Raw genomic sequence first — 72,089 nt, 5'->3', positions numbered from 1 at the left:
TAGGGACATGTTTTCGGTCCCGAAAGTAAGATACTGAATTTTATTAAATTCTGTGAATGCAGTCAAATGAATAATTCAAAAAGTCTTGCATTTTGTTTGGTTGCTTACTGTTACTGCTTGGTAACTACTGCAATGTTTAAGGTTGCCATAGTTAGGATTGGGGTTACGCCCATACAAATGAATGGAGAATCCCCACAAAGATTCAAATACCTAATCTGTGTGTGTGTGTGTGTGGAGTAGGTGTATATTACATTGTGGGGACCAAATGTCCCCCACAATGTGACAAAAACCCCGTTATTTTGATGTTTTGGGGGGCATTTTCAGGTACTCACAAAGATCTGTAAATACAGTCAAAAAACTAAAAATGCCAAAAGTCTTGTATTTGGTTTGGTTACATATGGTTAAGGTTAGGGGTTGGTAGGGGTTAAAGTTGTCATGTTGGGATTACAGTTTTCCCCATAGAAATGAATGGAGAGTCCCCACGAAGATATGATTACACAGCTGTATGTGTGTGTGTGTTGTGTGTGGTATCAGATCAGTCCCTGAGAGTTCAGTAGTCAGGCGCCATGTTTCTGAGTCTGGTTGTGGAGGCCTAAATGCTTTTCCAGATGCCAGAGTGAAAAGATTATGTGAGGGGTGGGTGCGGTCATCCACAATGTTGGTGGCTTTGCGGATGGAGCGTGTGATGTGAATGTCCATGATGGAGGGGAGAGAGACTCTAATAATCTTCTCAGCTATCCTCACTATCCGCTGGTCTTATGATCTGAGGCGAGGCAGTTCCCAATTCAGACCGTGATGCAGCTGCTCAGGATGCTCTTGTCTAAGGAATCAAAAATGTGGTTCCATGGGGTTCCAGACAGTGACCTTTTTTGGAGACAGTGAGACTCCAAGTGAGATTTTATACCTAGGTGCACCAGTTATGACATTGGTCAGGTAGGCTGTGGTCTGTTAGTTGGTGACAAGTGGCTGGTGATCCATGCAACCCAAGCAGAAGTGAGCAGAACTTGTATCAGCCAAATAGACAGGAGAAAGCGGATTTTTCATTGGACTTCAGGACTCCTGAGTAACAGATAAAGACAGAGAAACAGCAAAGTTATGGAGAATCAGGAAGTAAGTGCCAGTCTGCGCAGATCTGAGGTCAGTGAGACACACATAAGGCTCCTCTGATGCTCCTCTTCATCCGCTGATGGGCCTCCAGGTGAGAATCACAAATCAAACATAATAACAACTGACACAAAGGCCTGAGGTCAGACCCTCTGTATGCAGCACACAGTGTGTCTGCAGTCTCACCCTCACATCGTGTATGATGACATTTCTGCTTTTTAGATTAAGTGCCTGTCTGAGAATAACTTCTGCATCATGCTAATTATTTAGCTGTTTCGTGCTCATGGGCAAAAGAAAAATGAGGATTAAGTTAAATATATCAGAAATAAATTTCTAATGTGGCTCAAGGCCACAGTAAAGTGGACCATCACATCAAGTAAGTACAAAACAGCCTTTACTAATACGCTAAGGGTTAAAACAACATATAAGATGTGCATAATCTGACAGTATATCAGCGTGAGAGCAAGGCTGGCCCTGGAAGTGGTGTGCATGCAATGGCAGAGCAAAGTTAGAGACACCCGCTAAAATCTTTCATTTCATCTCACTTGCTCCTTTCTTCTTTTTCCTTCTTTTTTTCCCTCCTAATCTGTCCATCCTCTTCGGCCAGCTCACCCACTGCATCACCATGCCGCCTAAAAATGAAATAAATAAATTTTTTAAATTTAAAAAATGAAATCGATCAACATGAGAGGCCTATACAGAGTTTATAGAACCCCTCATGGTAAAGCAAACATGTTTGTCACAGCAGTGCATTCAGACCATGATTCTGCTAAAGCTGCCGGACAGGACAAAGGGAAAAAAAAGAAGAAGGTGGGGGTCAGTGCAGCAGTGGGTAGTTCAGGTCCAGAATGTAAAAATCCAGACCAAGATTTAGTTTCAACCAAACAGCTGAGTACTCTATATCAGTGTCATTCTTAAAGTCGTGTTTCAACTTCTGGCAAAGTTCTCCCAGGAGCCTATCTCTGTTGTATGTACAGTCGGCATGTAATTCATTCCTGCCCAGGTCCCTGACAAACAGTTGGAGGCAGAATTACTTGTTATCAAAGTATGTGAATTTTTACACACACCAGCAGCTGTGACAGAATAAGATATTTCCTTTATACTGCTGCCACATAGTGGACACAAAGAAGACTGCAGTCAATTCTAAAATCAGTCAGTCAACATGCTACCACCACAGACTATAATCGGGAAGTGATCAAACTTCATGGAACAATATGAATATAAACAAACAGATGTAGTAAGTATATTGTGCAAAATGTATCTTCATCTTAACTACGCTGAATGGTGGAGTCCCAGAGTAAGTGATCCTCACCTGGAGGCCCATCAGTGAAGAAGAGGATGAAAAGGAGCATCAGAGGAGCCTTATGTGTGTATCGCTGACCTCAGATCTGTGGAGACTGACACTGACTTCCTGACTCTCCTTAACCTCACTGCCTCCCTTTTTGTGGGTTTTAAATGTTTAAAAATCATCCATCTATCTTTGATTTTCATAAACTGTTTGTGCACTGATGCATTTCCTGTCTATTTCTTGTCTGTAAAAAGGAAAACAGTTTGATGCTGCTGTTGTCCTGCTCTTACCAGGAATAAATATTTTGATTTCATCTAGAATCTTATCATTTTAGAAACATGATTTCATAGCAAAATTATTGATAGCTGGTCTTCACAGTGAATCATTCATGCTCACAGAATTTAAACTACAAACAAATTAATCAAATAAGTCTAGTTCTTTTCTAAACTGTTACTTCCTCATATTGCAAATGAGCAAAGAGCAGTGAAATCAGACTTATTCTGAAAAGCAGAAAAGTCGTCATACAGGATGTGAGTGTGAGACTCTGCAGAAACACTGTGTGCTACATACAGAGGGTCTGACCTCAGGCCTTTGTTTCAGTCTTTATTATGTTTTATACAGTTTTAAAATGTCACTGCAGTAGGTCCTTTTCATATGTGTGGATCAGCACAAATCAAGAGGTCCGTTAGGAAGGTGTCTGTATGACAGGGGTGGGGGTATCCTGGGGGGGGGGGGATGGGTGGGGGCAAAGTCAGGTAATTCACTTCATCTGGGTCTTATCAGCAGTCCTGTGTTTCTCTCAGCACCACAATGATGTTTCACACATAATGGGGTCCGTGGGCCTCCTCAGTTATATTCAGGCTTTCAAAGTTCTTCAATCATAAAAAGTCACATGGATCTGACACTCTGACACTGTTATATTAATTTGTTTAAATTCATTGAAAATACTATATATTACAGCTAGTATTTGGATCCGTCTGCTCTTTATCCGTTCCTCACTGGCATACCTGGGTCTCTGTGCAGTGCTTTCCGGAAGCATCAGAACCATTCATAAGGGAATCTATGTGTGGCTGCCCTCTAGTGGATACACAAAATTCGGCTACTTAAGTAGCTTGACTATATTTCCCTCCTAGTTTAGTTTAGTTCCTAATTTAATTTAACAGATGAAACTGAAGGCAGAGCTGGAAATTAGTTTAGTCATGACTTCAGAAGTTACGCTGACATGGGATTCTGTACAATCAGAGATGAAGCTGCTGGATGGGATGGTCATCGCCTGCTTTTTCTGACTGATGTAGGTCTGGATGTAAAGTTACAAACTGCTTAATGTGTATCAATCTGTTTTATAATGTTCACACAAAAAAAGTGCTTTTAATGTGTCTGCACCTTGTATCTCCCACAATGTGCTTCTGCATTTGATATCTTCTTGACTTGGGGATAAAGAGATTTAACTGGATGGATTTTACTTTTGTGAAGCACTACAGTCCAAAGCTGAACTGATTGTTCAAAGCTTTTTGGTTTTTAAGCAAAACTACTTCATTTAATTTATCTGAAACCCACTTTGCGCCTTTCTAGACTCAACAAAGCATCATTGCCAACAAAATAAGTGAGTTACAGTTAAATCAGGTAAAGAAGTTTCATTTGGAATTTACTGATCCAGGTTTTCAGCACCACGGACAGCAACTAGACTTACTGTCATTTAATGGGAGTGAAAGCAGAAACCAATAGATCACACAGGGATATTTTCATTTGATGGTGTCTTTCTTTTTACTTTTGATATGCCGTCTTCCTCCTTAGCTGATATGTGAGGCTGCTGTCAGCTCAGACAAGCTGGTGTGATTTTACGCAGAGTGATAAGTGGGCAGTCCTGTTTTCGTGTGTTACATTTTCATTTGATGTTGGCCAATATGTATGTGGTACTGTTTCCTCCTTAACTGACATGCACAGGCTATTGTTAGCAGAGGCAAGCTGGTGTATTTGTACTGCAGATTGAAAAGTGGGCGTTCCCGATTACATCACTCTTTTAAAGAGTCCCTGATTGGTGGGCTTTGACGAGGAGGGGTGACCTAAAAACTCCAAACCATTTATCCCTCCATCCATCCATCCATTTTCCAAACCGCTTATCCTACTGGGTCGTGGGGGGTCCGGAGCCTATCCCGGAAGCAATGGGCATGGGAACAAACCTGGATGGGGGGCCAGCCCATCGCAGCCAAACCATTTAAGTTTGTGAAATTCATTTTTAATAATTACCAATTTCAGAAAAATATGAAATGTTTTGTAAAGTATCAATTTATTAATCATGTATTCAAACAAATTATGACCAGTATAAAAGACACATACAAAACTGTACAAAAGTCTTGGGCTGTCGAAGAAAATGATGTTCAAATGATCTTCATCTTGGTCTAGAATTATAATATTTTGTCCGTCAAAGTGTGGCAGCCCAGTCATTTCAAAATCTCTTCTAAAGTTAGTAAAACATTTGCACCAACCATCCAATAGACCTATATCTTTTTATAACACAACTCCTATGGCTAATCAATGCATCATTAACATTTTGTCACGGGAGACGGCAGCGATCGCGGGCAGGCGGGTAAGAAGCAGGCAGACAGCCGAGAATCAGGGCAAACGAGGGGTTTAATCTCAGGGACGAGGGCACGAACATCAACTGACATCAATGACGGACAAAGGACTCGGGTAAGACACGGACTGAAATACACAGGACTGAGCAAATTAACTAGATACAGCTGGGTACAATCGGGAGAAAACACGTGGGTAATCAGGGGGCGTGGCACACAGGAGGAGCGGACGAGCCGGGCATGACACATTTGTTTAATTAAATTAATTAATTAAGTGAGCTGGTGGCAGAATTTAACAAATACATGGAATGGCTGGGGTGCCCCTGAGGAGAGGTTTAGGATCCAAAGCGTGGTTCATCTAGCGATCCAACAAGGCATCAGTAACTTTATGGAGAAAAGAAGAAATTCTTGTTAGTTTTTATTGTGTCACTTTTAATTTGCATATATTTTTATGATAATTGTGTTTTTGTTCTGAGCAAATATACACAACCCAATTAAATAGCATTAAACGTTTTCTTTGATGGCCCAAGACTTTTGCATAGTACCATATTTTTTCAGAATCAAGAGACAATTTAATAAAAACCAGTTTTACCTACACAAGATAACGATTATTAAACATTAACCAGCAGGTGGCAGCAAAGCACTTGTGAATAAGTGGCCAATACGTGGTTGTACAGGTTGCCAGCAGATAATCATCCCCTCTGTGTTTAACTGACTCTCATGCTATGACTGTACAGACTGAGCAGGGCCGAGTGAGAGAGGCCTCACTGCAGTTAGCATAACCGTTTATTTTACAGCTCGTCTGACTCATTCTACTCCACGAAGGTCATCTCCTCTGCCAGCTTCCTCTGATCCAGGGAGATCCTCTGCTTCTCTCTGATTGGTTCCTGCTTTCTACAGGAGGTCCAGTGCAGCTGAATGGTGATGATAGTGCAAATCACGTAAAACACACCAGTCCCAGCTTTCAGTACAGCATCCAGAACCTGCTCCCACCTGTGAGACATATAATACACCAGTGTGTCTGTCAGTCACACATATCACATTTAAACTTGAAGAGCAAAACAGTGAATCTATTCTGACTGAAGTAAGTAAGACTAAGAAAAGGTCACTCTTGAAACTGAAATATAAATTATGAAAGATATTCTACAGAGAAAATGATTAGATGGAGAACAATGAATTAGTGTTCACATCCCAGGGCACTGATAGTGAACAGGTGAGATAAATGATTTTATTAACATATTTTAATGTATCTATTGTATCAGGGTGGCATGGTGGTGCAGTGGTTTGCACTGTCGCCTCACTCCTCTGGCACGTGTACTCAAGTCTTCGCTGGAATTCCGTGTGTATGGAGTTTGCATGCTCCCCCTGTGTCATTGTGGGGTTTCCTCCAGGGACTCTGATTTCCCCCCACAGTCCAAAAACATGCTGAGGCTAATTGGAGTTGTCAAATTGCCGGTAGGTGTGCTTGTGCGAGGGAATGGAGTGTGAGCGTGTCCTGCAATGGGTTGGCACCCTGTCATGGGACGTTCCCTGCCTTGCGCCCATAGGGACCCTGAGTTAGACAAGCAGTTTCAGACAATGGATGGATGCAGCACTGGAACAGATATTACAGAGTACAACTGTAACACTGGTCTACGCTGCAATGAAAAACCACCTACAGACATGTTAGTCAGTCTGCACACCATTAGTAACAATTCATCCTCACAAAGATGAAAAAATGCCTGAATTATGTTGCAAGCTACATGGATTTGTCTGGATTTGTATACATAACAAGTGACTGGCTGTATGTCTGTGGAAAATGCTGTGATTTTTGTCATATTACAGACTGATCATAAACTAGAAGACACACATTCAATATTAAAGACACCAATTAGCCTGACTGTGCGTTTTTGGATTGTTGGAGGAAACCCACACAGCATGTGGAGAACATGCAAACTCCACACATACAGAGCAGAAGCCAGATTCAAACCCCTAAACATGGAGGCGTGAAGCAACAGCGCCGCCTACTGGACCACCGTGCCACTATCATTGAAACAATAATCCCAATAAATAACTCTGTTTCACAACAGCTGATAAATAGGGGATTATCCCCACAAAGAAGCACAAACCCCTTCGTGAGTGAAACTGCTGGGTTGATTAGTATGTATCTATTTATATTCAAGCATAAATAATTCACAGGCAGATTTAAATCAATTACTTATGTTTAACAGTAATATGAACTGGAATCTGCAGGATTCCACAACCAGCCACCAATACCAGCCAGTGTCCTTCCTCTCCAGCCCACTCATTGTCACAATGAAGGTTTTATTTTCTGTGTCATCCCTGATCAGAACAGGCCTCCCATGCAAACTCACTGATCTCTCTGATGCACAGGAGCCCCCAATCTTACACCACATCCTTTGTCTTTTGTTGTTTCCATAGTAACACTGACACTGTCTCCATCCACACCCGTCACCTCCTGTTTGTCCACTGACAGCCCTGGAGGACTTCAACACACAGGTAAAACACTCAACGATTTGCACAGCAATGAAATGTTTATGAATATCAGCCCATTACAACATACATACTGTATGTAAATGTTTGGCCAACCCCTGACATTTTTTAACATATTGCTTATCATATTTAACCTCATGAAGTCGCCCGATTTAACTGACACTGTTACTTCTTCCAAGTCTCGTTTATCATATTGAATTAAATTAAAATGCAGATTTTTAAAATATTAAAACATTTTTCCATCAGTGTTTGTGTTAAGGTCCTTCCTTTTTGACTCAGTGACATGTTACATACTGTGCATCTCATTGGCTACAGTCTGCAGTACAGACATCTTACCATCAGTGACTGACAGATTAACCTGATCAGAGAGGCTCCACTGATCTTCACACCACACCAGTACCGATCGGAATCCTCAGCTGTCAGATTGTTGATGGTCACAGTGAAGACTCGCTGGTCAGGATCATCTCTGACTCACACTTTACCCTCCTGTGGAGAGTCAGTGTGTACTATGGGAGTACATGACCTCACATTATACCCTCTGCACCAGTACGGGACTCCACTCCAACAACCGCTGCAAACACCGCGCCTCCCTGAGAGCCATCACCCATCAGCTCATCAGCCACTGCAACCAACTGCAAAGACATCCCTCTTTCCTGCATCCAAGTAAACCAATTCCTTTCCTTTCTAACAACCTAAACTGTCCTATTCACCTGCTATATTCCTTTAGGTTTATATTCCTACAAACTGCTTGCTTTGCAGAACAGTTTTTCCCTTTTTAGGTTAATCATTTTAAATCTGGTCACTGCATTTTCATGATTACATCGTTTGTGTCTTTTCCGTTATTTCATGTTTATTGTTTGTTAGGTATAATGTCTGTCTTATGTTAGTTGTAGGAATAAATGTATGTCTTTTTACACAACTTCAGCCTCCGTCATTGAGTGCTCACAATAGTCCCTGCCTCTGCGATCTGGCTACTACGCTCTGAAACCTCAAACTCGCCTGAAATATCGCGAGACTCTCTCTCATTGGCCGTGAGGGGAGCTTCGCTACCGATCGTTTACATTACCTGGTGACCCAGCTCGCTGGACGAGCCTACTAACCCAGGTTATTAAGCGATACGGGTTATTAATGAATCCCATTTAAGTCTCACATTAACAGACTCACTGGGATTCGCATTTGTGTTTGGAGGAGCCGACCATTCGGCATAACAATTGGTTACTAATCAGCATCAAATAATAATTAATTAAAAGTTAATTAATTTCAAAACATTTTGGTGGAGATATTAAAATATACCTGAGCTAATAATTCCTACAGCTGTCAGATTGTTGATGGTCACAGTGAAGACTCGCTGGTCAGGATCATCTCTGACTCACACTTTACCCTCCAGTGGACTATGGGAGTCAGTGTGTACTATGGGAGTACATGACCTCACATTATACCCTCTGCACCAGTATTTCACATGAGTTTTATATCTGTCACCATAGGAACATGGGATTGTTACAGATCATCCTCTCTGTACACAGGCCCATTTCACTGTAGACACACTGTCAGCACCTGTAGGGAAAATAATTAACTGAATAAGGATTTTCCATCTCATGACATCTCTAAGTAATTATGCTTGGTTTGTGTAATACTTAGATTAGGTCATGTGTAATTAACAGAACAGTGATGATGTATAAAAGTCAAAGACCATCATTTTACTATAAGAACAAGGAAAACAAAACTAGTGTCTGATCTTGGGAAGGGCTTCAGCAGGATGTGGGATCGGGAATCTGAGCCTGGCAGTGTGTTCTAGGGTCTGAGAGGAAAACCAGGACCTTAAATCCCTAGTAAAAGGCCTAGATGAGGGTTTCCGGTAATGGCGGCTTGCTGAGAAGACGTGCCCACTTCTGCTCCGCTATGTTTCTGTAAAATCCTGAATAATACTCGTTTATTGGACGTTGAACAAGACCAGTAGTGATGCCTCTCTCGCAAAAGAAACTTGGTAAAAACATTAGTAGACCGACTCAGTCGAAATTGTCTAACTTCACTTCTAAGTCGAGCTCCGAGGCTAGCTGTGAAGCTAATGTTAGTGGTGAAGATAGCGAGAATAATACCAACACCTGTCAGGTGATGGAGGAGAAAATTGACAAGCCAAATGAGAGGGGAAAGACGGTCGAAAGCTTAGACGCAGTACTGGCGGCTATTGCAAACTTGAAATCGGATTTTTCCTCCAAACTGGACGGTATTTTGTCAGCAATAGAGACTGTGAGGAAGGATGTTAATGAGTGTGCTAAACGGGTCGGTGAGGCGGAGGCCCGGATATCTGCAGCAGAAGATAGTATCACCACCTTGGAAGCAAAGGCACGGACTCTTGAAAATAACAACAAAGATCTCGAAGACAAAGTGCTGGATCTGGAGGCCAGATCGCGACGTTCTAACTTGAGACTTGTTAACCTGCCCGAGGGCGCGGAAGGAGAGGACGCGTGCGTCTTCTTGGAAAACTGGCTGCCGGAGGCTCTGAACTTGGCACCGCTACATACCGCTCTGACGCTGGAGAGAGCTCATCGGATCGGCCAGAAGAATACGTCAAACACCGCTGCACCGAGGACAATGATCATGAAGTTCCTAAATTACAAGGATAAAATGACCGTGATAAGAGCTGCCAGGGCAAAGGGACAGATTCTTTTCAAGAACCGTCCGGTGAGATTTTATGAGGACCTGGCGACCGGTGTACACAGAAAACAGAAAGAGTTTAACGCCGTGAGACAACAGCTTCGCTCCATGGGGATCCGGTACGGCATGATTCCTCCCGCGCGACTGATAGTGACATACAACGGAAAGTCTCGCATCTTTAACCAGCCAGGTGAAGCGGAGAATTTTGTGAAGGCTCTGAGGTCAGAAAGTGGACTGGGTTGAGAATGTAATCATTGACATGCTGTGTGTTGGCATGAAGGAATAATTACTGAGCTTTAAGTTTTAAAAGAAGAGTGAAAGAGAAAGGCCAATTTGTTATATTTGTTTATCGGTCCAGAGGCTTACAGCTACTATTAGTAGCCTAATTTTCTTAATGTATCCAATAACGAGTTTTTCTGTTTATGTAGCGGGGTGGGGTAGGGGGGAAAGGTGTTTAGGCATAGTCGGTTGATCCTCACTTTTGGGTGGAACAACCTTTAGCTGTTAGACAGGTACCAGTATATATAGGGGGAGGGAAATGGGTACCAAAGTTCAAGTTAAAGGGGTATGTTCAATACTTATTGTTGTGGGTGTAGTTTTTGACATTCAGATGTTATTTGTTTCTCTATCCTTTAATATTTCAAATGTGTTGGGAAGCTCATTTAGTGCTGTGTGTTATGTCTGGTGGAATAAGAATTAAAATTTCTTCTTGGAACTGCAGAGGACTACAAAAACTGGAGAAGGTAAAACAAGTAATGACTAGGGTGAAATCTATGCACTCTGATATCATGCTACTTCAGGAAACACACCTGTTGTCTAGTCAAGAGGCGAAGATTAGGAGGAGGTGGCAGGGCAGTATATATTCTGCACCCTTCACCTCTCAGGCAAGAGGTGTTATGATTTTGATCCACAAATCTATACCATTCCATGTGACAAGGGTTATTAAAGACAAGGCGGGGAGATATATTATTTTACAGGGCACACTTATTACGGAAAAAATAATCCTGATAAATATCTATGCTCCAAACATTGACGACCCAAAGTTTTTTCATAATCTTTTTTTGACAGCATCATCTCTGTCTGGTAGCTTTATTATAGGAGGGGATTTTAATTGTACATTGAATCCAGAATTGGATAGGAGCTCAGGTATTGATTTCTCGCATCCTAAAAGTAGACAAACTATTCAACATTTTATGAAAGAACTTGATCTGAGGGATATTTGGAGGGATATGAACCCCAAGGTCTTAAAATACTCCTGCTACTCAAATACACTTTTTTTTTTTTTTTTTTTTTAGTTTCTGGCAATATGAGGTACAAAATAAAGGATTGTCACTACGATAGCATTTTAATATCTGACCATTCGCCAAACTCATTAATATATGAAGGTTTAAGACTAAAAAGAGATCCCCCTAGATGGAGATTTAAACAAAAATAGACAATCAAATAAATATTTATTTTGAAACTAATACGGATTAAACGTCACCCTGCACAAGGTGGGAAGCATTTAAGGCCTACGTAAGAGGTCAGATTATTAGTTTTACAAGTTATAGAGCAAACCAAACTTATAAGAAAACAAAAAAGTTGGAGGCGGAGATTGAGCTGCTTGAGGGAGAATACTTTCAAACCTTTTGTCCAAGAGTCCATAAAAAGCTTTTATTACTAAGAACACAGTTTAACGAACTTTCTGCTTCTAAAGCAGCCTCACATCTTTTGCGTCTTAAACAATCATTCTATGACCAAGGGGAAAAGCCCGGGAAATTATTAGCCTGGCGCCTCCGACAATTACAAAATGAGAAAAACATTACTTCAGTTGTAAACAGTGATGGACAGATCATTGTTGACCCTCTAGGAATTAATGAAACTTTTAAGTTTTTTTTTTATGAAAAACTATACAGCTCAGACATAACACATATGGGACAAGAGCAAAATCTCTTCTTAGATACCCTTCAGATACCTAGCATTTCAGAACTAATAAGTGCAGACCTTAATACACCTATAACAAAGGAGGAAATATCTATAGCAATAGATCATTTGAAAACAGGTAAAACCCCAGGCCCAGATGGGCTGCCGACAGAAATTTATAGGAAATTTAAAACTAAATTGCTGTCCCCTCTTTTTGACATGTTCGCGGATTCATTTGAGAAGGGAATCCTTCCGGCTTCATTAAGAGGAGCTCTGATAACTTTACTACCCAAACCAGGTAAACCGTGCAATAAATGTGGAAACCTAAGACCAATAAGTCTTCTTAATGTGGATTTAAAGATACTTTGTAAAATTTTGGCTCGAAGACTGGAGAGATTCTTACCTGATCTAATTCCCTGTGACCAGAATGGGTTTATTGCAGGTAGACAGGGATTTCATAATGTGAGACGAGTGTTGGATATTCTTCATAATCAGGAAGGAAAAACAGACAATGCTTTACTATCACTGGATGCCAAAAAGGCCTTTGATAGAGTTGAGTGGCCCTACTTATTTGAAATATTAAAAAGATTTGGCTGTGGGGATAATTTCTGTCGGTGGATTAGACTTCTATATAATGAACCATATGCTGAAATACTGACAAATGGAATTATATCTAAACCATTTGAAATTAAACGGGGATGTAGGCAAGGGTGCCCTTTGTCCCCCTTATTGTTTATTTTAGCAATTGAACCGTTTGCCATTGCGGTGCGGTCTCATAAAAACATAACTGGTTTATCAGTAAATCAACAGGAACATAGAATTGCTTTATTTGCAGATGATGTCATCCTTTTTTTGGAAAAACTGAAAGATTCTATCCCAGCCTTGTTGGATTTATTACACACATTTGGACGGATATCAGGATATAAAGTGAACAAAGAAAAATCTTCATTAATGATACTTAACTCAGAAGAGAGAAGAAGTGCCGGAAATTCTTTCCAATTCAAAATGGTAGACTGTTTTACCTATCTCGGGATTAGGATAGTGCCATGTTTGAGAGACATTGTTGGAGCTAACTACACCCCTATGATAAATTCCATCATCTCATCTGTAGATAGATGGAAACCCTTGCCCTTGTCACTTATAGCAAGAATTAATGTTCTTAAACTAAACATAATGCCCAAACTTCTGTACTTGTTCCAGAACATTCCATTGTCACCTCCTGCTAATTTATTCTCACACCTGAAAAAAATGTTTGTACGTTTTTTGTGGAATAATAGACGACCGAGGCTGCGTTTATCACTCTTGTACTTACCGTATGAAAGAGGAGGCCTCAAATGTCCCAATCCACTTTGGTACTATTGGGCAGCTCAATTGAGGACTATGATGTATTATTTTACAGATAAATCCCTCCCGCCTTGGATGAATATTGAAAACTGCTCGGTACCTCTTCCCCTTCCCCAATACCTATATTCAGCAAAAGTCAAAATGTTGAAAAAAAAGACAAAAAATCCTATAGTCAGAAATATGATTATAATCTGGTATCAGGTTAAGAAATATCTGGGTGAATCCACCTCTCTCGCACGCTTCAGCCCAATATGGGGTAATCATTTTTTCCCTCCAGGCAGAGCAGACCCTGGTTTTAGGAAGTGGGCTGACAAAGGTTTAAAGACAATAGGGGACCTCATGGGATCAGAGGATGAGACTTTGATGTCATTTGAGGAGTTGATTGCCAAGTATGATATTCCATGCAAACATCGATTTAAATATCTACAAATGAGAAACTTTATTGGATTATCTCAAAATCAATGCTTGTCAATCCCTCCGTTATCCACATTGGAAACAGAAATGAAAAAAGATTGCTTTGGAAAGGGAATAATCTCCAAACTATATAATATATTAGTAGAGGGTTCCCCTGAATCTTCTTTAGGGAAACTTAATGCCTGGAGGGAAGACTTACAGGAGGACTTATCCTCCGAAGACTGGGAGGAGGCATGTGCTGAAGCACAAACACAAACTACCAGTACCCGTCTTAAAGTACTGCAATATAATTGGCTAATGAGGACATATGTGACTCCAGAAAAGCTTAATAAGTATAATGGTGATAGCCCAGACTTGTGTTTCAGGTGTGGAGAGGAGAAAGGGACATTCTTCCACTGTATCTGGGAATGCAATAAAGTACAATTGTTTTGGAAAGAGATCAAACAAGCTCTGGATACTATATTGGGTATACAATTAGATCTTGACCCTAAACTATTTATTTTAGGTTTATATCCTGATGGACATCTTATGTCTAGAAAGATAATTACCGCCATGGACTTATGTCTACTGTTAGCAAAAAGAGTCATAGCACTCTCATGGAGGAAGACCAGTAAACCAAAACTCATTAACTGGATAAAGGAACTGTCCACAACTTTACCTATGGAGAAAATTACTTACATTGTCAAGGGAAAACTGTCACTTTTTCAAAACATTTGGGGTCCCTTTATGCAATATATGGAAAATGTGGATCTTAGTAGTATTGTGAATGAGGCAGATGAGATGTAATTGATGTCGGCCCTCTGCAGCTTCCTAAACTAAAAAAATTTGAGTTTGTAATTTTGAACAATACAGAACAGTACAATTGAGGTGGAGTTGAGCAACCCTTGGAAAATAGAGAAACTTATTTGTTGTTGGGGTTTTTTATTTATTTATTTATTTATTTATTTATTTATTTATTTATTTATTTTTTATGTTTTTTGGGGGTTTTTTTGGGCTTTGTGTTTTTCTTTTATTTGATTAAGTTATTATTTACAGGTCATATTTTGTACTTCCACCTAAATATTTTTCTATCATCTTTTAAATGTCTGATTTGCAAGGAAGGTTGATTGATTGTTATACAATAATTTAGTTGCCTTGGATGCTCCTTTCGATGTGGAAGCACTCAAACTTCTGTAATTTCTGTATTTTTTTAAATTTTAATAAAGATATTGTTGGAAAAAAAAAGGCCTAGATGAGGTGAATGAATGGGCTTGTCACTGTGTGGGATGGCCACACCCCTTCAGTACTATGGCCTTATTTGTAAACATATCCAGTCCTGTGATACAGGCCCTCTCATATTCCCTCTATACATGCTTCCTTTGGGCTCTATTTGTGAACGTTATTATGTAAAATATCATTGCTATGCTGGTGATACGCAGCTCTATCTGCCATTAAAACCTGGTGACTGCTGCTCTCTGGTGGCCCTTTCTAACTGTCTGGAGGATATTAAGAACAGGACAGCAATGACTTTCGTCCAGATTAATGAAAACAAGACAGAGGTAATGAGTTTTGGTCACTGTTCATGATCTCAGAGAACAATTAGGGCCTCATTCAGAAAACTTCCAGTCACATACTAAAAATCTTGGTGTCATCTTTGATTCATCACTGAGTTTGATAAACAAATAAATGCTGTTGTGAAGGGGTGTTTCTGTCAGCTGAGTTCAATAGCCTGGCTTAAACCACACCTTTCAGCCAAAGACCTGGAGAGTTACTCCTGCTTTTATCCTGATTGGGTTACTGCCGTTCTCTGTACCCAGGTTTACCAGAAGCATCTTTATTCTGACTACACCTTGTTCAAAACGGTGCTACCAGGCTCTCAACAAAAAATAGACACCAAATTTCCCCTGTGTTGGCTGCATTGCATTGGCTACCTGTTAAGTTTTGAGAATTTCTGAGAATACAGTTTAAAGATTTCTTATTTCTTTCTAAGGCGATACATGGCATAGGTCCCCAGTCCGTCTCGGAGCTAATTCAGCCTTACACCGCTTCTTATTAGATGCATCTCTGTACTGACCCTGCACACACAGGAACACATTTTATTTATCTATTTAATCTGACTATTCTGCTTTGCACATCATGTATTTAACATTTATAGTGATTTTATATTTATTACTAGATTATTGTATAACTTTTGCACTGTTTTTTGAACTTGGTTGTTGCTTAGTCTTGTTTTTCCATGGAGCACCATTACACCAAAAACAATTCCTTGTAGGGTCAACCTACTTGGCAATAAACCACAGTCTGATTCTGATTATTTTTTGTGTAACATTGTGTAACATTGGCCAATGTCTCTACTTTTACTATATATTTATATTATTTTGACCTACAGCACTTTGGCACAACATAGATTGTTTTTAAATGTGCTATAGAAATAAAAATAATTCAACTTGATATAGAAACATATTTCAAGTCATCCATCTTGCCGAGATGGGGGTTGCGCTGTGACCCCTGGTGGACAAATTATGCAGCAACAGCACTCATATCATGGTTGAAAGTTCTGTCTTCAGTCTCTCTGTTTCTTTTTAGTTATCATTAATTGGCCATTATAAACCAAATGCTGATAGCGATTTATCACAGACTCCTGCATTAATGAATTAAAATATTCATGATGAATAAAGAAGATGAATTGGCGCTAATGTGTATTTTTACTGTGTTATTGATGAGATAAATATTACAGTACATGGATCGCTCTGGTATCTCAGAAATTGTCTCCATTTTTTCATACAAATTTATCATTAGTACAGTAGTGCTTGCAGTTCACAAATGCTTTGGCCTACAAACAATTTGGTTCGCAAAAACTAAATTTGGTCAATGAACAAACTCGACCAGATTCCTTTTTTTATACTAGTGTAACACCGGCAGGGCGCATATCCCAGCATGCCCCGCGTACAATTGTAAATAGAAGGACCACGACAGGCACCCAACAAGCACCGAACCCAAATACACAGATGGGAAACACAATGTTGTCAGAAGCTGAACTGCGAAATGCAGATGCAGTGATAGATTTACACAAACTAAATACACGTTAGGAGCGGACAGGGTATACACACAAGACATGGGCAAAGTGTAAAGTGAGGTAGACCTTCAACAGCACGTCAGTCCATTGCAGGGCAATGGAAGCTGGAGAAATGCCATGTGAACAGCAGAAATGTGGTCATACAGGATGTGAGGGTGAGACTGTGTGCTGTATACAGAGGGTCTGACCTCACGGCTTTGTTTCAGTCTTTAGTATTGTGATGACATTGTGATAGCCCAGTGATAACTATACTGGATGGGTGGTACCCCTTCAAAGAGCAAGGGGAGATGGGATACCATTGTGGTATGCAAGCAGGTCCTCAGGGTTGTCACACATGTTTTTCTGAGGTGTACACTGCTGGTTGCTTGAGCCCCTGGATGAGACACTGGTCAGTGCCCTGCAGAATCGCTGTGGGCAGTGTGAGGACTTCTGCCCTCTCAGTTAAACAATAGGTGCAGGGACTGAGTCAAATGAGTCTCTCTGCATCCTGCTTAATGATATCAAGGGGTTGTGTAGGCGTGTCTGTGCTCACATGGCTCTATCAGTACAGAGTGAACTGGCCAGGGATCAGTTTATCTAGACACTTAACCCCAGATAGCTCACATTCAGACACAGCCAACCCCTCTGCGGCCCTAGACGAGGCCCTGGAACTGGCTTTGGAGAGAGAAATTGTGGGCAGCAAGGTGGCGGGGAACGAGGCGGGAGAAATCAACCAAGCTGTAAACGCCAAAGGGCTTGGAGGACCCAGGCCCTCAGGTTTACTTCCTGGAGGCAGACTGCCTGTAGGCTGACAGGCAGCAGCACCCCCCCCCACCCCTCAATCCTCAGACAGTGTCCCAAGTTCACCGCCACCCAGGGTTCCGCCAAGGGCACGCATAGCCGGGAAGATGTGGGCCAACAAGGTTAATTTCCGGAACTTCCTTGTTGACACCGGGGAGGTGGCCCTGCTGCCACCTGCTGCAGAGGTGGTGACTATGGATTGGACTCACAGAGGCAACTTCTGTCACATACCCACCATAGTGATGTGAGTCGCATGTACTGCCCTAGTCCATACAGGTTCCACTGCAACCCTGGTGAGACCAGACACTGTCTAGAACTGACATTGGTGCAGGTGAGAACAATGACTGGTGACCTGGCCCCTTTAAGAGGGACGGGGTTGTTCCCTTTTGACATGGGGGGTTTAGTTGTGAATAGTAACTATGTGGATGGCTGACATGCTCGATCCCTCCATCCTGGGCCTGAATTTCCCCCGGAGCACGGCATGTGTGCTGGACTTTGGGCACAACATGCTGAGATTCCCTGCGGTCCATGTGTACAGTGGGGCCGCTGGCCCCGCAGCCTCTGCAGCTGACTGCCCACCCCTTACTGCCACTGGGCCTGTACCTCCACATCAGCTAGAGATCCCTTCCTCTGCTACAGTCACATGGGCCCCTGAGCCCACATGTGTCCCCTCCAGTGTAGCGCTGCAGCCTCACTCACTTCACTGGAGTCTAACGGGGTTTATCAGAGCGACTTACCTGAAGCTGCCATTGGAGGAGCCCATGATGACCACACGGTTGCCCTTGTGCCACTGCAATCCCACTGCCCTGGTCCTCTACCTCACACCATTGATCCCCTGCCCCACCCATACGGTTGTGTGCCTCTTCAGGTTTGCAGCCTCCTCCTGCACTGAGCGGCCATTTCAGAAGTTTAATTATTTAATTATACAGTAATACACACGTTTCCAACCATTAAAAACATTATCCAGACTTAAAGTCACTTGAATAAAAATATTTAAAAACTTGTTAGCATTTCAATATAGTATCTGGTTGGACTGTGTACTTCCTCTTTGTTTACATGGTTAACATAACACTCACAGCACAAAGTATGCTGTCCTCAGCATTCGTATCTCCGCAACATTCCAAAGATCCATCATAGGCCTTTAGTCTAAAAACAAGCTAAAATGGTCACTGAGAACCTTTGCGTCCATTGATTTCCATCAGCTGTGTTTGGAAAGTTCGAAAGAATTTCTGAGGCTACTGAACAGAGCCAGGGTTGCCAGCTCTCACCCATCTGGTGTGACACTCACACCTTCAGACTCTCACGCTCACGCAAGAAATCTTATTAAATCTTAGGGCAAATCTATATTATTTCATTATAAACCTAAAATTCGCTATATCAAATGCACTGGGGTACTTTGAAAACCCTGCAAACTATTTACAAGGTAATAAAACTGTTACGTACATGTAAATCTGTGTGCATACTTGTTTCAAACTGAAAATCTTATGCCAGCCAGCTAAACAAATTAGACAACCCTGCTACAGGGCTCTCTGTTCAGTTTTCGCTGAATGCTAAGGCTTCCCAGGCAAGCTACTGACCCTCCAAATTTCACAGACCTCTCGGCCACCCAGTAATCTGTAACTTTAGTGCTGAAAGCCTGACAGTGAGTGTATCATGTGAGGCAGCTGTGGAAATACAGACTCTCGTCTGTGCCACAAAAAACCTTCTACAGCGGCAATGTGGGATCTGTGCTCTCCGGGAGCATAACTGCTCGGTACGGCAGCTCCAGCTCTGAGGGCCGCCGAGTCCCGCTGAGGGTGATACGATGCGCCCAGAGAATCACCAGGACAGAACTGCCGCCCTGCATAAGTCCCCGGGGCCTTATGGCCGGGACTGAGAGGCCGAGGAGAAGCTTCTACCCCCGGCCAGTAGGATCATTAACATCACAGATTAAAAGCTAAAATATGCTATAACTACAATCTGTACTTTAAACATTTCTACATATTTTTTATACATTTTCATCTTTACTTTTTATATACCTTTTATTGTTATATTTTCTTATTATCTTTCTGTAGTTTCAGTTAATTCACGTTGTTTAATTTTGATGTCCTTTTACTAGTGTGTTTATTACACCGACTGGAGTAACGACAATTTCATTTCGCTGCCAGTGTACCACTACATTTGTACGACAAATAAAAATCTTGAATTTATTGTGTTACCCCCATCACATTATTTAATGTGTTCCTCATGAATTTCATTGTTTTCCTCAAAATAAACACGTATTCCAATTTTGGTTCTTGCAACACATTTCCAAAAAAGTTGGGACAGGAGCGATTTAGGGCCAGTAGTGAGGTAAATTGGTTAAATAATGATGTGATTTGAAACAAGTGATGTCAACAGGTGATTGTAATTATGATTTGGTACAAAAGCAGCACAAATACGTGAGAAAATTATTGAAATGTTTAAAAACAATGTTCCTCAAAGAACGACAGGAAGAGATTTGGATATTTCACCTTCATCAGTGCATACCATAATTAAAAGATTGAAGGAATCTGAAGCAATTTCAGTGCGTAAAGGACAAGGAAGCAAGCCTAAGTTGAACTACCGTGATCTCCGATCCCTCAGCATCCCACTGCATCAAGAATCGTCATTCATCTATAAGCGATATGACCACATATGACTACTTTGGCAAACCTTTGTCAAGTACCACAATACGTAGTTACATCCACAAATGCCAGTTAAAACTGTACTGTGCCAAAAGCAAGCCCCATCTTAACAGTGTCCAGAAGCGCCGTCGGCTTCTCTGGGCTCAGAACGCATCTGAGTTGGACCATCACACAGTGAAAACGTGTACTGTGGTCAGATGAATCAGTATTTCAGGTATTTTTTGTGAGAAATGGATGCCGTGTGCTCCAGACCAAAGAAGAAAAGGATCACCCAGACTGTTACCAGCAATAAGTCCAAAAGCCAGGGTCTGTCATGGTATGGGGTTGTGTCAGTGCCCTTGGCAAAGGTAACTTGCAGTTCTGTGATGGCACCATTAATGCTGAAAAGTACATAGAGATTTTGGAACACAATATGTTACCTTCAAGAAGACATTTTTTCCAGGGACGCCCATGCATTTTTCAACAAACAATGCGAAACCACATTCTGCACACATTACAAAGTCCTGGCTGTGGAGGAAGAGGGTATGGGTACTTGACTGCCTGCAGTCCCGACCTGTCTCCAATAGAGAATGTGTGGTTCATTTTGAAGCGCAATATGTGACAATGAAGACCCCGTACTGTTGTCCGCTTTAAGACTTGTTTGCAGGAAGAATGGGACAAAATTACACCTGAAACACTACATCACTTGGTGTCTTCAGTCCCTAAATGCCTTTTAAGTGTTGTGAAAAGGAATGGCGACATTACAAAGTACTAAATGCTTTACTGTCCCAACTTTTTTTGAAATGTGTTCTAAGAACCAAAATTGGAATACGTGTTTGAAAAAGAACAATGAAATTCACGAGGAACACATTAAATAATGTGCTGTTGTATTGTTTTCAATGTAATACAGGTGAAAGATAATTTAACAAAGTGCTGTTTTCAGTTTGATTTTCATTTTACATACCATCCCAACTTTTTCTGATTTGGGGTTGTAAAATGTGAACACAAAAGCTTTTTTTGTGTGAACATTATAAAACAGATTAATTCGTATTAAACAATTTCAAAGACATAGACATCTAATATGTGTGTGTCTGTGAGAGAGAGCATTTCAATTAATGCCTATAGTTCAATATTTGTTATATGTGCTGAATTTCATGGTCATCATTTTGGAAAAAAAGCTACCTAAACCATACGGGACTTAGAAATGGGTTAAAACTGACAGGACGATACCAGATATCAAATTGTATAGTTAGGATGAATGTACTGTTAAACAGCAGCACCATTGGAGGAGTCATGCATGGTGAGGCAGGGGGATATCTGTACATTAATGGGCGATGCATTACTGGGGATCTTTGGCGCCACCTTTTGACCAGTTACAGTCGTCATCAACATTAAAAAAACATTTCCATTTCCACTGCGTGAAAAAACAAATTGCACCCTATTTATAGAGTGGGAGACTACTTTTTGCAAGGATTTATATCTCCTGAAATTGCTTCTTCACAGATAAGCACCAGAATGTTCTTTTCCCAGATGGTAGTAGGGACAAAATCTCCTACCACTGATAATTCTGACCATACACAAATTTTTATTTTTCTGAGTCTTGCGATTTTACCGTATCAAAAATAACCAGTAAATCCTATTATTATCCTGCTACCCCCACTCTACCAAAACTCATGAAATGATACATTTGGAGGAGGAAGATTTCTAATTGATCCTTTATACCCACCAACCAGACCAGTATAAGAAGCTGTACGATGTAAAGCCTCTTTAAATGGGTACAGACTACTTCCGTTTATTGTAATAAGTATCTCATAAATTTGACTTTACACTTTTGCATGGTATTGATAGATTTTGAAAGTTAATTACTTAACACAATTCTTATTAAAATTGTTCATTATACAACCTCAATGTCTCAAGGTAGCACATTAGTACAAAAGACGCTGTATGATGTATTATTGTAGCAGTCAGATGTTATTTTAACCAATGTACAGGTTTACCTTTAATTTAATTCTACAAACATAATCAAAATCACTTGTGAAAAAGACATTTAGTCATTTACTAAGGCAGATACAACCTGTGGAAGCACAGCTAAAAGCATACCATCACCCATTATAGAGTGACCCATTGTCTTTGTAACTGAGTAATCACAACTAAGTGCAATTTACTATAATGAAACTGTACACAGAAACTGTAAAGGCAAAGGTAATTTATTATGATGAAATGCTTCCAAAATGCCCAGTGTGCTTCAGCGTTTCTCCTTTTCTCCAGTCGTCGACAGGTCCTGTGTTTATTAGGTGATCTGTGATGTAGGAGATCCTGAGAATGGCTGCTGCTCCAAGGATGATTGGCAGGTGGCTTTTCCCAGGAACAGCGGGCTGGAGATGTAAAGGTGGGATGGAGAAAATAAAGTGTAGGGGAATACAGAGTACAAACAACCATAAGAAACACACGGCCCATGGCCATATGTCCACAAGACAACCACCCGCCCAACCCGAGAGGGAGCCTACGAGGGACTAAAGGGGGCCCAACCCCTGTAAAAGGAGGTCCGCAGAGGGGGGACAGACAGCGAGCCCCCCAGTCCCTCCCGCAAGCCCTCCACCGAGGGAAGCGGGTCCAGGGCCAAAGGGCCCCATCAACCGGGAACACTCCCCTGGCGGACGGTCCCCCCAGCCCGCTACCCGGCAGGACGGATCACCGCCCACTGTAGCGACCCGGCACGTCCCCCCCCTCCCCGACACTGCAGGATGATCTAAGGGAGACCCATACAAACAAAGTGCACCCCCCCCCACCACCCAGGAGCGGACCTGCGTCAACTGGGGAGCGGCAGACCCCCCGCCCAGCCCAGACCGAACCCTACAATTCACCTAGAAGGGCTCAGAGCATACCTAGATACCCCGGACCGCCTGCCAGGGCCCCACCACGGCGCAGCAGAGCCAAGGACCACCCAGCCCGCAGCCCACAAGAGGAGACGGCCCACACCGGCCAGGGCCATCTTCTACCTGCCGGGCGACCCCACCCGCGCAGGGCCAGAGACAGAGAGTCTCCCAAGGCCCTAATGTAGCATGGACTGTGTATATAACTAAAGTGCAAAAAGCAGGTGAACAGTCGAGGCACGGGCACCCCACCGCTGGCAGACGGCAGAACCCCACCTGCCTATACCCACCTCCTCAGCCCTAGTGTCATGTGGTGTCTAATGTGCAAGTAAAACCTCCCCACTGCCCCTCAAAGCCCTAGTGTTGTATGAAATGTGGTGTCCGGCCCAGGGGATCAATAAGGGCGTGCAGGAGTGGGCCCCCCCCGGCACCGGGGCCAGATCCCCGACTGGCCCTGATTAGTCCCCATCCCTGACCCCACACAACCGGCAGGGGCGGCCAACCGAGGGGGTTCAGGGGCGCCACATTAACAATTATTAATAAACATTCCACTATACATCTCAAAATTTATCATGCTCAATTCATTATCTTTGATACTGTTTCAAACGTTTAATGTTCCCCAAACAGCAGCAGAAGAACCACAACTTCATCTTCCTTGTATTTTGGCTCTTCTCTGTGTCAAGAGCTCTACAAGCTCAACTTTAATATTAATTTTCCACCACTTCTACATCTTCTATCTCTACCTGACCCACATCTATCTCTACACCGCCAGTTTCCTCATTACCTCTTTCTCTATTTATAATATCAACTAGTACATCACTTACTATTATTTCCAATATGGTTACATCTCTCACCATGTCCACACCCTCAATAATTACCTCCCCTACTTCTACCCCCACAATCTCAAAATTTACATCCCCAGAAATTACTTCTGCAAGCCCAAACTCACACACTCGGACTTGCAAAGCCTCCACCTTCACATTTCCTTTCGTATCCTCTGCCTTTAGGGTAATATTCCCCCCCTCCACCTTAACCACCTTCACATTTACCCACAGCCCTCCTTGCTTCCCATTGCTTCCATTTTGCATTTTATTAATGCCTACATTCTGGTCTGCACCCTCCACCTGTACACCAGAGATCTTACCCACATGTCTTTCCCTCTCTGCCACCTCCACCCTTTCCCCACTAACCTCACCCTTTACCTCACCTACCCCCTGACTGGTCCTATTCTTCCTCACCTTCTTCTTTTTGTGAAGGTAATACGTCTTATAAATTTCCCACTCTTCAGATGTCAGGCCGTAATTTTCCTGAAGAGTCTCAGAGAAAATGCCAGCATTGCCTATCACTCTCACACCCTCCCCTCCCTTACACCAGTCAGTCACACCTCCCAGTCCCCCCATAACCTCCCCAGCCTGGACAGTGGGGGGTGTCGCTGGTGAGCACTCCTCCAAACCTTTCCTCACTCCCCAGTCGATCACCTCGTCCCACAGGTCCCAGGCTCGCCAGTGCTGGTCGTTGGTCCAGGAAACAGCTTTCGGAATTTTCATTCTTGGTGAATAAACAAGACATAATTAACTAGCCGTCTGTGATACTCTCAAAGCCAAACTAGACACTGTATTTTCAACGTACTCCAGACATTTGCTAAATGCTTTTCACCAAGAATGCCTATGGAAAGGGATGGAGCCTTCATTAGCTGCTCGTGGCATCGACGCTACTCCAATAGAAGCGGGCAAATTGCTAAAACTGTTTCACAACCTATACAGTAACGCTGTCGAAATCAGGACGCTGCTTCGATACGTTATAACATCGCCATGGTAATGAACCCAGCAAACGGTTAATCTAAACGTATAGGGGCTCTTTTCAGAATAACATCTTCAGATGAAACGCATTACGAAAGACCGGATGAGTAAACCCAATCATTTCAACCATAAGTCTTATTGTTTTTAAGTTTAACACAATTATTTTCTCTTACAATTTAAATATAAACAATCACATTACGAAAAATGGCCACAGCATCTACAGTTTAAGCTACTAATTTTAAATATATTTCAATTATATTTTGCGGCAATATTTGCATGAACTATATCACGACATAAAATGTAATATACAATTAACTATGCTAACAAAACATAATCTGAAGAAATAGCAAGAAACATACGAAGAGATGCTTCTCACCGCTGCGCCATCGCTCTGTCAGAAAGTTTATGTTCAACCTGCACTCATTTTGTTTCTATGGAAACCAGCGAAATTTTTCATTGGTCGAAAGGATTATGAAATGTACTGACGTCATTTTCAACGAATGAAAACGAAAATTAATTGTCAGGAGGGACGAATTTGAAGCTGAACCAATCAGAAGTAGTATGTTTAGCTCGTGCTTGTTGTGGCTGGGCGTGATTGGATTTGTTGATCTAACCGCCTTCAAGCCCGTAAACCATGTATCTACTTGTCAATGGGAAACCACGCAGTTCTTCCCATAAATTCTGGCTGTAATTTTTTTAATAACATTATGTCTTTTTTTTGCAGTATTACGGTAATGCATAATACCGCGATGTTTGGGGTTTACCGCTGTTTATTTTTCCATAGCTGGTGACCGCAATTAGCATTTTAGCCATGTTGGTAGGTACGCTTTTGAGAAAGAAGTTCTTGTTATTCACATTCTGTGTCCTGGTGTTTTTAATTTCTCATAATGTGAACAAAGATATGTCATATACAACTTTTTTGAGAGACTAAATTTTGGTTTGATTTATAATTTATTTAATGGTAAATAAAGTTCTTATACAGCCATTTTAGAATTAGTGCAGTCTTTCGTTTAGAATTAGCGCAATATTCTTAAAAACTGCATGTTCAAACCAAACGCCATGCCATAATTGATTTACAGATATTTCATTCAGGAATCTATGGAGGGTATACTGTAGGTAGGCCTGTTTGTGTGTGTGTGTGCGCGCGTTTGGGTGGGTGGTTATGTACATAGTGCTATAAAGCATGTTATTTTGACTTTGTAGGGACATGTTTTCGTACCCGAAAGTAAGAAGATACTGAATTTTATTAAATTCTGTGAATGCAGTCAAAGGAATAATTCAAAAAGTCTTGCATTTTGTTTGGTTGCTTACTGTTACTGCTTGGTAACTACTGCAATGTTTAAGGTTGCCATAGTTAGGATTGGGGTTACGCCCATACAAATGAATGGAGAATCCCCACAAAGATTCAAATACCTAATCTGTGTGTGTGTGTGTGTGTGTGTGTGTGTGTGGAGTAGGTGTATATTACATTGTGGGGACCAAATGTCCCCCACAATGTGACAAAAACCTGCTATTTTGATGTTTTGGGGGGGCATTTTCAGGTACTCACAAAGATCTGTAAATACAGTCAAAAAACTAAAAATGCCAAAAGTCTTGTATTTGGTTTGGTTACATATGGTTAAGGTTAGGGGTTGGTAGGGGTTAAAGTTGTGATGTTGGGATTACAGTTTTCCCCATAGAAATGAATGGAGAGTCCCCACGAAGATATAATTACACAGCTGTGTGTGTGTGTGTGTGTGTTGTGTGTGGTATCAGATCAGTCCCTGAGAGTTCAGTAGTCTGACGCCATGTTTCTGAGTCTGGTTGTGGAGGCCTGAATGCTTTTCCAGATGCTAGGAGAGTGAAAAGATTATGTGAGGGGTGGGTGCGGTCATCCACAATGTTGGTGGCTTTGCGGATGGAGCGTGTGATGTGAATGTCCATGATGGAGGGGAAAGAGACTCTAATAATCTTCTCAGCTATCCTCACTATCCGCTGGTCTTGTGACCTGAGGCGAGGCAGTTCCTAAATCAGACCGTGATGCAGCTGCTCAGGATGCTCTCATTAGTTTCCCTGTAAAATGTTGTGAGGATGGGAGATGGACATTTCTCAGCTTCCGCTGAAAGTAGAGGTGCTGCTGTGCTTTCTTGACTATGGAGCCTGTGTTGAGACAAACTTGTGTGTTGTTTTTGTTTGTCACATAGCGTAAAAATTGCCTAAGGAATCAAAAATGTGGTTCCATGGGGTTCCAGACAGTGACCTTTTTTGAAGACAGTGAGACTAAATTTTATACCTAGGTGCACCAGTGATGACATTGGTCAGGTAGGCTGTGGTCTGTCAGTTGTTGACAAGTGGCTGGTGACCCATGCAACCCAAGCAGAAGTGAGCAGAACTTGTACCAGCCAAATAGACAGGAGAAAGCGGATTTTTCATTGGACTTCAGGACTCCTGAGTAACAGATAAAGACAGAGAAACAGCAAAGTTATGGAGAATCAGGAAGTAAGTGCCAGTCTGCACAGATCTGAGGTCAGTGAGACACACATAAGGCTCCTCTGATGCTCCTCTTCATCCGCTGATGGGCCTCCAGGTGAGAATCAGAAATGAAACATAATAACAACTGACACAAAGGCCTGAGGTCAGACCCTCTGTATGCAGCACAAAGTGTGTCTGCAGTCTCACCCTCACATCGTGTATGACGACATTTCTGCTTTTTAGATTAAGTGCCTGTCTGAGAATAACTTCTGCATCATGCTAATGATTTAGCTGTTTTGTGCTCATGTGCAAAAGAAAAATGAGGAAGTTAAATATATCAGAAATAAATTTCTAATGTGACTCAAGGCCACAGTAAAGTGGACCATCACATGAAGTAAGTACAAAACAGCCTTTACTAATAAGCTAAGGATTAAACAACATATATGATGTGCATAATCTGACAGTATATCAGCGTGAGAGCAAGGCTGGCCCTGGAAGTGGTGTGCATGCAACGGCAGAGCAAAGTTAGAGACACCCGCTAAAAACTTTCATTTCATCTCACTTACTTCTTTTTTCTTTTTCCTTCTTTTTTTCTCTCCTAATCTGTCTATCCTCTTCGGCCAGCTCACCCACTGCAATACTTTACGGGTTAAAAATGAAATAAATAAATTTTTTAAATTTAAAAAATGAAATCGATCAACATGAGAGGCCTATACAGAGTTTATAGAGCTCCTCATGGTAAAGCAAACATGTTTGGCACAGCAGTGCATTCAGACCATGAATCTGCTAAAGCTGCCCGACAGGACAAAGGGAATAAAAAAAGAAGAAGGTGGATAGTTCAGGTCCAGAAAGTAAAAATCCAGACCAAGATTTAGTTTCAACCAAACAGCTGAGTACTCTGTGTCTGTGGCACTTTACACAACTAGTTGTTTGAAACAAAGTCCTGGACTGGATTTTTACTCTCTGGACCTAAACTATCCACTTCTGGATCAGTGTCATACTTAAAGTCGTGGTTTTGGTTTTCAGCACCACGGACAGCAACTAGACTTACTGTCATTTAATGGGAGTGAAAGCAGAAACCAATAGATCACACAGGGATATTTTCATTTGATGGTGTCTTTCTTTTTACTTTTGATATGCCGTCTTCCTCCTTAGCTGATATGTGAGGCTGCTGTCAGCTGAGACAAGCTGGTGTATTTGTACCGCAGATTGAAAAGTGTGCGGTCCCGATTACATCACTCTTTAAAAGAGTCATTGATTGGTGGGCTCTGACGAGGAGGCGTGACCTAAAAACTCCAAACCATTTATCCATCCATCCATCCATCCATTTTCCAAACCGCTTATCCTACTGGGTCGCGGGGGGTCCGGAGCCTATCCCGGAAGCAATGGGCATGGGAACAACCCTGGATGGGGGGCCAGCCCATCGCAGCCAAACCATTTAAGTTTGTGAAATTCATTTTTAATAATTACCAATTTCAGGAAAATATGAAATGTTTTGTAAAGTATCAATTTATTAATCATGTATTTAAACAAATAATGACCAGTATAAAAGACATATACAAAACTGTACAAAAGCCTTGGGCTGTCAAAGAAAATGATGTTCAAAATGATCTTCATCTTGGTCTAGAATTATAATATTTTGTCCGTAAAAGTGTGGCAGCCCAGTCATTTGCACCAACCATCCAATAGACCCATATATTTTTGACTTGACCATTAACACAACTCCTATGGCTAATCAATGCATCATTAACATTTGTTTAATTTAATTAATTAATTAAGTGAGCTGGTGGCGGAATTTAACAAATACATGGAATGGCTGGGGTGCCCCTGAGGAGAGGTTTAGGATCATAAGCGTGGTTCATCTAGCGATCCAACAAGGCATCAGTAACTTTATGGAGAAAAGAAGAAATTCTTGTTAGTTTTTATTGTGTCACTTTTAATTTGCATATATTTTTTATGATAATTGTGTTTTTGTTCTGAGCAAATATACACAACCCAGATAAATAGCATTAAACGTTTTCTTTGATGGCCGAAGACTTTTGCATAGTACCATATTTTTTCAGAATCAAGAGACAATTTAATAAAAACCAGTCTTACCTTCACAAGATAACGATTATTAAACATTAACCAGCAGGTGGCAGCAAAGCACTTGTGAATAAGTGGCCAATACGTGGTTGTACAGGTTCCCAGCAGATAATCAACCCCTCTGTGTTTAACTGACTCTCATGCTATGACTGTACAGACTGAGCAGGGCCGAGTGAGAGAGGCCTCACTGCAGTTAGCATAACCGTTTATTTTACAGCTCGTCTGACTCATTCTGCTCCACGAAGGTCATCTCCTCTGCCAGCTTCCTCTGATCCAGGGAGACCCTCTGCTTCTCTCTGATTGGTTCCCGTTTTCTACAGGAGGTCCAGTGCAGCTGAATGCTGATGATGGTGCAAATCAGGTAAAACACACCAGTCCCAACTTTCAGTACAGCATCCAGAACCTGCTCCCATCTGTCAGACACATAATACACCAGTGTGTCTGTCAGTCACACGTATCACATTGAAACCTGAAGAACAAAACAGTGAATCTATTCTTACTGAAGTAAAACCACCTTGATAATCACCTGGATAGGATGGGATCTCAAGTTTATTATTAAGAAAATAAAATAAAAAATATTTTTTTCGGGGCGGCATGGTGCTGCAGTGGTTAGCACTGTTACCTCACACCTCTGGGACCCGGGTTTGAATCTCCGCCTGGGTGTGGAGTTTGCATGTTCTCCCCATGTCGTCGTGGGGTTTCCTCCGGGTACTCCGGTTTCCCCCCACAGTCCAAAAACATGCTGAGGCTAATTGGACTTGCTAAATTGCCCATAGGAATGCATGTGAGAGTGCATGGTGTGTGAGTGTGCCCTGCGATGGGCTGGCACCCCATCCTGGGTTGTTCCCAGCCTCGTGCCCATTGCTTCCGGGATAGGCTCCGGACCTCCCGCGACCCAGTAGGATAAGCGGTTTGGAAAATGGATGGATGGACGGAAATATTTTTTTCTCTTAAAATTAAAATGACAGTTTCCCATTACTGTGTGATCAGGTAAATGCTGCTAGCTGGACCCCCACACTACTGTAAATGCTGCTGAATGCTTACCTCAGTTTTTCATTATCCCCTCCTTCTTCATCATGTGCACAGAAAAGGAGAGCAGTGGAAACAGGGGAAAGGATTGTTAATAAAAAGCAGTGTTCTGTTAGTCAATAAAGACTAAGAAAAGGTCACTCTTGAAACTGAAATATAAATTATGAAAGATATTCTACAGAGAAAATGATTAGATGGAGAACAATGAATTAGTGTTCACATCCCAGGGCACTGATAGTGAACAGGTGAGATAAATGATTTTATTAACATATTTTAATGTATCTATTGTATCAGGGTGGCATGGTGGTGCAGTGGTTTGCACTGTCGCCTCACTCCTCTGGCACGTGTACTCAAGTCTTCGCTGGAGTTCCGTGTGTATGGAGTTTGCATGCTCCCCCTGTGTCATTGTGGGGTTTCCTCCAGGTACTCTGATTTCCCCCCACAGTCCAAAAACATGCTGAGGCTAATTGGAGTTGTCAAATTGCCGGTAGGTGTGCTTGTGCGAGGGAATGGAGTGTGAGTGTGTCCTGCAATGGGTTGGCACCCTGTCATGGGACGTTCCCTGCCTTGCGCCCATAGGGACCCTGTCTTAGACAAGCAGTTTCAGAAAATGGATGGATGCAGCACTGGAACAGATTTTACAGAGTACAACTGTAACACTGGTCTACGCTGCAATGAAAAACCACCTACAGATATGTTAGTCAGTCTGCACACCATTAGTAACAATTCATCCTCACAAAGATGAAAAAATGCCTGAATTAAGTTGCAAGCTACATGGATTTGTCTGGATTTGTATACATAACAAGTGATTGGCTGTATGTCTGTGGAAAATGCTGTGATTTTTGTCATATTACAGACTGATCATAAACTAGAAGACACACATTCAATATTAAAGACACCAATTAGCCTGACTGTGCGTTTTTGGATTGTTGGAGGAAACCCACACAGCATGTGGAGAACATGCAAACTCCACACAGACAGAGCAGAAGCCAGATTCAAACCCCTAAACATGGAGGCGTGAAGCAACAGCGCCACCTACTGGACCAACGTGCCACTATCATTGAAACAATAATCCCAATAAATAACTCTGTTTCACAACAGCTGATAAATAGGGGATTATCCCCACAAAGAAGCACAAACCCCTTCGTGAGTGAAACTGCTGGGTTGATTAGTATGTATCTATTTATATTGAAGCATAAATAATTCACAGGCAGATTTAAATCAATTACTTATGTTTAACAGTAATATGAACTGGAATTTGCAGGTTTACAGCAGCACACCAATACCAGCCAGTGTCCTTCCTCTCCAGCCCACTCATTGTCACAATGAAGGTTTTATTTTCTGTGTCATCCCTGATCAGGACAGGCCTCCCATGCAAACTCACTGATCTCTCTGATGCACAGGAGCCCCCAATCTTACACCACATCCTATGTCTTTTCTTGTTTCCATAGTAACACTGACACTGTCTCCATCCACACCCGTCACCTCCTGTTTGTCCACTGACAGCCCTGGAGGACTTGAACACACAGGTAAAACACTCAAAGATTTTCACAGCAATAAAATCTTTATGAATATCAGCCCATTACAACATACATACTGTATGTAAATGTTTGCCCAATAAACTGACATTTTTTAACATATTACTTTTAACATTAACCTCATGAAGTCGCCCAATTTAGCTGACACTGTTACTTCTTCCAAGTCTCGTTTATCATATTGAATTAAATTAAAATGCAGATTTTTTAAATATTAAAACATTTTTTCCATCAGTGTTTGTATTAAGGTCCTTCCTTTTTGACTCAGTGACATGTTACATACTGTGCATCTCATTGGCTACAGTCTGCAGTACAGATATCTTACCATCAGTGACTGACAGATTAACCTGACCAAAGAGGCTCCACTGATCTTCACACCACACCAGTACCGGTCAGAGTCCTCAGCTGTCAGATTGTTGATGGTCACAGTGAAGACTCGCTGGTCAGGATCATCTCTGACTGACACTTTACCCTCCAGTGGAGAGTCAGTGTGTACTATGGGAGTACATGACCTCACATTATACCCTCTACACCAGTATTTCACATGAGTTTTATATCTGTCACCATAGGAATATGGGATTGTTACAGATCATCCTCTCTGTACACAGACCCATTTCACTGTAGACACACTGTCAGCACCTGTGGGGAAAATAATTAACTGAATAAGGATTTTCCACCTCATGACATCTCTAAGTAATTATGCTTGGTTTGTGTAATACTTAGATTAGGTCATGTGTAATTAACAGAACAGTGATGATGCATAAAAGGCAAAGACCATCATTTTACTATAAGAACAAGGAAAACAAAAGTAGTGTCTGATCTTGGGAAGGGCTTAAGCAGGATGTGGGATCGGGAATCTGAGCCTGGCAGTGTGTTCTAGGGTCTTAGAGGAAAACAAGGACCTTACATCCCTAGTAAAAGGCCTAGATGAGGTGAATGAATGGGCTTGTCACTGTGTGGGATGACCACACCCCTTCAGTACTATGGCCTTGTAAACATATCCAGTCCTGTGATACAGGCCCTCTCCTATTCCCTCTATTCATGTTACCTTTGGGTTCTATTTGTGAACGTTATTATGTAAAATATCATTGCTATGCCAGTGATACGCTGCTCTATTTGCCATTAAAACCTGGTGACTGCTGCTCACTGATGGCCCTTTCTAACTGTCTGGAGGATATTAAGAACAAGACAGCAATGACTTTCGTCCAAATTAATGAAAACAAGACAGAGGTAATGAGTTTTGGTCAATCAGGGTCTGTCCATGAGAACAATTAGGGCCTCATTCAGAGAACTTCCGGTCACATACTAAAAATCTTGGTGTCATCTTTGATTCATCATTGAGTTTGATAAACAAATAAATGCTGTTGGGGGGAGGCATGGTGGTGCAGTGGTTAGCACTGTTGCCTCACACCCCCGGAACACGGGTTCGAGTCTCCGCCTGGGTCACATTTGTGTGGAGTTTGCATGTTCTCCCCATGTTCTTGTGGGGTTTCCTCCGGGTACTCTGGTTTCCCCCCACAGTCCAAAAACATGCTGAGGCTAATTGGAGTTGCTAAATTGTGTGTGTGTGTGTGTGTGTGTGCCCTGCAATGGGCTGGCCCCCCATCCTGGGTTGTTCCCTGCCTCATGCCCATTGGTTCCAGGATAGGCTCCAGACCCCCTGCAACCCAATAGGATAAGCATTTTGGAAATTGGATGGATGGATAATACCCTTGTATCACAACACCAGACCTGGACCAGAACCTGACATACTGCTAGCAGGTTTGTGGAAAGATAAAAGATAATCGCTACGATACTTTTTCAACTTCGGTGTTAGTGGTATAGTGGCTAGCATAGCTGCCTTCCAAGCAGTTGACCCGGGTTCGATTCCCGGCCAACGCAGCCTTACTTATGACCTCCTTCTCTGTGAGTGTCTTCAGGTACTTATAGTCCAGCTGAACAGCATGTCATCAATAACCCGCTGCATTATAGAAACTGAAAGAAGCATTACTCCATCAATCTGTATATCTGCCTTCCAGATGTGTTAGAATACTAGCAAACAGGGCTGCTTATGTCAGTTGAAGCCTCGTTAGCGCAGTCGGTAGCGCGTCAGTCTCATAATCTGAAGGTCGTGAGTTCGACCCTCACACGGGGCAGTTTACTTACTTGCTGAAACAGTTCCCATACATAGCTGCACTTTTATAAAATCACTCTCCCACAGATTCTAATTGATGTTTTTATGTCACTCATGTGGCATCAGGCCAGCGTACTTCCATAACTGTGCAAAAGAACTTCTTCAGAAGTAGATACCATTACTCGTCTCATAGCGGATCCACAAACCTTCCAATTTCAACGTCTAGCCCAAACTGATCTCAGATGCAAGCATCTGTACAGTCATCTGCATCCCATGGCTAAGATTTCACCTGCAACAGTAGCCAATCGAGCATCAACAAAATTCGGCAACAGCAAAATCTGTGACGAGGGCCATATACTTGTTGACTGTTACACTTGTATCACAACACCAGACCTGGACCAGAACCAGACATACTGCTAGCAGGTTTGTGGAAAGATAAAAGATAATCGCTACGAAACTTTTTCAACTTCGGCGTTGGTGGTATAGTGGCTAGCATAGCTGCCTTCCAAGCAGTTGACCCGGGTTTGATTCCCGGCCAACGCAGCCTTACTTATGACCTCCTTCTCTGTGAGTGTCTTCAGGTGCTTATAGTCCAGCTGAACAGCATGCCATCAATATCTCACTGCGTTATAGAAACTGAAACAAGCATTACTCCATCAATTTATATATCTGCCTTCCAGATGAGTTAGCACACTGGCAAAACAGGGCTGCTTATGCCAGTGAAAGCCTCGTTAGCGCAGTCGGTAGCGCGTCAGTCTCATAATCTGAAGGTCGTGAGTTCGACCCTCACACGGGGCAGTTTACTTACTTTCTGAAACAGTTCCCATACATAGCTGCACTTTTATAAAATCATTCTCCCACTGATTCTAATTGATGTTTTTATGTCACTCATGTGGCATCAGGCCAGCGTACTTCCATAACTGTGCAAAAGAACTTCTTCAGAAGTAGATACCATTACTCGTCTCATAGCAGATCCACACACCTTCCAATTTCAACGTCTAGCCCAAACTGATCTCAGATGCAAGCATCTGTACAGTCATCCGCATCCCATGGCTAAGATTTCACCTACAACAGTAGCCAATCGAGCATCAACAAAATTCGGCAACAGCAAAATCTGTGACGAGGGCCATATACTTGTTGACTGTTACACTTGTATCACAACACCAGACCTGGACCAGAACCAGACATACTGCTAGCAGGTTTGTGGAAAGATAAAAGATAATCGCTACAAAGCTGTCGCAACTTTGGCGTTGGTGGTATAGTGGCTAGCATAGCTGCCTTCCAAGCAGTTGACCTGGGTTCGATTCCCAGCCAACGCAGCCTTACTTATGACCTCCTTCTCTGTGAGTGTCTTCAGGTGCTTATAGTCCAGCTGAACAGCATGCCATCAATATCCCGCTGCATTATAGAAACTGAAAGAAGCATTACTCCATCAATCTGTATATCTGCCTTCCAGATGAGTTAGCACACTGGCAAAACAGGGCTGCTTACGTCAGTGAAAGCCTCGTTAGCGCAGTCGGTAGCGCGTCAGTCTCATAATCTGAAGGTCGTGAGTTCGACCCTCACACAGGGCAGTTTGTTTACTTGCTGAAACAGTTCCCATGCATAGCTGCACTTTTACAAAATCACTCTCCCACAGACTCTAATAGATGTTTTTATGTCACTCATGTTGCATGAGCCCAGCGTACTTCCATTACTGTGCAAAGAACTTCTTCAGAAGTAGATACCATTATTCGTCTCATAGCGGATCCACAGACCTTCCAATTTCAACGTCTAGCCCAAACTGATCTCAGATGCAAGCATCTGTACAGTCATCCGCATCCCATGGCTAAGATTTCACCTGCAACAGTAGCCAATCGAGCATCAACAAAATTCGGCAACAGCAAAATCTGTGACGAGGGCCATATACTTTTTGACTGTTACACTTGTATCACAACACCAGACCTGGACCAGAACCAGACATACTGCTAGCAGGTTTGTGGAAAGATAAAAGATAATCGCTAGAAAGCTGTTTCAACTTCGGCGTTGGTGGTATAGTGGCTAGCATAGCTGCCTTCCAAGCAGTTGACTCGGGATCGATTCTCGGCCAACGCAGCCTTACTTATGACCTCCTTCTCTGTGAGTGTCTTCAGGTGCTTATAGTAGGGACTTGGAAATCCTGCTTTGGTCGCTCACTCTTATATTCCGTGTGATGACTTCATAATTTTTTCAGCGGTGGCTACGGGGTGGGTGCGAATATGCGGTTTTCGCGGCTAGCTCTGCATTCAACTTATGAGATATCCGCCGTTTTGAATAATTTATTTATCCTTGATTTTCTTATTTTTTATTGGATCAAAATCGGTTCAGTATTCGAGGAGCAACAACAATTTGAAAACAAGGTAACTTTCACGCACTAAATAAAAATCGAAAGAATCGTGGGGCATCGATTATTTGTGCACAGGCATGTTTATTGCACCCTAAATGTGAATATTGCCAACTATGATGACGATTGATGCATGCCCACACTATACAATCGTGTGCCCACTTCTGGATGATTGAAGATTGAAGGGATTTTATGTGCTGTACGGAGGATGGATCAATGTCACGTGACCACTGATCTGGCTCCTGATTGGTTAGACATCATGCCAGTTAATGGAGATACCCCCAAGTAAATTTTCATTTCAACATTCAACAACAAAAATCACTAAGATTGGTTAGATATTGGCAAAGTTCTGGTTGTTTAAGTGCACCATACCCTATTTACAATTTCTTACATTTATTGAATGAGGGGCAGGCTGCCCTCCGCCTATGCAGAGCGAAGTTGTTCTAAGAAGTCACAGTTTTTTCTGCAGGTCTAATTGTAATTACATTAGAACAAAAATCCGATTTCAGGCATGTTAAATCTTCAATATCTCTGGTTCTATTAAAGATATATTGACAAATGAGGTATCATTTTTTATGATTTTTTAATCTCTTTCCATTAAAATAGGTGTGAAGTTAATCAAGACAATTTGGTGAAAAATTTCCAAGTCCCTACTTATAGTCCCGCTGAACAGCATGTCATCAATAACCCGCTGCATTATAGAAACTGAAAGAAGCATTACTCCATCAATCTGTATATCTGCCTTCCAGATGAGTTAGCACACTGGCAAACAGGGCTGCTTACGTCAGTGAAAGCCTCGTTAGCGCAGTCGGTAGCGCGTCAGTCTCATAATCTGAAGGTCGTGAGTTCAACCCTCACACCGGGCAGTTTATTTACTTGCTGAAACAGTTCCCATGCATAGCTGCACTTTTACAAAATCACTCTCCCACAGATTCTAATTGATGTTTTTATGTCACTCATGTGGCATCAGCCCAGCGTACTTCCATAACTGTGCAAAAGAACTTCTTCAGAAGTAGATACCATTACTCGTCTCATAGCGGATCCACAAACCTTCCAATTTCAACGTCTAGCCCAAACTGATCTCAGATGCAAGCATCTGTACAGTCATCCACATCCCATGGCTAAGATTTCACCTGCAACAGTAGCCAATCGAGCAACAAGAAAATTCGGCAACAGCAAAATCTGTGACGAGGGCCATATACTTGTTCTCTGTTACACTTGTATCACAACACCAAACCTGGACCTGAACCAGACATACTGCTAGCAGGTTTGTAGAAAGACAAAAGATAATCGCTACAAAGAATTCTCAACATAGGCGTTGGTGGTATAGTGGCTAGCATAGCTGCCTTCCAAGCAGTTGACCCAGGTTCGATTCCCGGCCAATGCAGCCTTACTTATGACCTCCTTCTCTGTGAGTGTCTTCAGGTGCTTATAGTCCAGCTGAACAGCATGTCATCAATAACCCGCTGCATTATAGAAACTGAAACAAGCATTACTCCATCAATCTGTATATCTGCCTTCCAGATGAGTTAGCACACTGGCAAACAGGGCTGCTTACATCAGTGAAAGCCTCGTTAGCGCAGTCGGTAGCGCGTCAGTCTCATAATCTGAAGGTCGTGAGTTCAACCCTCACACCGGGCAGTTTATTTACTTGCTGAAACAGTTCCCATGCATAGCTGCACTTTTACAAAATCACTCTCCCACAGATTCTAATTGATGTTTTTATGTCACTCATGTGGCATCAGCCCAGCGTACTTCTATAACTGTGCAAAAGAACTTCTTCAGAAGTAGATACCATTACTCGTCTCATAGCGGATCCACAAACCTTCCAATTTCAACGTCTAGCCCAAAGTGATCTCAGATGTAAGCATCTGTACAGTCATCCGCATCCCATGGCTAAGATTTCACCTGCAACAGTAGCCAATCGAGCAACAACAAAATTCGGCAACAGCAAAATCTGTGACGAGGGCCACATACTTGTTGACTGTTACACTTGTATCACAACACCAGACCTGGACCAGAACCAGACATACTGCTAGCAGGTTTGTGGAAAGATAAAAGATAATCGCTACGAAGCTTTTTCAACTTCAGCGATGGTGGTATAGTGGCTAGCATAGCTGCCTTCCAAGCAGTTGACCCGGGTTCGATTCCTGGCCAACGCAGCCTTACTTATGACCTCCTTCTCTGTGAGTGTCTTCAGGTGCTTATAGTCCAGCTGAACAGCATGTCATCAATAATCCGCTGCATTATAGAAACTGAAAAAAGCATTACTCCATCAATCTATACATCTGCCTTCCAGATGTGTTAGCACACTGGCAAACAGGGCTGCTTACGCCAGTGAAAGCCTCGTTAGCGCAGTCGGTAGTGCGTCAGTCTCATAATCTGAAGGTCGTGAGTTCGGCCCTCACACAGGGCAGTTTGTTTACTTGCTGAAACAGTTCCCATGTATAGCTGCACTTTTACAAAATCACTCTCCCACAGACTCTAATAGATGTTTTTATGTCACTCATGTGGCATCAGCCCAGCGTACTTCCATAACTGTGCAAAGAACTTCTTCAGAAGTAGATACCATTACTCGTCTCATAGCGGATCCACAAAACTTCCAATTTCAACGTCTAGCCCAAACTGATCTCAGATGCAAGCATCTGTACAGTCATCCACATCCCATGGCTAAGATTTCACCTGCAACAGTAGCCAATCGAGCAACAAGAAAATTCGGCAACAGCAAAATCTGTGACGAGGGCCATATACTTGTTCTCTGTTACACTTGTATCACAACACCAAACCTGGACCAGAACCAGACATACTGCTAGCAGGTTTGTAGAAAGACAAAAGATAATCGCTACGAAGATTTCTCAACATAGGCGTTGGTGGTATAGTGGCTAGCATAGCTGCCTTCCAAGCAGTTGACCCAGGTTCGATTTCCGGCCAATGCAGCCTTACTTATGACCTCCTTCTCTGTGAGTGTCTTCAGGTGCTTATAGTAGGGACTTGGAAATCCTGCTTTGGTCGCTCACTCTTATATTCCGTGTGATGACTTCATAATTTTTTCAGCGGTGGCTACGGGGTGGGTGCGAATATGCGGTTTTCGCGGCTAGCTCTGCATTCAACTTATGAGATATCCGCCGTTTTGAATAATTTATTTATCCTTGATTTTCTTATTTTTTACTGGATCAAAATCGGTTCAGTATTCGAGGAGCAACAACAATTTGAAAACAAGGTAACTTTCACGCACTAAATAAAAATCGAAAGAATCGTGGGGCATCGATTATTTGTGCACAGGCATGTTTATTGCACCCTAAATGTGAATATTGCCAACTATGATGACGATTGATGCATGCCCACACTATACAATCGTGTGCCCACTTCTGGATGATTGAAGATTGAAGGGATTTTATGTGCTGTACGGAGGATGGATCAATGTCACGTGACCACTGATCTGGCTCCTGATTGGTTAGACATCATGCCAGTTAATGGAGATACCCCCAAGTAAATTTTCATTTCAACATTCAACAACAAAAATCACTAAGATTGGTTAGATATTGGCAAAGTTCTGGTTGTTTAAGTGCACCATACCCTATTTACAATTTCTTACATTTATTGAATGAGGGGCAGGCTGCCCTCCGCCTATGCAGAGCGAAGTTGTTCTAAGAAGTCACAGTATTTTCTGCAGCTCTAATTGTAATTACATTAGAACAAAAATCCGATTTCAGGCATGTTAAATCTTCAATATCTCTGGTTCTATTAAAGATATATTGACAAATGAGGTATCATTTTTTATGATTTTTTAATCTCTTTCCATTAAAATAGGTGTGAAGTTAATCAAGACAATTTGGTGAAAAATTTCCAAGTCCCTACTTATAGTCCCGCTGAACAGCATGTCATCAATAACCCGCTGCATTATAGAAACTGAAAGAAGCATTACTCCATCAATCTGTATATCTGCCTTCCAGATGAGTTAGCACACTGGCAAACAGGGCTGCTTACGTCAGTGAAAACCTTGTTAGTGCAGTCAGTAGCGCGTCAGTCTCATAATCTGAAGGTCGTGAGTTCAACCCTCACACCGGGCAGTTTATTTACTTGCTGAAACAGTTCCCATGCATAGCTGCACTTTTACAAAATCACTCTCCCACAGATTCTAATTGATGTTTTTATGTCACTCATGTGGCATCAGCCCAGCGTACTTCCATAACTGTGCAAAAGAACTTCTTCAGAAGTAGATACCATTACTCGTCTCATAGCGGATCCACAAACCTTCCAATTTCAACGTCTAGCCCAAAGTGATCTCAGATGTAAGCATCTGTACAGTCATCCGCATCCCATGGCTAAGATTTCACCTGCAACAGTAGCCAATCGAGCAACAACAAAATTCGGCAACAGCAAAATCTGTGACGAGGGCCATATACTTGTTGACTGTTACACTTGTATCACAACACCAGACCTGGACCAGAACCAGACATACTGCTAGCAGGTTTGTGGAAAGATAAAAGATAATCGCTACGAAGCTTTTTCAACTTCAGCGATGGTGGTATAGTGGCTAGCATAGCTGCCTTCCAAGCAGTTGACCCGGGTTCGATTCCTGGCCAACGCAGCCTTACTTATGACCTCCTTCTCTGTGAGTGTCTTCAGGTGCTTATAGTAGGGACTTGGAAATCCTGCTTTGGTCGCTCACTCTTATATTCCGTGTGATGACTTCATAATTTTTTCTGCGGTGGCTACGGGGTGGGTGCGAATATGCGGTTTTCGCGGCTAGCTCTGCATTCAACTTATGAGATATCCGCCGTTTTGAATAATTTATTTATCCTTGATTTTCTTATTTTTTACTGGATCAAAATCGGTTCAGTATTCGAGGAGCAACAACAATTTGAAAACAAGGTAACTTTCACGCACTAAATAAAAATCGAAAGAATCGTGGGGCATCGATTATTTGTGCACAGGCATATTTATTGCACCCTAAATGTGAATATTGCCAACTATGATGACGATTGATGCATGCCCACACTATACAATCGTGTGCCCACTTCTGGATGATTGAAGATTGAAGGGATTTTATGTGCTGTACGGAGGATGGATCAATGTCACGTGACCACTGATCTGGCTCCTGATTGGTTAGACATCATGCCAGTTAATGGAGATACCCCCAAGTAAATTTTCATTTCAACATTCAACAACAAAAATCACTAAGATTGGTTAGATATTGGCAAAGTTCTGGTTGTTTAAGTGCACCATACCCTATTTACAATTTCTTACATTTATTGAATGAGGGGCAGGCTGCCCTCCGCCTATGCAGAGCAAAGTTGTTCTAAGAAGTCACAGTATTTTCTGCAGCTCTAATTGTAATTACGTTAGAACAAAAATCCGATTTCAGGCATGTTAAATCTTCAATATCTCTGGTTCTATTAAAGATATATTGACAAATGAGGTATCATTTTTTATGATTTTTTAATCTCTTTCCATTAAAATAGGTGTGAAGTTAATCAAGACAATTTGGTGAAAAATTTCCAAGTCCCTACTTATAGTCCCGCTGAACAGCATGTTATCAATAACCCGCTGCATTATAGAAACTGAAACAAGCATTACTCCATCAATCTGTATATCTGCCTTCCAGATGAGTTAGCACACTGGCAAACAGGGCTGCTTATGTTAGTGAAAACCTCGTTAGCGCAGTCGGTAGCGCGTCAGTCTCATAATCTGAAGGTCGTCAGTTCGACCCTCACATGGGGCAGTTTATTTACTTGCTGAAACAGTTCCCATGCATAGCTGCACTTTTACAAAATCACTCTCCCACAGAGTCTAATATATGTTTTTATGTCACTCATGTTGCATGAGCCCAGCGTACTTCCATTACTGTGCAAAGAACTTCTTCAGAAGTAGATACCATTATTCGTCTCATAGCGGATCCACAGACCTTCCAATTTCAACGTCTAGCCCAAACTGATCTCAGATGCAAGCATCTGTACAGTCATCCACATCCCATGGCTAAGATTTCACCTGCAACAGTAGCCAATCGAGCATCAACAAAATTCGGCAACAGCAAAATCTGTGACGAGGGCCATATACTTGTTGACTGTTACACTTGTATCACAACACCAGACCTGGACCAGAACCAGACATACTGCTAGCAGGTTTGTGGAAAGATAAAAGATAATCGCTACGAAACTTCTTCAACTTCGGCGTTGGTGCTATAGTGCCTAGCATAGCTGCCTTCCAAGCAGTTGACCTGGGTTCGATTCCCGGCCAACGCAGCCTTACTTATGACCTCCTTCTCTGTGAGTGTCTTCAGGTGCTTATAGTCCAGCTGAACAGCATGTCATCAATAACCCGCTGCATTATAGAAACTGAAAGAAGTATTACTCCATCAATCTATAGATCTGCCTTCCAGATGTGTTAGCACACTGGCAAACAGGGCTGCTTACGTCCGTGAAAGCCTTGTTAGCGCAGTCGGTAGTGCGTCAGTCACATAATCTGAAGGTCATGAGTTCGACCCTCACACAGGGCAGTTTATTTACTTGCTGAAACAGTTCCCATGTATAGCTGCACTTTTACAAAATCACTCTCCCACAGACTCTAATAGATGTTTTTATGTCACTCATGTGGCATCAGCCCAGCGTACTTCCATAACTGTGCAAAGAACTTCTTCAGAAGTAGATACCATTACTCGTCTCATAGCGGATCCACAAACCTTCCAATTTCAACGTCTAGCCCAAACTGATCTCAGATGCAAGCATCTGTACAGTCATCCACATCCCATGGCTAAGATTTCACCTGCAACAGTAGCCAATCGAGCAACAAGAAAATTCGGCAACAGCAAAATCTGTGACGAGGGCCATATACTTGTTCTCTGTTACACTTGTATCACAACACCAAACCTGGACCTGAACCAGACATACTGCTAGCAGGTTTGTAGAAAGACAAAAGATAATCGCTACAAAGAATTCTCAACATAGGCGTTGGTGGTATAGTGGCTAGCATAGCTGCCTTCCAAGCAGTTGACCCAGGTTCGATTCCCGGCCAATGCAGCCTTACTTATGACCTCCTTCTCTGTGAGTGTCTTCAGGTGCTTATAGTCCAGCTGAACAGCATGTCATCAATAACCCGCTGCATTATAGAAACTGAAACAAGCATTACTCCATCAATCTGTATATCTGCCTTCCAGATGAGTTAGCACACTGGCAAACAGGGCTGCTTACGTTAGTGAAAGCCTCGTTAGCGCAGTCGGTAGCGCATCAGTCTCATAATCTGAAGGTCGTGAGTTCGACCCTCACATGGGGCAGTTTATTTACTTGCTGAAACAGTTCCCATGCATAGCTGCACTTTTACAAAATCACTCTCCCACAGACTCTAATAGATGTTTTTATGACACTCATGTTGCATGAGCCCAGCGTACTTCCATTACTGTGCAAAGAACTTCTTCAGAAGTAGATACCATTATTCGTCTCATAGCGGATCCACAGACCTTCCAATTTCAACGTCTAGCCCAAACTGATCTCAGATGCAAGCATCTGTACAGTCATCCGCATCCCATGGCTAAGATTTCACCTGCAACAGTAGCCAATCGAGCATCAACAAAATTCGGCAACAGCAAAATCTGTGACGAGGGCCATATACTTGTTGACTGTTACACTTGTATCACAACACCAGACCTGGACCAGAACCAGACATACTGCTAGCAGGTTTGTGGAAAGATAAAAGATAATCGCTACAAAACTTTTTCCAACTTCGGCGTTGGTGGTATAGTGGCTAGCATAGCTGCCTTCCAAGCAGTTGACCCAGGTTCGATTCCCGGCCAATGCAGCCTTACTTATGACCTCCTTCTCTGTGAGTGTCTTCAGGTGCTTATAGTAGGGACTTGGAAATTCTGCTTTGGTCGCTCACTCTTATATTCCGTGTGATGACGTCATAATTTTTTCAGCGGTGGCTACGGGGTGTGGGTGCGAATATGCGGTTTTCGGGGCTAGCTCTGCATTCAACTTATGAGATATCCGCCGTTTTGAATAATTTATTTATCCTTGATTTTCTTATTTTTTACCGGATCAAAATCGGTTCAGTATTCGCGGAGCAACAACAATTTGAAAACAAGGTAACTTTCACGCACTAAATAAAAATCGAAAGAATCGTGGGGCATCGATTATTTGTGCACAGGCATATTTATTGCACCCTAAATGTGAATATTGCCAACTATGATGACGATTGATGCATGCCCACACTATACAATTGTGTGCCCACTACTGGATAATTGAAGATTGAAGGGATTTTATGTGCTGTACGGAGGATGGATCAATGTCACGTGACCACCGATCTGGCTCCTGATTGGTTAGACATCATGCCAGTTAATGTAGATACCCCCAAGTAAATTTTCATTTCAACATTCAACAACAAAAATCACTAAGATTGGTTAGATATTGGCAAAGTTCTGGTTGTTTAAGTGCACCATACCCTATTTACAATTTCTTACATTTATTGAATGAGGGGCAGGCTGCCCTCCGCCTATGCAGAGCAAAGTTGTTCTAAGTAGTCACAGTTTTTTCTGCAGCTCTAATTGTAATTACATTAGAACAAAAATCCGATTTCAGGCATGTTAAATCTTCAATATCTCTGGTTCTATTAAAGATATATTGACAAATGAGGTATCATTATTTATGGTTTTTTAATCTCTTTCCATTAAAATAGGTGTGAAGTTAATCAAGACAATTTGGTGAAAAATTTCCAAGTCCATACTTATAGTCCCGCTGAACAGCATGTCATCAATAACCCGCTGCATTATAGAAACTGAAAGAAGCATTACTCCATCAATCTATATATCTGCCTTCCAGATGTGTTAGCACACTGGAAAACAGGGCTGCTTATGTCAGTGAAAGCCTTGTTAGCGCAGTCGGTAGCGCGTCAGTCTCATAATCTGAAGGTCGTGAGTTCAACCCTCACACCGGGCAGTTTATTTACTTGCTGAAACAGTTCCCATGCATAGCTGCACTTTTACAAAATCACTCTCCCACAGATTCTAATTGATGTTTTTATGTCACTCATGTTGCATGAGCCCAGCGTACTTCCATAACTGTGCAAAAGAACTTCTTCAGAAGTAGATACCATTACTCGTCTCATAGCGGATCCACAAACCTTCCAATTTCAACGTCTAGCCCAAACTGATCTCAGATGCAAGCATCTGTACAGTCATCCGAATCCCATGGCTAAGATTTCACCTGCAACAGTAGCCAATCGAGCAACAACAAAATTCGGCAACAGCAAAATCTGTGACGAGGGCCATATACTTGTTGACTGTTACACTTGTATCACAACACCAGACCTGGACCAGAACCAGACATACTGCTAGCAGGTTTGTGGAAAGATAAAAGATAATCGCTACAAAGCTGTTGCAACTTTGGCGTTGGTGGTATAGTGGCTAGCATAGCTGCCTTCCAAGCCATTGACCCGGGTTCGATTCCCGGCCAACGCAGCCTTACTTATGACCTCCTTCTCTGTGAGTGTCTTCAGGTACTTATAGTCCAGCTGAACAGCATGTCATCAATATCCCACCACATTATAGAAACTGAAACAAGCATTACTCCATCAATCTGTATATCTGCCTTCCAGATGAGTTAGCACACTGGCAAACAGGGCTGCTTACGTCAGTGAAAGCCTCGTTAGCGCAGTCGGTAGCGCGTCAGTCTCATAATCTGAAGGTCGTGAGTTCGACCCTCACACAGAGGAGTTTATTTACTTGCTGAAACAGTTCCCATGCATAGCTGCACTTTTACAAAATCACTCTCCCACAGATTCTAATTGATGTTTTTATGTCACTCATGTTGCATGAGCCCAGCGTACTTCCATAACTGTGCAAAGGAACTTCTTCAGAAGTAGATACCATTACTCGTCTCATAGCGGATCCACAAACCTTCCAATTTCAACGTCTAGCCCAAACTGATCTCAGATGCAAGCATCTGTACAGTCATCCGAATCCCATGGCTAAGATTTCACCTGCAACAGTAGCCAATCGAGCAACAACAAAATTCGGCAACAGCAAAATCTGTGACGAGGGCCATATACTTGTTGACTGTTACACTTGTATCACAACACCAGACCTGGACCAGAACCAGACATACTGCTAGCAGGTTTGTGGAAAGATAAAAGATAATCGCTACAAAGCTGTTGCAACTTTGGCGTTGGTGGTATAGTGGCTAGCATAGCTGCCTTCCAAGCCATTGACCCGGGTTCGATTCCCGGCCAACGCAGCCTTACTTATGACCTCCTTCTCTGTGAGTGTCTTCAGGTACTTATAGTCCAGCTGAACAGCATGTCATCAATATCCCGCCACATTATAGAAACTGAAACAAGCATTACTCCATCAATCTGTATATCTGCCTTCCAGATGAGTTAGCACACTGGCAAACAGGGCTGCTTACGTCAGTGAAAACCTTGTTAGTGCAGTCAGTAGCGCGTCAGTCTCATAATCTGAAGGTCATCAGTTCGACCCTCACACAGGGCAGTTTACTTACTTGCTGAAACAGTTCCCATGCATAGCTGCACTTTTACAAAATCACTCTCCCACAGATCCTATTGGATGTTTTTATGTCAATCATGTGGCATCAGCCCAGCGTACTTCTATTACTGTGCAAAGAACTTCTTCAGAAGTAGATACCATTACTCGTCTCATAGCGGATCCACAAACCTTCCAATTTCAACCTCTAGCCCAAACTGATCTCAGATGCAAGCATCTGTACAGTCATCTGCATCCCATGGCTAAGATTTCACCTGCAACAGTAGCCAATCGAGCAACAACAAAATTCGGCAACAGCAAAATCTGTGACGAGGGCCATATACTTGTTGACTGTTACACTTGTATCACAACACCAGACCTGGACCAGAACCAGAAATACTGCTAGCAGGTTTGTGGAAAGATAAAAGATAATCGCTACAAAGCTTTTTCAACTTCGGCGTTGGTGGTATAGTGGCTAGCATAGCTGCCTTCCAAGCCATTGACCCGGGTTCGATTCCCGGCCAACGCAGCCTTACTTATGACCTCCTTCTCTGTGAGTGTCTTCAGGTACTTATAGTCCAGCTGAACAGCATGTCATCAATATCCCACCACATTATAGAAACTGAAACAAGCATTACTCCATCAATCTGTATATCTGCCTTCCAGATGAGTTAGCACACTGGCAAACAGGGCTGCTTACGTCAGTGAAAGCCTCGTTAGCGCAGTCGGTAGCGCGTCAGTCTCATAATCTGAAGGTCGTGAGTTCGACCCTCACACAGAGGAGTTTATTTACTTGCTGAAACAGTTCCCATGCATAGCTGCACTTTTACAAAATCACTCTCCCACAGATTCTAATTGATGTTTTTATGTCACTCATGTTGCATGAGCCCAGCGTACTTCCATAACTGTGCAAAGGAACTTCTTCAGAAGTAGATACCATTACTCGTCTCATAGCGGATCCACAAACCTTCCAATTTCAACGTCTAGCCCAAACTGATCTCAGATGCAAGCATCTGTACAGTCATCCGAATCCCATGGCTAAGATTTCACCTGCAACAGTAGCCAATCGAGCAACAACAAAATTCGGCAACAGCAAAATCTGTGACGAGGGCCATATACTTGTTGACTGTTACACTTGTATCACAACACCAGACCTGGACCAGAACCAGACATACTGCTAGCAGGTTTGTGGAAAGATAAAAGATAATCGCTACAAAGCTGTTGCAACTTTGGCGTTGGTGGTATAGTGGCTAGCATAGCTGCCTTCTAAGCCATTGACCCGGGTTCGATTCCCGGCCAACGCAGCCTTACTTATGACCTCCTTCTCTGTGAGTGTCTTCAGGTACTTATAGTCCAGCTGAACAGCATGTCATCAATATCCCGCCACATTATAGAAACTGAAACAAGCATTACTCCATCAATCTGTATATCTGCCTTCCAGATGAGTTAGCACACTGGCAAACAGGGCTGCTTACGTCAGTGAAAACCTTGTTAGTGCAGTCAGTAGCGCGTCAGTCTCATAATCTGAAGGTCATCAGTTCGACCCTCACACAGGGCAGTTTACTTACTTGCTGAAACAGTTCCCATGCATAGCTGCACTTTTACAAAATCACTCTCCCACAGATCCTATTGGATGTTTTTATGTCAATCATGTGGCATCAGCCCAGCGTACTTCTATTACTGTGCAAAGAACTTCTTCAGAAGTAGATACCATTACTCGTCTCATAGCGGATCCACAAACCTTCCAATTTCAACCTCTAGCCCAAACTGATCTCAGATGCAAGCATCTGTACAGTCATCTGCATCCCATGGCTAAGATTTCACCTGCAACAGTAGCCAATCGAGCAACAACAAAATTCGGCAACAGCAAAATCTGTGACGAGGGCCATATACTTGTTGACTGTTACACTTGTATCACAACACCAGACCTGGACCAGAACCAGAAATACTGCTAGCAGGTTTGTGGAAAGATAAAAGATAATCGCTACAAAGCTTTTTCAACTTCGGCGTTGGTGGTATAGTGGCTAGCATAGCTGCCTTCCAAGCAGTTGACCCGGGTTCGATTCCCGGCCAACGCAGCCTTACTTATGACCTCCTTCTCTGTGAGTGTCTTCAGGTGCTTATAGTCCAGCTGAACGGCATGTCATCAATATCCCACTGCATTATAGAAACTGAAAGAAGCATTACTCCATCAATCTATATATCTGCCTTCCAGATGAGTTAGCACACTGGCAAATAGGGCTGCTTATGTTAGTGAAAACCTCGTTAGCGCAGTCGGTAGCGCGTCAGTCTCATAATCTGAAGGTCGTCAGTTCGACCCTCACATGGGGCAGTTTATTTACTTGCTGAAACAGTTCCCATGCATAGCTGCACTTTTACAAAATCACTCTCCCACAGATTCTAATAGATGTTTTTATGTCACTCATGTGGCATCAGCCCAGCATACTTCCATAACTGTGCAAAAGAATTTCTTCAGAAGTAGATACCATTACTCGTCTCATAGCGGATCCACAAACCTTCCAATTTCAATGTCTAGCCCAAACTGATCTCAGATGCAAGCATCTGTACAGTCATCCGCATCCCATGGCTAAAATTTCACCTGGAACAGTAGCCAATTGAGCAAAAAGTCATGCATGGTGAGGCAGGGGGATATCTTTACATTAATGGGCGATGCATTACTGGGGATCTTTGGCGCCACCTTTTGACCTGTTACAGTCGTCATCAACATTAAAAAAACATTTCAATTTACACTGTGAAAAAACAAATTGCACCCTATTTATAGAGTGGGAGACTACTTTTTGCAAGGATTTATATCTCCTGAAATTGCTTCTTCACAGATAAGCACCAGAATGTTCTTTTCCCAGATGGTAGTAGGGACAAAAATCTCCTACCACTGATAATTCTGACCATACACAAGTTTTTATTTTTCTGCGTCTTGCGATTTTACCGTATCAAAAATAACCAGTAAATCCTATTATTATCCTGCTACCCCCACTCTACCAAAACTCATGAAATGATATGATACATTTGGAGGAGGAAGATTTCTAATTGATCCTTTATACCCACCAACCAGACCAGTATAAGCTGTACGATGTAAAGCCTCTTTAAATGGGTACAGACTACTTCCGTTTATTGTAATAAGTATCTCATGAATTTGACTTTACACTTTTGCATGGTATTGATAGATTTTGAAAGTTAATTACTTAACACAATTCTTATTAAAATTGTTCATTATACAACCTGAATGTCTCAAGGTAGCACATTAGTACAAAAAACGCTGTATGATGTATTATTGTAGCAGTCAGATGTTATTTTAACCAATGTCCAGGTTTACCTTTAATTTAATTCTACAAACATAATCAAAATCACTTGTGAAAAAGACATTTAGTCACTTACTAAGGCAGATACAACCTGTGGAAGCACAGCTAAAAGCATACCATCACCCATGATAGAGTGACCCATTGTCTTTGTAACTGAGTAATCACAACTAAGTGCAATTAACTATAATGAAACTGTAAACAGAAACAGTAAAGGCAAAGGTAATTTATTATGATGAAATGCTTCCAAAATGCCCAGTGTGCTTCAGCGTTTCTCCTTTTCTCCAGTCGTCGACAGGTCCTGTGTTTATTAGGTGATCTGAGATGTAGGAGATCCTGAGAATGGCTGCTGCTCCAAGGATGATTGGGAAGTGGCTTTTCCCAGGAACAGCGGGCTGGAAATGTGTGGGATCTGGAGTGAAGATAGAAACAGAGGAAGAGAACAAGCAGAGGGTGTGGGGGGGGGGACAAGACTGCAGGACACGTTAAACTCTATGGTAACACAGGTGACCTGGACTACATGCCTATCACTCCCCACATGCCTGTTTCCCTCGCCTTCCCTGTGGTGTGGTGCTGATGAGCTACATCTATTTCTCGTTTAATCCTGCCTCCCGTTTCAGCCCTTGTGTGGATGATCCCAGGTCCCTCTCGTCTGCTCCTCATCTGTGGTGCATATAGTGCCTCTTCGTCCTGTGCTCCCCAGTCCAGTCATTGTATTGTTACGTGTGTGATCCTGCTGTATAGGATCAATCCTGCTGATCCTGTGTTTCCCCCCTGCTCTCCCAGCCTGGTTTTGACCCCTCATGGTCTGTTTCCTTTTGCCTTTTGCATTGTGTTTTTATTAGAATAAAATCTCCTTCGTTTTCCCTAACGTCTGCCTTTACCTGCATCCTTCCAGAACCTTGACAATTTCCTTAAGATATGGTGCTTAATAAGTAGACAATACATTAAACACAAATACATAATAAGGCTAATAATTTTTATGTGTGTGTCGTTTAAAAGAAATTAATCAAATTAACTTACCTGGTGACACTGGTAACTCTGAACATAATACTAAAAAGATCATTTTAAAATTGTATTCAATTTTGCTGTGAATAAGCATTAACAATTATTTTTTTGCCCACCACCACCCCCCCTCTTCGGAGGACAACTTTATTTTAAATTAAATTAAAGATACAGTGTAAAGAGTGTGGCCGCTCAGAACTCCCCGAACCGGGGAGAGAGGGGGACACAGACACAACAATCGTAGTAATAAAGGTGGGATGGAGAAAATAAAGTGTAGGGGAATACAGAGTACAAACAACCAAAAGAAACACACGGCCCATGGCCATACGTCCACAAGACAACCACCCGCCCAACCCGAGACGGAGCCCACGAGGGACTAAGGGGGCGCCAAACCCCGTAAAAGGAGGTCCGCAGAAGGGGGACAGGCAGGGAGCCTCCCAGTCCCTCCCGCAAGCCCTCCACCGAGGGAAGCGGGTCCAGGGCCAAAGGGCCCCATCAACCGGGAAAACTCCCCTGGCGGACGGTCCCCCCAGCCCGCTCCTATAGCTGTACTATACATCTCAAAATTTAGCACACTTAATTCATTATCTTTGATACTGTTTTAAACATTTAATGTTCCCCAAACAGCAGCAGAAGAACCACAACTTCATCTTCCTTGTATTTTGGCTCTTCTCTGTGTCAAGAGCTCTACAAGCTCAACTTTAATATTAATTTTCCACCACTTCTACATCTTCTATCTCTACCTGACCCACATCTATCTCTACACCGCCAGTTTCCTCATTACCTCTTTCTCTATTTATAATATCAACTAGTACATCACTTACTATTATTTCCAATATGGTTACATCTCTCACTATGTCCACACCCTCAATAATTACGTCCCCTACTTCTACCCCCACAATCTCAAAATTTACATCCCCAGAAATTACTTCTGCAAGCCCAAACTCACACACTCGGACTTGCAAAGCCTCCACCTTCACATTTCCACCTGTACACCGGAGATCTTACCCACATGTCTTTCCCTCTCTGCCACCTCCACCCTTTCCCCACTAACCTCACCCTTTACCTCACCTACCCCCTGACTGGTCCTATTCTTCCTCACCTTCTTCTTTTTGTGAAGGTAATACGTCTTATAAATTTCCCACTCTTCAGATGTCAGGCCGTAATTTTCCTGAAGAGTCTCAGAGACAATGCCAGCATTGCCTATCACTCTCACACCCTCCCCTCCCTTACACCAGTCAGTCACACCTCCCAGTCCCCCCATAACCTCCCCAGCCTGGACAGTGGGGGGTGTCGCTGGTGAGCACTCCTCCAAACCTTTCCTCTCTCCCCAGTCGATCACCTCGTCCCACAGGTCCCAGGCTTGCCAGTGCTGGTCGTTGGTCCAGGAAACAGCTTTCGGAATTTTCATTCTGGTTAACATAATTAACTAGCCATCTGTGATACTCTCAAAGCCAAACTAGACACTGTGTATTTTCAACGTACTCCAGACATTTGCTAAATGCTATTCACCAAGAATGCCTATGGAAAGGGATGGAGCCTTCATTAGCTGCTCGTGGCATCGAGGCTACTCCGATAGAAGCGGCCAAATTGCTAAAACTGTTTCACAACCTATACAGTAACGCTGGCGAAATCAGGACGCTGCTTCGGTACGTTATAACATCGCCATGGTAATGAACCCAGCAAACGGTTAATCTTACTTCAACAACATGGGACATTTAAAAAGTAAACGTATAGGGGCTCTTTTCAGAATAACATCTTCAGATGAAACGCATTACGACAGACCGGATGAGCAAAACCAATCATATCAACCATAAGTCTTATTGTTTTTAAGTTTAACACAATTGTTTTCTCTTACAATTTAAATATAAACAATCACATTACGAAAAATGGCCACAGCATCTACAGTTTAAGCTACTAATTTTAAATATATTTCAATTATATTTTGCGGCAATATTTGCATGAACTGTATCACGACATAAAATGAAATATACAATTAACTATGCTAACAAAACATAATCTGAAGAAATAGCAAGAAACATACGAAGAGATGCTTCTCACCTCTGTGCCAACGCTCTGTCAGAAAGTTTATGTTCAACCTGCACTGATTAAGTTTCTATGGAAACCAGCGAAATTTTTATTGGTCGAATGGATGAAGATATGTACTGACGCCATTTTCAACGAATGAAAACGAGAATTAATTGTCAGGGCGGGACGAATTTGAAGGTGAACCAATCAAAAGTAGTATGTTTAGCTCGTGCTTGTTCTGGCTGGGCGTGATTGGATTTGTTGATCTAACCGCCTTCAAGCCCGTAAACCATGTATCTACTTGTCAATGGGAAACCACGCCGTTCTGTCTATAAATTCTGACTGTAATTTATTTATGACATTATGTCTTTGCTACGCAGTATTACGGTAATGCGTTTGGGGTGTACCGCTGTTGTTTTTTCCATAGCTGGTGAACGCAATTAGCATTTCAGCCACGTTGGTTGGTCCGCTTTTGAGAAAGAACACTATAGTTCTTGTTATTCACATTCTGTGTCCTGGTGTTTTTAATTTCTCATAATGTGAACAAAGATATGTCATATACAAGTTTTTTGAGAGACTAAATTTTGGTTTGATTTATAATTCATTTAATGGTAAATAAAGTTCTTATATAGCCATTTTAGAATTAGTGCAGTCTTTCGTTTAGAATTAGCGCAATATTCTTAAAAACTGCATGTTCAAACCCAACGCCATGCCATAATAACTGCTTTACAATTATTTCATTCAGGAATCTATGGAGGGTATACTGTAGGTAGGCTTGTTTATGTGTGTGTGCGCGCGTTTGGGTGGGTGGTTATGTACATAGTGCTATAAAAACATGTTATTTTGACTTTGTAGGGACATGTTTTTGGTCCCGAAAGTAAGAAGATACTGAATTTTATTAAATTCTGTGAATGCAGTCAAATGAATAATTCAAAAAGTCTTGCATTTTGTTTGGTTGCTTACTGTTACTGCTTGGTAACTACTGCAATGTTTAAGGTTGCCATAGTTAGGATTGGGGTTACGCCCATACAAATGAATGGAGAATCCCCACAAAGATTCAAATACCTAATCTCTGTGTGTGTGTGTGGAGTAGGTGTATATTACATTGTGGGGACCAAATGTCCCCCACAATGTGACAAAAACCCCGTTATTTTGATGTTTTGGGGGGCATTTTCAGGTACTCACAAAGATCTGTAAATACAGTCAAAAAACTAAAAATGCCAAAAGTCTTGTATTTGGTTTGGTTACATATGGTTAAGGTTAGGGGTTGGTAGGGGTTAAAGTTGTCATGTTGGGATTACAGTTTTCCTCATAGAAATGAATGGAGAGTCCCCACGAAGATATAATTACACAGCTGTGTGTGTGTTGTGTGTGGTATCAGATCAGTCCCTGAGAGTTCAGTAGTCTGACGCCATGTTTCTGAGTCTGGTTGTGGAGGCCTGAATGCTTTTCCAGATGCCAGAGAGAAAAGATTATGTGAGGGGTGGGTGCGGTCATCCACAATGTTGGTGGCTTTGCGGATGGAGCGTGTGATGTGAATGTCCATGATGGAGGGGAGAGAGACTCTAATAATCTTCTCAGCTATCCTCACTATCCGCTGGTCTTATGATCTGAGGCGAGGCAGTTCCCAAATCAGACCGTGATGCAGCTGCTCAGGATGCTCTCAGTAGTTCCCCAGTAAAATGTTGTGAGGATGGGAGATGGACTTTTCTCAGCTTCAGCTGAAAGTAGAGGTGCTGCTGTGCTTTCTTGACTATGGAGCCTGTGTTGAGACAAACTTGTGTGTTGTTTTTGTTTGTCACATAGTGTAAAAATTGCCTAAGGAATCAAAAATGTGGTTCCATGGGGTTCCAGACAGTGACCTTTTTTGGAGACAGTGAGACTAAATTTTATACTTAGGTGCACCAGTTACGACATTGGTCAGGTAGGCTGTGGTCTGTTAGTTGGTGACAAGTGGCTGGTGATCCATGCAACCCAAGCAGAAGTGAGCAGAACTTGTATCAGCCAAGTAGATAGGAGAAAGCGGATTTTTCATTGGACTTCAGGACTCCTGAGTAACAGATAAAGACAGAGAAACAGCAAAGTTATGGAGAATCAGGAAGTAAGTGCCAGTCTGCGCAGATCTGAGGTCAGTGAGACACACATAAGGCTCCTCTGATGCTCCTCTTCATCCGCTGATGGGCCTCCAGGTGAGAATCACAAATCAAACATAATAACAACTGACACAAAGGCCTGAGGTCATACCCTCTGTATGCAGCACACAGTGTATCTGCAGTCTCACCCTCACATCGTGTATGATGACATTTCTGCTTTTTAGATTAAGTGCCTGTCTGAGAATAACTTCTGCATCATGCTAATTATTTAGCTGTTTCGTGCTCATGGGCAAAAGAAAAATGAGGATTAAGTTAAATATATCAGAAATAAATTTCTAATGTGGCTCAAGGCCACAGTAAAGTGGACCATCACATTTTTCCTTCTTTTTTTCCCTCCTAATCTGTCCATCATCTTCAGCCAGCTCACCGACTGCAATACTTCACGGGTTAAAAATGAAATAAATAAATAAAATTTAAAAAATGAAATCGATCAACATGAGAGGCCTATACAGAGTTTATAGAGCCCCTCATGGTAAAGCAAACATGTTTGGCACAGCAGTGCATTCAGACCATGATTCTGCTAAAGCTGCCGGACAGGACAAAGGGGAAAAAAAAGAAGAAGGTGGGGGTCAGTGCAGCAGTGGATAGTTCAGGTCTATCCATCCATCCATTTTCCAAACCGCTTATCCTACTGGGTCGCGGGTGGTCCGGAGCCTATCCCGGAAGCAATGGGCACGGGAACAACCCTGGATGGGGGGCCAGCCCATCGCAGCCAAACCATTTAAGTTTGTGACATTCGTTTTTAATAATTACCAATTTCAGAAAAATATTAAATGTTTTGTAAAGTATCAATTTATTAATCATGTATTTAAACAAATAATGACCAGTATAAAAGACACATACAAAACTGTACAAAAGTCTTGGGCTGTCGAAGAAAATGATGTTCAAATGATCTTTATCTTGGTCTAGAATTATAATATTTTGTCCGTCAAAGTGTGGCAGCCCAGTCATTTCAAAATCTCTTCTAAAGTTAGTAAAACATTTGCACCAACCATCCAATAGACCCATATATTTTTGACTTGACCATTAACACAACTCCTATGGCTAATCAATGCATCATTAACATTTGTTTAATTAAATTAATTAATTAAGTAAGCTGGTGGCGGAATTTAACAAATACATGGAATGGCTGGGGTGCCCCTGAGGAGAGGTTTAGGATCCAAAGCGTGGTTCATCTAGCGATCCAACAAGGCATCAGTAACTTTATGGGGAAAAGAAGAAATTCTTGTTAGTTTTTATTGTGTCACTTTTAATTTGCATATATTTTTATGATAATTGTGTTTTTGTTCTGAGCAAATATACACAACCCAATTAAATAGCATTAAACATTTTCTTTGATGGCCCAAGACTTTTGCATAGTACCATATTTTTTCAGAATCAAGAGACAATTTAATAAAAACCAGTCTTACCTTCACAAGATAACGATTATTAAACATTAACCAGCAGGTGGAAGCAAAGCACTTGTGAATAAGTGACCAATACGTGGTTGTACAGGTTGCCAGCAGATAATCATCCCCTGTGTTTAACTGACTCTCATGCTATGACTGTACAGACTGAGCAGGGCCGAGTGAGAGAGGCCTCACTGCAGTTAGCATAACCGTTTATTTTACAGCTCGTCTGACTCATTCTGCTCCACGAAGGTCATCTCCTCTGCCAGCTTCCTCTGATCCAGGGAGACCCTCTGCTTCTCTCTGACTGGTTCCCGCTTTCTACAGGAGGTCCAGTGCAGCTGAATGGTGATGATGGTGCAAATCAGGTAAAACACACCAGTCCTAGCTTTCAGTACAGCATCCAGAACCTGCTCCCACCTGTGAGACATATAATACACCAGTGTGTCTGTCAGTCACACATATCACATTTAAACCTGAAGAACAAAACAGTGAATCTATTCTGACTGAAGTAAAACCACCTTGATAATCGACAGCAGCACCGATCAGCTCAGTCCTACATACAGAGCCAGCTGGACCAAAGAGCTGAATAAGAGGGTGGATGTGAACAGTAAAGTCTTACATGCTTTATAGAAACACGGTACAGCCACATCTGTACTATTACACAGGACACATGGGAGGAACAGGAGACATTAACAAAGAGCATGAAAATAGCTAGAGATTATCACACAACATGTTACACTATTTTGTAAAAACAGGCCTGCACTCATTCCCCAGCAGCACAGGGCACAAGGCAAGGGCTCACCCTGGATGGGATGGGATCGCAAGTTTATAGAAAATAAATATAAGAAAATAAAATAAAAAATATTTTTTCCCTTAAAATTAAAATGACAGTTTCCCATTACTGTGTGATCAGGTAAATGCTGCTAGCTGGACCCCCACACTACTGTAAATGCTGCTGAATGCTTACCTCAGTTTTTCATTATCCCCTCCTTCTTCATCATGTGCAGAGAAAATGAGAGCAGTTGAAACAGGAGAAAGGATAGTTAATAAAGAGCAGTGTTGTGTTAGTCAACAAAGACTAAGAAAAGGTCACCCTTGAAACTGAAATATAAATTATGAAAGATATTCTACAGAGAAAATGATTAGATGGACAACAATGAATTAGTGTTCACATCCCAGGGCACTGATAGTGAACAGGTGAGATAAATGATTTTATTAACATATTTTAATGTATCTATTGTATCAGGGTGGCATGGTGGTGCAGTGGTTTGCACTGTCGCCTCACTCTGGCACGTGTACTCAAGTCTTCGCTGGAGTTCCGTGTGTATGGAGTTTGCATGCTCCCCCTGTGTCATTGTGGGGTTTCCTCCAGGGACTCTGATTTCCCCCCACAGTCCAAAAACATGCTGAGGCTAATTGGAGTTGTCAAATTGTCGGTAGGTGTGCTTGTGCGAGGGAATGGAGTGTGAGCGTGTCCTGCAATGGGTTGGCACCCTGTCATGGGACATTCCCTGCCTTGCGCCCATAGGGACCCTGAGTTAGACAAGCAGTTTCAGACAATGGATGGATGCAGCACTGGAACAGATATTACAGAGTACAACTGTAACACTGGTCTACGCTGCAATGAAAAACCACCTACAGACATGTTAGTCAGTCTGCACACCATTAGTAACAATTCATCCTCACAAAGATGAAAAAATGCCTGAATTATGTTGCAAGCTACATGGATTTGTCTGGATTTGTATACATAACAAGTGACTGGCTGTATGTCTGTGGAAAATGCTGTGATTTTTGTCATATTACAGACTGATCATAAACTAGAAGACACACATTCAATATTAAAGACACCAATTAGCCTGACTGTGCGTTTTTGGATTGTTGGAGGAAACCCACACAGCATGTGGAGAACATGCAAACTCCACACAGACAGAGCAGAAGCCAGATTCAAACCCCTAAACATGGAGGCGTGAAGGAACAGCGCCGCCTACTGGACCACCGTGCCACTATCATTGAAACAATAATCCCAATAAATAACTCTGTTTCACAACAGCTAATAAATAGGGGATTATCCCCACAAAGAAGCACAAACCCCTTCATGAGTGAAACTGCTGGGTTGATTAGTATGTATCTATTTATATTCAAGCATAAATAATTCACAGGCAGATTTAAATCAATTACTTATGTTTAACAATAATATGAACTGGAATCTGCAGGATTCCAGCAGCACACCAATACCAGCCAGTGTCCTTCCTCTCCAGCCCACTCATTGTCACAATGAAGGTTTTATTTTCTGTGTCATCCCAGATCAGGACAGGCCTCCCATGCAAACTCACTGATCTCTCTGATGCACAGGAGCCCCCAATCTTACACCACATCCTTTGTCTTTTGTTGTTTCCATAGTAACACTGACACTGTCTCCATCCACACCCGTCACCTCCTGTTTGTCCACTGACAGCCCTGGAGGACTTCAACACACAGGTAAAACACTCAAAGATTTCCACAGCAATGAAATGTTTATGAATATCAGCCCATTACAACATACATACTGTATGTAAATGTTTGGCCAATAAACTGACATTTTTTAACATATTGCTTATCATATTTAACCTCATGAAGTCGCCCGATTTAGCTGACACTGTTACTTCTTCCAAGTCTCGTTTATCATATTGAATTAAATTAAAATGCAGATTTTTAAAATATTAAAACATTTTTTCCATCAGTGTTTGTGTTAAGGTCCTTCCTTTTTGACTCAGTGACATGTTACATACTGTGCATCTCATTGGCTACAGTCTGCAGTAGTTGCTCCCAAGATCAACTTCAACTTCGATTTCGTTTTGTTTTTAGTTCATACTTGGTTCAGGCAGAAGTTCTTTTGGTAAGTAGTAGTAAATGTATCAGATTTAAAATTTTAAATAAAAATAATAATTAAGTTCCGTTTCAACCCAAGTAACTTATTTTAGTGTACTCGGCACTTTATTGCATTTAACGTTACGCTAATTAATCTTTAAAGTTAAATTCGCTATATAAATTTACTGGGCTGGGCGTAGGGGGTCATAATGAGTTAGTTAATTATGGGGCCGGCTCAGTGTTGCGTTTGCAACATGTTTGCCCTTCTGGACGTTAGTGTCCAGTCGGACTTCATTTGCGAGCGATGTAAGCTAGTGGACTCGCTCATGGTCAAGGTTCGCGGCCTTGAGGAGCAACTGGCTCTCATCCAATGCAACAGTGAGTTAGAGGAGCAAGTTCATACGCCTTTTAGGGAGAAGGTGTGTACGCCACTAGCGGGGAGGGAGGAGAATGAAGAGCAGAGAGGTCGAGAGAGCTGGGTGACCGTAGGTCGTAGACACAGGAAAGGGCGTACACGCGTTGCAGAGGCGGCATCACCTGAGGTGACTGTGTCGAACAGGTTTCAGGTTCTTCCAGCTTTAGAGCCGGAACGGACTGGGGAGGCAGGTGGGCCCTTGGGCACTGAGGACCCCTCCCCCCAGGAAGAGGGAGGTTGTGGTAGTGGGGGATTCCATTATTAGGGGAGTAGACAGTTATGTGTGCATGCGTGATAGAGGGTCCCGTACGGTGTCTTGCCTGCCTGGTGCCCAGGTAGGAGACCTTCCAGATCGTGTGGATAAGCTTTTGGCCCCAGCTGGGGTGGATCCAGTTGTCGTGGTGCATGTTGGCACCAACGACATAGGCAAGGGTAGAAGGGCTGTTCTGCAGGATAAATTTATAGAAGTCGCCAATAAGCTTAGAAGCAGAACGTCCACGGTGGTATTCTCTGAAATACTCCCCGTGCCACGTGCAAGTCAGGCTAAGTTAGCTGAGATAAGGAAATTAAATGCGTGGCTAAAAGGATGGTGTAGGAAAGAGGGGTTTCGGTTTATGGGGCATTGGAGGACCTTCTGGAACAGGTGGGACCTGTTCACGCCGGATGGGTTGCACCTGAACCAGAGGGGAACCAGTGTATTGGGGAGGCGTATGTGTAGAGTAGTTGAGGAATGTTTAAACTAGGGACTGGGGGGGGGGGCAGGGAGGTTAGTTAACTATGTCAGTGGAGGGAAACGGAAAGCCCAAAATAATCATATTGTAAGTGGGCACCGTAATAGGCCTACCCTTTGTTGTCTGTATTTAAACGCCAGGAGTATTAGGAATAAAATTCATGATTTAGAGGCTTTTATCTCATCAGACTCTTATGATATTATAGGAATAACTGAAACGTGGTTGAGTGAAAAGGATGGACAAGAATATAATATGGATGGTTACACGTTGTTCCGTAAGGATCGTATAGGAAAAAAGGGAGGTGGTGTTGCAGTATATGTAAAGGAAAACTTGCAGGCAAGGGAACTTACTGATATAAATAAAATTACGGAAGCAATATGGGTAAAATTAGATGCTAAAAACTCAAATAGCCTAATTGTCGGTGTTTGTTACAGAACACCTAATATATCTGCTGAGGAAAGCAGATTGTTATACAGTGATATTAGGACTATGAGCAATAAAAATGATGTGGTAGTTATGGGTGATTTTAATCTACCAGGAATGCAGTAGGACATTGTCATTGGCTCTTCAGAAAATGAACTGGAGATGGTGGAATTAGTACTGTTTAAAAAACAGGATTGTTTTTTTACTCAGTTTGTTAACACCCCTACCAGGGGAGATGCCATTCTTGATCTTGTTCTCTCTAATAACCAGGACAGGATTGGTAAATTAGACGTTTTAGAACCACTTGACAGTAGCGATCATAACATGGTCAAATTTGAGGTTAAAGTTTAGTGTTCGAAGAGCTAAGTCCAAATCAAAAATATATAATGTTAGGAAGGCTGACTTTAAGTGTATGAGACTAAAACTAGAAACTGTGAACTGGATGGAGTTAAATAACAAAACTGTTGAAGAGGCCTGGGAATTTTTTAAAAGCACATTATTGCAAGTGCAAGTGGACTTCATACCTGTTTCCAGCAAGAACAAATCTAGGAAATTGCAACCTAGGTGGTTTACTAGGGAAATAAAGTATAAAGTAAGGAGGAAAAGGGCTTTGTTCCAGCAATGGAAAATAACTGATGATGGCAGAATTAAGCAGGAATATCTAAGTCTACAGGCTGAGTTAAAAAATGATATTAGACGAGCTAAAAGAAATGTCGAAAGGATGGTTGCATTGGAAGCTAAGGATGAAGTTTCTTCCAGTATTTTAACTCTAAAAGAGCTCTAAAACCTGAAATTACTAATCTGCAGGATAGTAAGGGTCTTATAATAGTAAACGACATTGATATAGTAAATGAGTTCAATGATAGTTTTGCACGGGTATTCACTGTTGAGGACCTTAGTAATTTACCAGTTATTACCTATCCAGCATCGTCTATAGCTAATATATATATAACTGAAGCAGATGTTTTGCAAAGCCTAGCTAAGCTCAAAATAAATAAATCACAGAGCCCTGATGGCATCTTACCTATAGTGTTAAAAGAGATGAGGGATATTATTTGCCGACCCTTAACTTTACTGTTTCAAAAATCCTTATCTGAAGGTGTGGTACCTTCTGATTGGAAGCATGCCTTCATAACGCCCATTTTCAAAAAAGGGGATAGAAGTAATTTGTCTAACTATAGGCCAATCAGTCTAACTTGTATGGAGTTATGGAGGCTATAATCAAAGAGAAAATGGTAGATTACCTGGACTCCAATAACATTTTGCGGGATAGCCAGCATGGATTTAGGAGAGGTAGATCCTGTTTAACAAATCTGTTTGAGTTTTTTGAGGAAGCTACTCAGGAAGTTGATGATAAGAAGGCCTATGATGTCATCTACTTAGATTTCCAAAAGGCTTTTGATGTTGTCCCCCACAAAAGGCTCCTACTTAAACTCAAAGCGACAGGTATTTTAGGTACCGTAGCGACCTGGATTGATAACTGGTTAACAGATAGGAAACAGCGAGTAGTTATAAGAGGCACAATGTCACAGTGGGCCTGCGTTCATAGTGGGGTACCGCAGGGTTCGATTTTAGGACCACTATTCTTCCTAATTTATATAAATGATATGGATACCAATATATACAGTAAACTGGTGAAATTTGCAGATGTCACCAAGATGGGTGGTGTAGCAGATATTGAATTAGCGGCTCAGCAGCTAGTGACTGGGCGGATACCTGGCAGATGAAATTTAACGTCGATAAATGTAAGGTACTCCATCTAGGGAGCAGAAATATAAAGTACAGGTATTTCATGGGTGTCATTGAAATAAAGGTAGCTAATCATGAGAAAGACCTTGGTGTGTATGTTGATGCTTCCATGTCCCACTCTCGCCAGTGTGGGGAAGCAATAAAAAAGGCCAATAGGATGTTGGGGTATATCTCCAGGTGTGTGGAGTTTAAGTCAAGGGAGGTAATGCTAAGATTATACAATTCCTTGGTGAGACCTCACCTTGAATGTTGTGTGCAGGTTTGGTCACCATATCTTAAAAAGGACATTGTGGCCTTAGAAAAGGTGCAGCGTAGGGCCACAAAAATGATTCCTGGTCTTAGAGGAATGTCATACGAGGAACGGTTACTTGAGCTAAATCTGTTCAGTCTCAAGCAAAGGAGACTGAGGGGGGACATGATCCAGGTATATAAGATTCTAACAGGTTTGGATGCTGTTCAACCAAATAGTTACTTCAGCATTAGTTTAAATACACGAACTCGTGGCCATAGGTGGAAATTAGCGGAGCCATAGGTGGATATGCAGGAGCATTTTACCGGTTTTCTTCCCTGAAGGTCCTGACCATGGAGGCCACTGTGAACCGGCATAGATTTGGTTGCACATGTTGTCCTGCTTCCCTCATCGTCATGCCACGAACCACAACGTGATCTATGACCGTTGCTCTGATTTCATTTGAAATTACACCTCTTCTTCTTGGTCTTCCTCCTCGTCCACCACCTCTGACTCGCACTCCTCTTCCTCTTCTATTGTAATGCTCCATGTTGAATTCAGTCACACCGCTTGCATTTGACTTGGCTTATATCCTGTTTATTGAATGGGTTCCACACATCACAGACTGCACACATGTGTGCTCAGTTTTGAGTGATAGTGTGTTAATGATGAAAACAAGGTGTTATTTCTGTGTAACTTTTAGAGTCTGTGTGTGCCATTCTGGGTCCAAGTGCACCACACTGCTAAATGTGTTTTGTGAATGAGAATGTGTTTAGAGTTTTGCTAATTGGGAGATTCAGATTTGCTAATTGTGTCTAAGCAGACGAACAGTGTTTATCATTTTGCCAACTGTGGAATTGATTTGATGGAGTTTTGGTAGTTGACAGTTTAGTTTTTAAACTGAGGTTTAGTGTTTTAGCAATACAGAAATACTAACAGGAAGTGATAAAACTTCATGGAAAAATATGAATATAAACATACAGATGTAGTAAGTATATTGTGCAAAATGTATCTTCATCTTAACTACGCTGAATGGTGGAGTCCCAGAGTAAGTGATCCTCACCTGGAGGCCCATCAGTGAAGAAGAGGATGAAGAGGAGCATCAGAGGAGCCTTATGTGTGTATCGCTGACCTCAGATCTGTGGAGACTGACACTCACTTCCTGACTCTCCTTAAACTCACTGCCTCCCTTTTACGAGTTTAAATGTTTTTAATCATCCATCTATCTTTCCCCCTCTTGCCCAGGCTGGGGTCACAGTCAGCCTGGGGCACATCCCAGGAAGCACGGGGCCAAAACCAGGGACACAAACAGCACACTGACAGCCAGGGGCAGGATTCAAACCCAAACCCCTGAAAGTATGAGGCGTCCGTGTTACACACAGCCACCACTGCAGCATGCAGGAGCAATGAAAAGCATTTTTATTAACATGGTGTATGACGAGTCACACTGTCTGTGTTCTGCATTTTCAGTAATATTCCATCTATCAATAATCTTCCTACTCTCACCTATGGTCTTGAGCTCTGGGTAGTGACTGAAAGAATGAGACTGTGGATACAAACGACCGGAATGAGCTTCCTCCACAGCAGGCCTGGGCTCAGCCTTAGAGACAGGGTGAGGAGCTCAGACATTCGGGAGGAGCACTGAGTAAAGCCGCTGCTCCTCCACATTGAACTGAGCCAACTGAGGGGTTCGGGCATCTAGCTGGGATGCCTCCTGGACGCCCCCAGGGGAGGTGTTTCCGGTATGTCCGACCAGGAGGAGGCCCTGGGGCGTTTCTCTCGGCTGGCCTGGGAACGCCTTGGTATCCCCCGGTGGAGCCGGAAGAGGTGGCTGGTGAGAGGGAGGTCTGGGCATCCCTGCTTAGACTGCTGCCCCTGTGACCCGACCCCAGATAAGCGACAGAAAATGGATGGACGGATGGATGGAAGGAAGGAAGGACGGACGGACAGACAAGAGAAAGAGACACTGGCCAATACTTTCTCAAAATACTGTATATTATGATAATAGACATTTTATATTATACAAATAAACTAATACTGCTAATGATATTTTCTCTATTAATATAAAAGTGACATTTCGCAGACCGCCAGAATAAAACCTCACATTTACATTTATCTTATTTAGCAAAAGTTTTTCTCCAAAGCGACGTACAAGTGCAGCAAATGGCGTCTTGATCACGGTAAAAATGCACAACAGCCACAAATGTCTGTTTCTCACTGGCTGATTCTTACTGTCACACTGCAATGTGACAGTGCTGCATGCCATTTAAATACAGCTCACATCACTGTAAGATTCTCCTCTCTGGTGATGATCCCTCCCCATCACTGGAGTATATGCGTGTCCCTCTCATCCTGGGCAGCAGCTCCCCAGATATAGAGCAGTGCCTCTGTTGCTGCCCCCTATTGGACAAGGAACAGACAAGCATTAACATCAATTTGGTTTCTCAGACACTAACACCTTCCTTAGCATTTCAGGGAATGTAGAGAATCAATGTTAGTTCTACAGGAACAGGAAATGAACCAGATTGATACATTAATCTGTGAAACCTCTTTAGTTTCATCCGATTAAAATCTGATGCCAAGTGAACCGCAGGTATGATGCTGGAATCATGACCATATACAGTGTCAAAGGAAACTCATAGCTAGGTGAACAGTAGGCAGGGTGTGTATTTTGGCAGCTTGGATGCCATGGGACCATCTGATTGTGTAATTAGTACCACAGTAATTCTTCCTTTCTGTTGCGGTGATGCTGGCACTTTAATATCAGCGAAACGGCAGAGTGTGTGAGGGGCTGGAGCTCCCATATGACATCAGGCGCTAGGAAGTGGCTGTAGGGCAGAGTGTGTGAGGGGCTGGAGCTCCCATATGACATCAGGGTTAGGAAGTGGCTGTAGGGCAGAGTGTGTGAGGGGCTGGAGCTCCCATATGACATCAGGGTTAGGAAGTGGCTGTAGGGCAGAGTGTGTGAGGGGCTGGAGCTCCCATATGACATCAGGGTTAGGAAGTGGCTGTAGAGCAGAGTGTGTGAGGGGCTGGAGCTCCCATATGACATCAGGGTTAGGAAGTGGCTGTAGGGCAGATTGTGTGAGGGGCCGGAGCTCCCATATGACATCAGGGTTAGGAAGTGGCTGTAGTGCAGAGTGTGTGAGGGGCTGGAGCTCCCATATGACATCAGGCGCTAGGAAGTGGCTGTAGGGCAGAGTGTGTGAGGGGCTGGAGCTCCCATATGACATCAGGGTTAGGAAGTGGCTGTAGAGCAGAGTGTGTGAGGGGCTGGAGCTCCCATATGACATCAGGGTTAGGAAGTGGCTGTAGGGCAGAGTGTGTGAGGGGCTGGAGCTCCCATATGACATCAGGCGCTAGGAAGTGGCTGTAGGGCAGAGTGTGTGAGGGGCTGGAGCTCCCATATGACATCAGGGTTAGGAAGTGGCTGTAGAGCAGAGTGTGTGAGGGGCTGGAGCTCCCATATGACATCAGGGTTAGGAAGTGGCTGTAGAGCAGAGTGTGTGAGGGGCTGGAGCTCCCATATGACATCAGGCGCTAGGAAGTGGCTGTAGGGCAGAGTGTGTGAGGGGCTGGAGCTCCCATATGACATCAGGCGCTAGGAAGTGGCTGTAGGGCAGAGTGTGTGAGGGGCTGGAGCTCCCATATGACATCAGGGTTAGGAAGTGGCTGTAGAGCAGAGTGTGTGAGGGGCTGGAGCTCCCATATGACATCAGGGTTAGGAAGTGGCTGTAGAGCAGAGTGTGTGAGGGGCTGGAGCTCCCATATGACATCAGGGTTAGGAAGTGGCTGTAGAGCAGAGCTGAATGTATGTAGCAAAAATATACGAATAGATGGTTATAAAATACCGAAACGGTCAGCAATATCAAGACAAAAGTATAATCATCAGCAGACTAAGGGGGATGAGTGATGATTTTGTTATTCTTCGATTCCCGGAGACTGGGAAAACGTGCTGGGTGTGTGATATCCCCTCCTCGGCACCACTGACCAGCGGGGCAGCGGAAGTGGCAGTAAAGTACACTGGTGGATGTCTATGGATGCTGACTTACATGGGTTGTCATGGGCTGGCGGTGGGGTCGCTTTGGCTTTGCATGACTGCTTCACGCTTGCTGGGTTGTCTGTTGGGGGGTGATGCTTGGCGGTTCCTTCTTGCTTTAATTGACGTGCCAGCTAATTTGGTGGCATGCAGGTTGATGTATGGGGTGGCTGTGGGCTGGCGTCCCCTGACTGGTGGCTTAGTGGGTGTGGGGTGCTCAGGGGGGGCTGCAGATACTTTACCGTTGGTTCTTGCTGGGCGGCGCGGGTCTGTGACGCGTCTTGTATTGGTTTGTGCATCTGATCGTCAGGGGTCATGGATTGCTTGGGTGTTGCTTAGATGTATGGATTTTGTCCTTCTTATAAAGTGTCACTTTATTTAGTTGTGGTGTTTTTCCTTTATTTTGGAACCAGCCACTACTGTTGTCTATAGATGTCCAATAGACTGAATTGTCATTAGGAGGTCGAACTAAAGTGTGTTTTATGTTTCTCATAATCGTTTAAGTATGGCAGTTACGTTATAAAAAGTAATGCTTTTCTTTAAACAGTGCAGTCGAGATTTTCTTCCATGGCCGGTGGCATCATTTATGACCAGTGAACATATGACCCACATGCAGCATGGCACAGACTAAATGTATCACAGCTCATGTTACAGCAGATTCTCCAAACTCACCTCTCTGTGCTTCAGGGTGACTGAGCTGTAGATCACGTCGCTGGCTGGGTTCACAGCAGGACAGTGTGAAGAACATCCTGAGGACACCTGCTGAGAGTAATTAGCTGCTTACAGTGGAGGTACAAGACTAACCTTTGTACAGAAACTACAAATCCATAAACTCCCAAACCTCCCATGTGAATCACTATGAAATATCAGGGGTATCATGGTACTTCTTGGTTCATTACAGCTAATTCTGATACACATGGATCTGAGAGATCAGCTGAGGTGTAGATGTACCTGCCCAGTCAGTACATTATTGATATACTTGTCACTCTCATTGGTACGGGCATAGGAGCAGTATCACAAAAACTGATTTACATGAAACCATCTTACCTCTGGATCTGGCAGGACAATGGAGCTGTAGGTGACATCAGCACCAGGCTCCACAGAGGTCTGAGAGAGGAACATTATGACCATGTATCTCTACAGAACCACCTGTCCATTCTTTAACTGACAACAATGAAACATCATTATTGATAAATTTGGAGATAATCCAATGTACAAGTAAATGACTTTACCATTAAAGTTATTGTCCAAAATTAAGACTTTTTATTTCCATTTAGAAACCATTTTTACCATAATGCAGTAACTCACTTTTGAACTGATAATGAATAATAAAGGAACTATCAGCACCTGGTAATGAATGACAAGAGGAGTACCGACACCCGGTACTGAATGACAAGAGGAGTACCGGCACCCGGTACTGAATAACAAGGGGAGAACCGGCACAGTCCTTGGAGCTGTTTGATGTGCTACACTAACAGCAAGACTATTCCATACTCCAACTACATGCTGTGTAAAGAAGTGCTTCCTCAAATTCATTTTTAAATGTTCTCCCACTAATTTCCATCTATGGCCACGAGTTCTAGTATTTAAACTAATATTGAAACAGCATCCAGACCTGATAGAATCTTAAGATTCAAGCACTGGGGGTAGGAACTATCAAAAACACACACAGGAGACACTACTCTGGTATTACACTGTTACAACACTCTATTTAAAGCGTAAGAACATAAGTACACACATTATGTAACATGATTACACATACAGTATAAGCCGATAACCTGAATGACTGAGCAGACCAGCCCCGCAGCCTCATATCATTGTATGTATTTTATCCCTGTGCCTTACCTGCCCTGGGAGTGCGCACGCCCCCAGAACGATTGCCGGGATGATCACGTGCTTCTTCCTCTTCTTCCTTTTTCCGGTCCTCGTCGGGAAGGGAGGCTGCGCGCTATCCACAAAGGCAGACAGCGGGAGGACACTCTCAGGCTTATTCGGAGCAAGAGCTTTTGGAGTCGTGAGTGATAAGTCCATGAGAAGGAAGTGTCAATGAAACAAAATGGCCGCCGGTTGACAAATTGTTTCACGGTGCCTGCAGAGTGACGTTTAACCGCTGGTCCTGGGTGTAAGAAGCAGACAGCCAGCAGCCCCATCCTGGCAGAAGGCACATTACCTCTATTTATTAATCTGTCTTATTTGTGAATAGTATAAAATAATATATTTCTAATTTAAATAAAAGTCGATCTCTAGCACCACAGCTCTGGGGCTCTGGCATAGGCCCGGACGCCCCGCTGCAGGCCTCGGTGTTGGGTAAAGTATCTAACTACAATTGTTTAATCAGCGGGATAAAGTGCCGTAACGGATGTATGACAAATTAGTATAAATTTAAAATCAATAAGATTTAATTAATAAAACAATTTAGCTGTATTTTATTAGTTTTATTTTAAATAAGATGCTCCCAGTTTATTATTAATTTAATAGCTGTAGGAACTAGTGAGGGAGCAGCATGGAGGTGCAGTGGTTAGAACTGTTGCCTCACGCCTCTGAGTCCCGGGTTTGAGCCTCCGCCTGGGTCACATGTGTGTGGAGTTTCCATGTCGTCGTGGGGTTTCCTCCAGGTACTCCGGTTTCCCCCCACAGTCCAAAAACATGCTGAGGCTAATTGGAGTTGCTAAATTGCCCGTAGGTGTGCATGCGTGAGTGAATGGTGTGTGAGTGTGCCCTACGATGGGCTGGCCACCCATCCTAGGTTGTTCCCTGCCTCGTGCTCATTGCTTCTGGGATAGGCTCTGGACCCCCCGCAACCCAGTAGGATGAGCAGTTTGGGAAATGGATGGATGGATGAAAATAGGGGACTGTCCCCAAAAAGAAGCACAGATCCCCTTCATGAAGGAAACTGTAGGGTTAATTAGTATTTATCTATTTATATTTAAGCATAAATGATTCACATGCAGATTTAAATTAATTACTTATGTTTAACAGTAACATGAACTGGAATCTGCAGGTTTCCAGCAGCACACCAATACCAGCCAGTGTCCTTCCTCTCCAGTCCACTCATTGTCACAATGAAGACTTTATTTACTTTGTCATCCCTGATCAGGACAGGCCTCCCATCCAAACTCCCAGATCTCTCTGATGCACAGGCGCCCCCAATCTTACACCACATCCTATGTCTTTTGTTGTTTCCATAGTAACACTGAACACTAACACTGTCTACATCCACACCCGTCACCTCCTGTTTGTCCACTGACAGCCCTGGAGGACTTCAACACACAGGTAAAACACTCAACGATTTCCACAGCAATGAAATGTTTATGAATATCAGCCCATTACAACATACATACTGTATGTAAATGTTTGGCCAACCCCTGACATTTTTTAACATATTGCTTATCATATTTAACCTCATGAAGTCGCCCGATTTAGCTGACACTGTTTCTTCTTCCAAGTCTCGTTTATCATGCTGAATTAAATTAAAATGCAGATTTTTTAAATATTAAAACATTTTTTCCTTCAGTGTTTGTGTTAAGGTCCTTACTTTTTGACTCAGTGACATGTTACATACTGTGCATCTCATTGGCTACAGTCTGCAGTACAGACATCTTACCATCAGTGACTGACAGATTAACCTGATCTAAGAGGCTCCACTGATCTTCACACCACACCAGTACCTATCAGAGTCTTCAGCTGTCAGATTGTTGATGGTCACAGTGAAGACTCGCTGGTCAGGATCATCTCTGACTCACACTTTACCCTCCTGTGGAGAGTCAGTGTGTACTATGGGAGTACATGACCTCACATTATACCCTCTACAACAGTATTTCACATAAGTTTTATATCTGTCACCATAGGAACATGGGATTGTTACAGATCATCCTCTCTGTACACAGACCCATTTCACTGTGGACACACTGTCAGCACCTGTGGGGAAAATAATTAACTGAATAAGGATTTTCCACCTCATGACATCTCTAAATAATGATGCTTGGTTTGTATAATACTTAGATTAGGTCATGTGTAATTAACAGAACAGTGATGATGTATAAAAGTCAAAGACCATCATTTTACTATAAGAACAAGGAAAACAAAACTAGTGTCTGATCTTGGGAAGGGCTTCAGCAGGATGAGGGATCGGGAATCTGAGCCTGGCAGTGTGTTCTAGGGTCTGAGAGGAAAACCAGGACCTTAAATCCCTAGTAAAAGGCCTAGATGAGGTGAATGAATGGGCTTGTCACTGTGTGGGATGGCCACACCCCTTCAGTACTATGGCCTTACTTGTAAACATATCCAGTCCTGTGATACAGGCCCTCTCATATTGCCTCTATACATGCTTCCTTTGGGCTCTATTTGTGAATGTTATTATGTAAAATATCATTGCTATGCTGGTGATACGCTGCTCTATTTGCCATTAAAACCTGGTGACTGCTGCTCTCTGGTGGCCCTTTCTAACTGTCTGGAGGATATTAAGAACAGGACAGCAATGACTTTCGTCCAGATTAATGAAAACAAGATAGAGGTAATGAGTTTTGGTCACTGTTCATGAACTCAGAGAACAATTAGGGCCTCATTCAGAAAACTTCCAGTCACATACTAAAAATCTTGGTGTCATCTTTGATTCATCACTGAGTTTGATAAACAAATAAATGCTGTTGTGAAGGGGTGTTTCTGTCAGCTGAGTGCAATAGCCTGGCTTAAACCACACCTTTCAGCCAAAGACCTGGAGAGTTACTCCTGCTTTTATCCTGATTGGGTTACTGCCGTTCTCTGTACCCAGGTTTACCAGAAGCATCTTTATTCTGACTACACCTTGTTCAA

The 72,089-nt window shown here is 42.5% G+C and overlaps 1 protein-coding gene and 10 non-coding genes across 12 annotated transcripts; 10 read left to right on the top strand and 1 right to left on the bottom strand.

Annotated features, from left to right (window-relative positions):
* Positions 1–23,533: 23,533 nt before the first annotated feature.
* On the bottom strand, positions 23,534–25,325 carry LOC125726838 (uncharacterized). 2 transcript variants are annotated; one of them, XR_007388441.1, is made up of 2 exons: positions 25,264–25,325; positions 23,534–24,653 (listed from the first exon to the last, which is right to left on the bottom strand). XR_007388441.1 is itself a non-coding variant. In XM_049003300.1 (2 exons), the coding sequence occupies exons 1-2, from the start codon at positions 25,289–25,291 to the stop codon at positions 23,813–23,815; spliced, it is 852 nt and encodes a 283-aa protein (XP_048859257.1). In that variant the 5' UTR covers positions 25,292–25,303; the 3' UTR covers positions 23,543–23,812. The 2 variants fall into 2 exon arrangements, 1 of the variants encoding a protein (XP_048859257.1); XM_049003300.1 differs by having other exon boundaries at positions 23,543–24,653; positions 25,281–25,303.
* An 8,741-nt stretch (positions 25,326–34,066) lies between these two features.
* Positions 34,067–34,139, top strand: trnam-cau (transfer RNA methionine (anticodon CAU)). The gene has a single exon. It is a non-coding gene; the product is annotated as a tRNA-Met (tRNA).
* Positions 34,140–34,588: 449 nt separating this feature from the next.
* On the top strand, positions 34,589–34,660 carry trnag-ucc (transfer RNA glycine (anticodon UCC)). Its single transcript has one exon. It is a non-coding gene; the product is annotated as a tRNA-Gly (tRNA).
* A 182-nt stretch (positions 34,661–34,842) lies between these two features.
* On the top strand, positions 34,843–34,915 carry trnam-cau (transfer RNA methionine (anticodon CAU)). Its single transcript has one exon. It is a non-coding gene; the product is annotated as a tRNA-Met (tRNA).
* A 449-nt stretch (positions 34,916–35,364) lies between these two features.
* On the top strand, positions 35,365–35,436 carry trnag-ucc (transfer RNA glycine (anticodon UCC)). The gene has a single exon. It is a non-coding gene; the product is annotated as a tRNA-Gly (tRNA).
* A 182-nt stretch (positions 35,437–35,618) lies between these two features.
* On the top strand, positions 35,619–35,691 carry trnam-cau (transfer RNA methionine (anticodon CAU)). Its single transcript has one exon. It is a non-coding gene; the product is annotated as a tRNA-Met (tRNA).
* A 1,581-nt stretch (positions 35,692–37,272) lies between these two features.
* On the top strand, positions 37,273–37,345 carry trnam-cau (transfer RNA methionine (anticodon CAU)). The gene has a single exon. It is a non-coding gene; the product is annotated as a tRNA-Met (tRNA).
* Positions 37,346–38,047: 702 nt separating this feature from the next.
* Positions 38,048–38,120, top strand: trnam-cau (transfer RNA methionine (anticodon CAU)). The gene has a single exon. It is a non-coding gene; the product is annotated as a tRNA-Met (tRNA).
* Positions 38,121–43,679: 5,559 nt separating this feature from the next.
* Positions 43,680–43,752, top strand: trnam-cau (transfer RNA methionine (anticodon CAU)). The gene has a single exon. It is a non-coding gene; the product is annotated as a tRNA-Met (tRNA).
* Positions 43,753–45,336: 1,584 nt separating this feature from the next.
* trnam-cau (transfer RNA methionine (anticodon CAU)) lies at positions 45,337–45,409 on the top strand. Its single transcript has one exon. It is a non-coding gene; the product is annotated as a tRNA-Met (tRNA).
* Positions 45,410–48,956: 3,547 nt separating this feature from the next.
* trnag-ucc (transfer RNA glycine (anticodon UCC)) lies at positions 48,957–49,028 on the top strand. The gene has a single exon. It is a non-coding gene; the product is annotated as a tRNA-Gly (tRNA).
* The last annotated feature ends 23,061 nt before the right edge of the window (positions 49,029–72,089 follow it).

This window comes from Brienomyrus brachyistius, unplaced genomic scaffold (assembly GCF_023856365.1).
Source record: "Brienomyrus brachyistius isolate T26 unplaced genomic scaffold, BBRACH_0.4 scaffold78, whole genome shotgun sequence".
NCBI classification, from domain to species: Eukaryota; Metazoa; Chordata; class Actinopteri; order Osteoglossiformes; family Mormyridae; genus Brienomyrus; species Brienomyrus brachyistius.
The sequence above is the reverse complement of the archived record's forward strand: the minus strand, read 5'-3'. Positions and strand labels throughout refer to the sequence as shown.